At 36.2% G+C, this 60979-nt stretch overlaps 1 protein-coding gene and 1 pseudogene across 5 annotated transcripts; one reads left to right on the top strand and one right to left on the bottom strand.

Moving 5' to 3' along the window:
- Positions 1 to 8724: 8724 nt before the first annotated feature.
- On the bottom strand, positions 8725 to 32385 carry LOC132035400 (light-mediated development protein DET1). Of its 5 annotated transcripts, XM_059425657.1 has the most exons (11): positions 31996 to 32384; positions 26852 to 27279; positions 26517 to 26745; positions 25531 to 25668; positions 18308 to 18376; positions 18084 to 18140; positions 15959 to 16039; positions 15713 to 15877; positions 15156 to 15251; positions 9242 to 9341; positions 8725 to 9139 (listed from the first exon to the last, which is right to left on the bottom strand). In XM_059425657.1, exons 1-11 carry the CDS (start codon positions 32065 to 32067, stop codon positions 9000 to 9002), a joined length of 1575 nt encoding a protein of 524 aa, XP_059281640.1. In that variant the 5' UTR covers positions 32068 to 32384; the 3' UTR covers positions 8725 to 8999. The 5 variants fall into 5 exon arrangements, with proteins under 5 accessions (XP_059281640.1, XP_059281643.1, XP_059281641.1 ...); XM_059425660.1 differs by lacking the exon at positions 15156 to 15251 and having other exon boundaries at positions 31996 to 32385; XM_059425658.1 differs by lacking the exon at positions 18084 to 18140 and having other exon boundaries at positions 31996 to 32385.
- A 25405-nt stretch (positions 32386 to 57790) lies between these two features.
- Positions 57791 to 60081, top strand: LOC132034528 (oxygen-dependent coproporphyrinogen-III oxidase, chloroplastic-like; annotated as a pseudogene).
- The last annotated feature ends 898 nt before the right edge of the window (positions 60082 to 60979 follow it).

The raw sequence follows: 60979 nt of genomic DNA, 5'->3' as shown, positions 1-60979 counted from the left end.
GGTTTTAACATTTTCAAGACATGGAAATCTACAAATTTAAGCCTTTAAAAAAACCAACGTCTTCGGGATGCCTTGCCCCCAACTTTCATATTTCACACAAGTTGTCCCGTTGTTCAAAATCCCGGATATAAACAAAAGATCCCCTCATTCGAATTTGTACTCGATCGACAACATTCGATACCGCCTACCGTTGTCGGAATGGGTAGGTACCATTTTTTCTATTTAAGTGCAAGAATCTATCTACCAAACATCTTCCTCACTTCTTCAAGGGAAATCAAAAAATATGTAACTCTTGCAGCTATGAATCCGCTTCCAGCCAATACATTTGGCTATATTCGAAGTCATTGTCCATCCTCTCAAGTAATGTGTGAACAAAGCCTAGACCATTTATCCCTTCCAAGATCTTCTAGGTATCGTTTTACCCGAATATCAACATTCCCAATCTTTTCCATCAATATATCGAACTCATCCTCGTATGCCTTCGCCGCTGAATAAAATATAGGACTCAACACCTCACCGTTTGTCAGGTATTGCTTTGTCATATTTTTCCACAAATGCCATATACAAGCCAAATGAGGAACAAGAGGGATACACCTTAGAAATCGTGTGTATTATGCTTTCATCGGTCGGACACGACACACACATATTTTTTCCTAACACCATAAGCTTGCTTGAACAAAAGAACCACGCCCAGGACTTATTATTCTAATCTATCACACCATATGCTAGTGGTAGGATATTACCTACAAAAGCTCTGCATATTTATAAGATATTCAACACATATTCTAACTCAATTTTGATCTCACAACGTGTTTTTAGCAACATTATTATTGTTAAAACAACAAGATATATTTACAATATATTCACCATATATTTACGGTATTTTTAAGATATATTATTCACAAATTAACACCATCAATATATGCAAAGTATGTTTTAGTAAATTTATTCAGCAAATCAATAGCATATTGTTGTATTTATAAAAAACAAAAAATCATACAATAGAATTACACATACCGCTCCATCCAAAGTACTTGTCGACACAAATGTACCATTATTATACGCTGATTTAAGGTGCGCACCATCCACTACAACTATTGGTCTACAACACCTCAATCCCCTTTATGAATGCTTTCGAGTGCTACAAACAAATACATAAACTCATTTTCCAGTGATTTATGCATTTTAACAAGCGATCCAGGATACGCTTTTATCAAGGATGTATATATATCACCAAGAACTTCTTGTATGAATCAAATGGTCACCTCCAAATCTTTTTTATAGCCTTCTCTCTAGCTCTCCATGCCATCATATAAGAAACATCTACGCCAAATTCATTTTTGAAATCATCTTTTATATCCTGGCAGTGTGACCTTTCCTTTTATGGTTAGTTATTTTCGCCTTTGACAACCGCTTCTCCAATAAACCAACTTGTTGTACTTGCAAATACACCCACATAACATGACCCATTTTCGGCCACCACCACATATGCATATATTGATGATTCTCATTCTTTCTCCACTCTACAACAATCACAACATGCTAACTAGACTTTAATTCATTACTTCAATGCAACACAACACACACACACGGCCACACACACCATGCACACTACCCACCTACATGCAATATTTCCATGAATTTCATCCATTTTCATCTACTACAACATGCACACATCACTACAACACATAAAACAAGATTAAATCTTACTTTTCCCTTCAACTTCCAACTTGGCTAGGGTTAGCAACGGATGCAAATGAACGATTTGTTGACCCAAACAACACTTCCACGTTAACGAGGACCCTTCACTTAGTAGGTTTTCTAGGAAGAAATAATTTTGGGATGGCTAATCTGGTCTTGAAATTTCCTCTCTTGGCCGAATGGTTGGTATTGTGTTCTTCAAGTTTCTTGATTTTTGTACGAGGAATAAAGGAAAGATGACTTCTTGGTCATCTTTTATGCTTACACATATATTATACATGTGTCCATGACCCACACATGGTTGGACCAATCAAATTTGGCACAAAAAATGTGTGGGACCATCTCCACACCACATGGCCAATATGGCCAAAATTCAATAATTTCCAACTTTTCATTATTCCACTTTTGGTCCCAAATTTTCCTGGTTGTTCCATGCCAACAAATTCATGAACAAATTAGGTCCTAAAACAAAATCGAAGATCAAAAGTCCCGACTTCATATCCCGGAATGATCTTGTCCCAACTTATCATAGTTTAACCCGATTGTCCCAATGTACGAAATGCGCGAATATAACATCTTTTCTCTTTAGAACATTCGTCCTCGAATGTTCAACTTGTCGTATGGGGTCTTAAGGATCTCGACTTAAACTTTTCCTTCTTGTAATTCCCTTTACTCAACTCGTGACATTCTAGGCACATTATCTCGTGTCGTCTCTTAATCTTTAACTCAAACCCTTCCTTATTCGTTCCATAGCTTGTTTTTCCTTTTCACACTTGCCTTTGTATTTTAGCTATATAGATCACATCACAACCTTGGCCACTTTCACTAGACTTTACTTATTTTCACAACACCTTCATTATACTCACATTGTCCCTTATTCGCAATCAATCCTATAACATAACACTTCTTAACCCTTTACTCTTCTCGATTCACTTTATCCTTAATATCTCACAAGATGTCTTATCAATACATTCATATACATCGCAATTCCTTCCCTCCGTACTCTTGTCTTAATCTCACTCTTACTATCGGCACGACCTTTCAAGTCGTATTACAAACACATATCTCATTCTCTTTTTATTTCGGAAAATTTCGCAGTTTCCTCTATATTTCTTACTATCTCAAACCTCGCACGCAGAAATACCAACAATGCCTCACAAAAAATAACATATGTACATATATCATATCATATCACAAACATTGTATTCTCAATATCATCAACAAGACACAAATGATAAACATACCGTATGCCCAACTCAAACTAACTCACACTTTCTTGTTTACTTTCCCCTTTAGTCTTCAACTTGTATTTCAATCGTAAGTCCAATATCTTTTGCCAACATTGTTAGAATGATTGTTGGTGCAAATCATGATTTGGAAGTGAGGGATGGATTGTAGTTGTGTTCCTGCGGGGATCGGTTTCAAAGTAGTCTGGAGTATTATTTGGGATGTTTGAAATGTTGTATGAATTGTTTAAAATGTCTTTGAATATTGTTGGTATGGGTTCGGTTAGTATTTGAATGTATATGCGTTGATGTTGGCTTGAAGGTAAGCCGTTGAATTGAATATTATGAATGTCGAAATATATAAGAGGGTTACTAATGTTATGTCATTTTCTGATTGATTATCGATGTTGCTAGGTTGGTTGTTGTTGTTGTTGTTGTTGATTTGGCCGAGTTAAATTCTCGGGTTAGCCTATTTACAGGGAAATGTCGCCCAAATTTTCGTAGAATTATGTCTTAGTTTGGAAATTAACTCTTAAATACTTATAGTTGACATTGGCATTTGACAGCATGTAGACCTCGGGGAGTCCGAGACATAGGTTGGAGTTTGGATTAGCTTGGAGAGCAGACGAGGTATGTAAAGCTTACCTTTCCTTCTTTTGGCATGCCTTAGATATGGCTAGGTTGGGATATGTTATGAGCTTCGGGGGTAATTCTACTCTTAAAAATCCGAGCACGTTTACGAGTCGATTTGCTTTTGATGTTGGCATCCTTATATGGTCAAGCTATGGTTTATACGTCTTTTGTATGACTAAGTTTAAAAAGTTGCATAAAAGTTTGTTTTTTTTCTTAAAAGAGTTTTGTTCCTAAATGATTCCGAAAACTACGAAAGTCCGTAACTTTCATGCTGTATGTAACCGGATCGCTTCGATATGCTCAAAAATGATTCCATGAGGTATGATGACTATGTTTTCCATAGGCGGGTTCCGGCCGGTCGACACCCTCCGTGGGCCCCGCGACTTTCCTTGGGTACTTCCGACGACTTTTGAAAGATATGACACGACTATTATTCGATTTCAAGTACGACCGCCATTTATCTTTTCGAGTTTGTAATAATGATTTGGTAACATACGATGACTATGATTTTCATAGGCGGCCCGGAGAAGTTGGACGCTCGTCCGTAGGGTCCCGCCGACTTTTTCCGTATAGTTCTCGATGGTTTTTGAAAGAACTTAATATGACTACCTTTTCCGACCCCCGAGTATGACTATATATTTATTTACTAAGTCTAAAACGTAGATTCGTACACTTATGATTCCGATACGTAACTATGATTCCCGTGAGTTCTATTGATATGTTCCCGAGTGAGATTCGAAGAAAATCCGATTTGACCGTCGTTTGGGCTTATAAATGATGGTTCGTTTTGGTTAACCTATTAAGTCTTTGAAATTATTTTAGACCGTATTTGGTTACTCATGATTCTCGCTCGTGGTACTTCGTCGTACATTTTTCGCTAAGTCCCGGTCGTTAGTTATCGTGCGACTATGCTATATTCTCAAGTATGATGGTATTTCGAAATATGAATATGATGCGAAGTCCGATATGATATTATATGATGATACGATATGATGATATGATCACCGCCCATCGATCGGTTCGTCGAGCCCTTTTGTCGAACCGGGTATGTATTATGATGTTATGATGTGGTCGGTACAGCCCCAGCCCCTTTCGGCCGGGTAATGTATATATGTTACGTTATATGTTATATGTATGAGTTCTTAATATGATCAATTGAATCGAGTCAAGGGGCAAACCTAACGCGGGCAAACCCAAGAGCGAGGTAACATTCCACACCGGTTTAGGCCAATCCCACATCGTTTAGGCCAATTCCACATCGGTTAATGACATCTCATATGATCGGTTATGATGTTATGATGTGTTACGGTATGTATATGATGAACATTATATTTGTCTCAGATCTCATATGTAACATTTGTATGTCGTATTTTAAGCGCTGATATTTCAGCATATGCCTACTTTCAGATTGCTCGATTATGACTCGCTCGTTTATCGTACTCTTCGCTTTGCATACTCGCACATATTCCGTACCGACCCCTTTTCTTCGGGGTCGCGTTTCATGCCCGCAAAGTACGCATACGCGTTTGGTGATCCACCCGCGTAGATTCCCATTCGTCGGTCGAGTGCTCCCTTTGTTCTCGGGAGCCAATATTTCGGTATATACTCTTCCGATGTATATGATTATGTTTATTCAGGCACGACGGGGCCCCGTCCCGTCATCTCGATTCCGTTATTCGCACAGGTCCGTAGACATACGCCGGTTATGTCAGCTTGTTCGGACGCGTCGTGCGAGTTGCGGTTACCTTGGGCGGCCATCCGCCGCGCGGCAGCCCCTTATCGGCCGCGTGTGGGGAGCGTGCTTTGATATGTTATGTATATTATGACAGCCCTCTCAAGCTCGGCTCTCGCAGACAAGATATTGGTTTGTATGCGCCAGCTTGGGGCCACGTTTTTGAAATTCGTAAATGTATGAGTCGTTTGTGTGCCGAATCTGATTAACGAGCGCGTACGGGCCTGCTCACGGCACTAGTCACGGCCACGGGTCGATGGATCGTGATGTATGGTATTGGGATCGCCTAAACCACTAATGGCATCTCATATGACCCGTCACGATGTTATGATGCATCACGTGATGTTTGTGATTATGGTATTATATACGGATCGGGCCGTACGTTCCCGCATTATTATATGATATATGGATCGGGCCGCACGTTCCCCGACTATTATTTTATTTATGGATCGGGCCGTACGTTCTCAAAGATTCTAAGAACGCTCGCTTATATGATATGTTCTACTTTGTGATATGTGAGAGCGTAAATGTTTTTCAAAATAAAGCTAAGCATTTTCGGGCATTCCGATGGTTATATTTGCTCGCATCGCTTTATGTATGATTCGTATTTCTGATATAAGTACTTTGGTATTTGGGTTATTATGCTCGCGTTCGGTACACTTTACTTCGTCAGATTTCATGCTTTGCATACTCAAACATATTCCGCATCGACCCCTTTTCTTCGGGGTCAATTGTTTACGTCGCAGGTACCCACAGATGAGCAGTGATGTTAGCGTAAGATGTTCCGTCGGATTGGCGAGCTCCATTTCTCCGAGTGCCGCCGATGTCGAATGCTTTGTATGGTATCCGGAGTTGTTAGAGACTTTGGTGATAGTGTCGCGTGTGTGATATGTCGGGCTAAGTTGTGTTTCGCTATGTGTCGATGTTATTATGCATTATGTTACTTAATTTCATATGTTTACAGATTTACACGACGCTAGCTTTATTCGATTTGAAAAAAAAATGAAAGGTACGTTTGTTTTCGAAAATTTTCGTTACGTGCTTATGTATGTTTTATGGCCCAATGAGTATTACGAAAGTCCGCGGGTTCGCTCGGCCCTAGGTAAGGGTCGGTGCCCATCACACCCTATCGGATTAAGGGTGTGACATACACCTTGTCCTTCAACTGACATGTATGTTCGTCATCGAAAAAATCTAACCCCGAACATTTCGTATCCCCAATTCTCGACGCTTCCGAACTTCCATTTACATTCCTGCCACCAACATGCCGAGTATAGCTACATCATACAATGCAAATAGTACATACTATATCAATTAAATACAGTAGAAATATACAAAAAATATATCAGAAATATATTGCATCAGACGTTTTAAAATAAAAAATTTGGTTAAACAAGTTAACAAATCATCTAAATATAGTACAAATATAACAAAAATACATCTGCACTTTCAGTTACCAGAATACATTTAGAAAGACATACCTTATAGCATTCGATCTCTCTGTTTTGAAATTGAATCTTCCACGAATTGCATATTTCGTCATCACAATTTTCAAAGTTTCCTTTATCCCGGTAAATTTGATCAACAAAAACTCCTTTCGCTTCCTAAGCGAAATTACCAAATTGTTGTCATTCTAAAACAAAAGAACAAATTTCTTTCCGTAGAATCACAAACTTCCATACCATCCCGATTCTCGCTATATCCAATTTAAAAAGACATCATCTCCAATAATACGATTACACAAATCGCATCATCTTCAACATCAAAATCATGAATACTAACGCACATTGGATACATCCCTCGTAACTCGTTTTCTCTTAAGCTCAACGTACACACGAACTCCCATATCGTTGTGTATTTCAATTGGTTGAAAATCGCTCAACAAAGATATTTTATTGAAATAGTTTTCCCGACAGATCCACGCCTAATTGATTTGTAATCGTAGAAACTAACTCATCGTAATTGCAATTATCGCTGAATACAACAAGATCAATTTTGTAATTCACAAAACAGCTTGATCGTTCCAAAAACCAACGACGGATCAACGCAGCTACGCTAGTCATTATCCTCGTTGTTTTCGAATACAAAGAATGTGTTATATTCAATTTAGCCGATAAAATTATATGTTGAATCTATGAATCGAAGTTTTCGTATATTCAAAAATTCAGAAAAGCCGAAAAAATAAAAAGTTGCAGTTAAAAGATTGTTACCTCAATTATGAACTCAACTTCAATTCGATATTTCAACAGATGAAATCAAATATATATTCGTCGTTCTAATCGAGCTATGTTCACTGGTTTGATATTGTTATTTTTCAAAGATTTTTGATGAACTAATCGTTGAATCTTTTATTTTTGGTTAAAAATATGAATGTACTTTTTTGAATTCAAATTTTTTTGAATTTGTTAAAATTTTGAATGCGATACGGGATCGATATGGAATGGGAGGATATTTGCGTGAATCGTGGAACAATAAAACTCGATTTTAATTTAAATCGAATGCATTTTGCTTTCCATAAATATAGCAATTTCAAGCTAGGCCTTAAAGATCCGTATTTCCGCTATATTTGCACTATATTTTAAAAGTATACCAAATTTACTAGCTAAATATAGAGAGACTTAGCTACTTAATTGTAAATATATAACATGTAGTTATATGTCGTTAAAGGTAGCTAAAATGAAAAGTTATGAAAATTTTACAAAAATCTATTGGGCTATGCTCATAATAAACCGTTTGTTCTTTTTTTTTTTTTTTTTTTTTGCGCGTTTGTTCTTTATTTGGGGTGGTCTTTAATTTTTGCCCTTCAAATTGATAATTTTACCCCTCGCCTAACACCCCGGCTGCGGGTTCAAATCCCAAATTTCGCTTAAAAAAAGAATTGCAAGGCAAAATTTTACAAATCCGCCAAGAAAATTTGCCCGCATGTGCAGAATTTGCACGGGCAAAAATTTTACCTAAAGGGCATAATTTAAAGACCATTTTGAGAGGTAAAAATTAAAGACCACCCCCAGCGAAGGGCAATCCTGCCAATTGCCCCGTTTGTTTAGGCAGTACATATGGGTTATGATCCCTTAAATAATCCATGTCATCAATTCCATGTCACTGCTCTGTTAATAAAATTATAGACCTAAAGAATACGTTGATGGCATTTTTGATGTAATGGGTTGAAGGAAGACAATTTTGAGTCATTTATGATATGTTAAAACCCATTTTTTGACCCCTTTCCGGGTTTTTTTAAATTGAAACTAGAAGGAACGTTTGGCACAGCATTAGAAATACAACTGGCAAATCTAATTATATGTTATTTTGCTTCTTTCCGACTAGAACATCCCAAGAGACAGTTAACGCAGCAGAAACTGGTAGAAGAATTTTTTGTACGATAGTTTACAGCATTCAAGAGAACTAAAAAGGAGTCTTCATCAGTCCTCGACCTCACAAATAAATATCTGAATGTATATCAATAAAAAGAAAATCTGTAATAAACAAGAAACTTACAGAAGAACAAATCCTTATGACCATACTAACCCTCTTGGCACTCTATCAAGGTTTTGTCTGGTGCTTGTAGCATAGAAAAGGTAAGGGGTAGAAGAAAACTAGCACCTACGGGTCTGTTTTAATCAATTTGCAGTTTCTAGGTTGATTTCAATCTAGAAGTTATCAAGAGAAATTTATAAACAAATAGGTGACATATAAAATGGGTTTTTACATTATCGACGAAAATGGATATTTACAACTGATGCCTGCAGAAACAAGGTTTGTTGAACAGAAAGTGCAAGGGGTAATATTGGGTGGAAGAGGAAGGAACAGATCTTCTTAGTTCGCCCATCCGTGCTTCCAGCTTCGGGTCCTAATAACAAGCATACCGTTGTTGGCATAAATGTACATAAGGATAAGCAGCATAAGAAAACAAGCCAAGTTTCACAACATTTTTAAGTAAAAAGGCCAGTACCTGGCTTCATTTTGAATTTCAGGATATTAGGTTGTCTCCTAGAAATGAATTTGATTGGATGGTCAGTAGACTGTCTATGGCGGTCAATCGCGGAAATAAGCTGCAACAGAAGGCCATCAGGAATTTAAAAGGCTCACGAAATTTCCAAAGTTGTATTTAGAATCAACACTTATAGATTGCAATCAAGCAACAAAATGCATGTTGGGGTGCAGATGACAGGAAAATAGGACCCCATAGATCCAACAAGCTGCTGCAAAGAAACAAGATGCCCCGAAAATTTGTTGAAGCATCAGAATGATATTAAACGAAGAATGCACGCGGAGGACTAGCTGTAATCTAATTGGAAATGATTCTCAAGATTGTCAATATGGTTGCAACAATAGAACTGCATTTAGATCTGAAATCTCCAAAGAAAGAAAAATACTCTGCTATCAGTTTTCTCAAGAATTACAAAATATTATCCACTGTTGCAGAAAACAAGCCTAACTGATTCGGCTTATTGTTAGAAAAGATGAATTGTCCATCGGCAATGGATAACTCTCTTAACCCAGACTAGGGTGTCAAATGGGCACGTTGAACCAAATTTTGGCGAGTTAAGACGTATTGCATCAATGAATGATAAATGACCCAACAAAACTAATTTACTGGGGTCAATATGCGCTGGGTTATCATGGAACATAACCTAACACGATCAAGTCAAAAACCTTTTACCATTTGTTTGTCTCTTCCATAGTTTGTTTGCAAACCACCTAAACCAGAAAGAACTTTCTTTTCCATTACGGAGAAAAATGTGTCAAAGCGTAAATAATGATAGTATTCACAAAATAAAAAGAATTACTTTTCTTGAGAGAGAATATGATCAAATTGTAGAGAGTATACTACATACCAGAACCAAACAAAAGTTTCTTTCTATATACAGAGCAAGGGGCTGAAAGTGAAGAGAAATTCGTAAGAAACCAAATTTAAGAAGGAAAAAAAAAAAAAAGAGAGAGTGAGCGTGTAAAAGGGTTTAAGGGGAACTATACCCAGCAAATCGTTTTTTTTTTTAAAAAAAAAAGAACTTTTCTTCTCTTAATAGGAAAGAGAGTGTGGAGGTACTGAGAGATATATAACCCCTAAACCAAAGCAAAAAGCTGTACTTTCCATAGTAGGGAGAAAGCAATTAAAAGCGGAAAGTGAGAATTCATCCAACAACCAAACCAAAAACATTTTCCTTTCTTTTGTTTATAGAGGCACAAAGTGTGTGAGAAGTGTAGTGAAAGAAAAATACTTGCCAAACTAAACCAAAGAGAATTTTTACTGACACATCGTTGTGTGTAAAACTGTAGAGAGAATTTATGCAAACAAAGATAAACATACCTACCAAATATACCAAAAAACTTCTTTTGCTTATAGAGGAGAGCAGGTTTTCTTTTCTTAACACAGACACCGTAAGTGGAAGTATAGCGAAACAACCAACCATGCTAAACACAAAAAACACCCTTCCTAATTTCCTTGAGGATTAATTTGGGTTACCCTGATCCAAACTCTTGGGTCAGGAAAATTTAGGTCACCCAAATTAACCCATCAATAAATATATCCCTCATCGAACTTGTTCAAGATGGGATGGTTACACTTTTGTAGGTAAATTTGACAACCCTACTCCATGCCTAGCTCAAGAACTACTCTCTACCTCCTTTGGAGTAGCTTTCTTCACCACGTTTAATATGTAGAAAAGAATAGAAATAACTCTATCATGCAACACATGCACATTGCATATCATAAAAATGCAATTCCATTTAATTCCCCACCCATGGACGATGATTGCAATCATTTTCAGGAACCAGTGTTGATAACTGATAAAGAATGTTTTATCAGACTCAGTATTATGAATGTCTCTAGCTTGAACTAAGGAGAAGATAAATTAATGCTTAGCTAATTTCCTGGTATTCAATGAAGATTTTGCTGATACCCCCACTAGTTCTTTTATTAATGCTAATAGCATGTTTGGCCAAGCTTTTGGGAGGCCAAAAGTGCTTATTTTCTCCAAAAAGTGCTTATTTTAAAAAAGTGAGTTGTTTGGCCAAGCTTTTAGGAGAAAATAAGTGCTTTTGGGGAGTAGCAAAAGCTGTTATCCAGAAGCTAAAAAAAGTAGCTTCTCCCCAGAAGTACTTTTTTTAAAAGCACCTTTGAAAAAAAAAAAAATGATTTTTGGGCAGAATGGGACATTTAAGACATTTCACATGGGTTATGGGGGATATTATGGATACTTCCCCCTTTTTTTGTGCCAAACATCTTTCACAATCCCTGGAGAGATGGTTCACTAATAGACCGAGAGATAAGTCATTCGACTCATTCACATCCATAAAATCGGTCTATTTCCGACATCATATCCATAGTTAGCCTATTCATCCTAGTTAGCAGTTCCAGCTCCGTATCAAGGTCACGATCGATATCGTCACTAGCATCAAGATTGTCACTATCATCAATATCGTCACTATCATCAATATTGATCTCATCAAGAAGAAAACCTTTAGGTTTGTTATCCAGGAACTTGTTCAGAAATATCGTAATGAAAGGAAACCCTTCATGAAAAAGTAAAATGAAAATTTTGAATTTTACTCTTTCTCTATCACTTTATATTTCCAATGCAACAAAAGTAGTCAAAGTTTCTCTCTCCTCTGACACATTTAATAAGTTATCTTCCCAACACTTAGACTAGCAAATTTATATTTTCTTTCATTCATATCTACCATCTAAAAGTTTTTTTCTTAACTAAAAAATTGACTATCTTATGAAGTTTTTCTGAAAGGAGAAAATAATGAAAGCCTAGCTTGATTACTGATATTAAATGTTTTAATGTTTTTTACTTGATGTAGAATAAAGAATGTGCTAAAGCATATACACCTTATTAGTAATTTCATCCAAAGAACCGTAAATGTTGAAAAATAATGAAAGGCTACCTTGATTGCACGTTTAGATATATTTTCTATATTTAATAACATGTTATATTATCTTTTAATGATGTATGTATAAACACATTTAATTTTTTAAAATCGGATAAATTCGTCCCAAAATTATAGAATTAAGCTTTTTTATATTTTATCACAATCCATTAATTAATAATTATATCAAATTATGGATTTTTCTAAGATAATAAAAGAAATAAGATTTGGTTTACTACGTATGCTATAACAAGAATTATACATGGAGAAAATAATTTTGTGATAATACTATTTTTTACTACTTCTATAATTAAATTAGTTGAATGTTAACAACAAATTTGACTTGGTTAAATATACATCATTAAAGGATAATATAACGGGTTAAATTAAACAAATTTGACTTGGTTAAATATACATTATTAAAGCAGCTAACATCTACACACGAACTTATTATCGTATAGTAGCTAATGTCACGTGCAATGACGTAGTTATAATAATCATTAATTTTTCACATACGCTTGTCTAAATCATCCAATGTCATGTGTTGTTGTATATTATGGGTTGATTTAAATCATTTTATTTTATAAACTTAACCTTGTCAGTGTGCCCTCTAATTATTCAAACGGATAAATACAATTTGATTAATCCCACTGACATATGAAACTATTCCAGCCCAGTGGTAACCAGCCCAAACTTGCGACCGCCGGTTCACGGGTTCGAGTCTAGCCTGCGTCACAATAATTTTTTAAACTTTTTGAAATATGTCATTAGAGGATAATATAACGGGTTAAATTAAATTTTGTAACTAAACTAAATATGTTTATTTAAAATCAGGTAAATCCGTCTAAAAATGTGAAACTAATTTTTTTATATTTTTTCTCACATTTCATTACCTAACAATTGTGTTAAATGTTGGTTCTTCCTTAAAAAAAAAAAAAAAAAAAAAAAAAAAAATACATGTTGATCTACTACCTATACACTATAAAAAGAGTTATATATGTAGAAAATAATTTTTTGCAAGAGATATAACCTAAGATAGTTATATTTGAATACTTGTATAATTACATTGTTTTTGTTGAATGTTAACCAAATATTTAACTTGACCTTATCTTATGTAGAATGATTTTTCACATTTGAGTTTCAGTATTTAATAAAAATCCCATAAAGATTGTATTTTTAATTAATTTAATATGCATTAAAAATAAAACTCACATAATTAAATAAAAAAAGATGATGTCATAATAAGTTTGGTAACATCAAAGAATATACTAATAAAATTGCATATATATCAATTTATGAAATTATTAAAAGGTAGATAAGAAAATGTACAATAAAAACGAAATTAATATCGATCATAGATGTAACTCAAGGTTAAGAATAATACAATTTGAATATATTATTTTTAATTAAAAATATTTAACTCAATTAACACAATTCTTAATATAAGAAAAACAAATATTTAAAAATGAGATGGTTAATCATTCAATATTTAAGTGTGTGTGTGTGCGTGCGTGTGTGTGTAGAGGAGTCAATTATTTACTTTTAAATATCAGATGGTTAATCATTCAATATTTAAGAGAGAGAGAGAGAGTGTGTAGAGGAGTCAATTATTTACTTTTAAAGCATAGCATCATATATTCGTAATGTAAGAAAGTCAGTTGCTTAAATTTAAAATATATAGGAACGTGTATGAAAAAATGTGAGTTATTGGTTAATTGTTTACCGGTAAAATGTACGGAAGATGATGAGTATGTAAAATGCAGAAAAGTAAGTTTAAAATATATATGATGTGTATTATATTATTTCATAGTGTAATAAATTAATTATCATAATTCGAATTAGTAAATAAATTTAAAAAATAAAAAATAATTTTATAGTAGTTCAATTTTAATACATTAGTTGTTTAATTAAATTGACTAAAATTAAATTTTAAACATTTCACAGAAATTCTTATAAGTAAGAATTTTCAGTTGACTTTTAATGCTAAGTATTTGTAATTATAAATAATTTAGATATAATGTATTGGGAAGATAAAAGGTAAGCATGCTAAGATAGTAATTATTACTTTTTTGGAAGGAAACTTATTGGAGGGAAAAGATGAGTATTTAGAGCCAAAAACTAATAAGGACAATAAAGACTTTTTACATTTTTTGCCCATTTTCTGCCCATAAGATTCTGCCCATTTAGCATTACCCTTGAAAAAATTCACTTAAAAGCCCTTTTTAAAAGTTTGGCCAAACACTAATTGCTGCTCAAAAGTGCTTTTCAAATTGATTAGTCAAACACAAACTGCTTCTCACCAAAAGTACTTTGGAAAGCACTTTTCAAAATAAACTAATTTTAGAAGTTTGGCCACACGTATAAAACTGAAAAGACCATCGTAAGCTCTAGAATTAGGGGTTTCCACTATAGCCGAACATAAGGGAGTGATTATATTTTTACTGGAAAAGATCATTTTATCAGGTAATGGATACACTATGAGCATCATTTCTTTAGTTATGTATTATGCATCCCAACAAACAGAAAAAATGCATGCATCAGGGGTTAACTTAGAAATGGTTCGGTTAGAAATGGTAATCAAAAGCACCTTTGGGTTCTATCGAAGACTTTTAGCCACAAACTCTTCCGATTGATCAGGATATAGGGAAAAACCAACGTGAATATAAAGTTCAGTATCGACCGAACTAGTCCAAATACTAGAATAACAGTTTGAAATGGTGATCAAAAGCACCTTTGGGGCTCTATCGAAGACTTTAGCCACTAACTCTTCCAAATTGATCAACATATAGGGAAGAACCAACGCATCAAATTAATATAAAGTTCAGTAATCGAGCTGACTAGTCCAAATATTAGAAGGATATCATTCCTGCAGTTCATTAGCTGGTCATCACGCCAGAGATTCGAATGAACTTTATCATGATTTTATTCCAGTTATGGATTTCCTATATAGCTTTTTCATAATAGATATAGATTGAATTCTAGAACCAGACCTTTTCATCAAACCTGAAGAGAGATTGGTCAAAATATGGGGAAGGACTCTGAGACTGACAACTAAAAGGCAAGGAAGCCATCATCTTCTTAACAAACTGCATTTATAAACACCATGGCATCAGTTTCAATTATGTTGCTCGGACTCTTCAAAAATATCGACGGGTGCGTGTCGGACACTCCAAAAGTAGTGCATTTTTGGAGAATCCGACACGGGTGCAGCAATGAAAGTGAAGAGTCCGCACAACTTAGATTTCAAAGCACAAAGACTATCACGTTCTTCATACTAAAAAAATACAAATGAGATATAGCATAAGAACTTAGGTCATGTTTCTTTCAAAACAGGTGCAAAAAATTTAGGAAATCAAAATATGAAATAAACACTGAAAACTCTTTTCCAGTAGCGTTTGGTTGAAAAACAAATTAGGAAAATTGAAAAAGTTATTCAAAAATAATTTTTAACAATTTCTGGAAAAAAAAAATCGTTATATAAGATAAGGTCACATGAAACAAATGCCACTTAAGCACTTCAAAAATTGTCAGTTCAGGAGAACATTACTTGAGAGAAACTGGTTGCTTTATTCTTTGTGCACCTTAGTTGCTCAAGGGCGTGGATGTTGTTAGAATGGGAGGACATGAAGTTCATATGTAATGAACTTTTGGATGAAACATGAAAATGGTCGCTGAATAACTCAAACAAGAAATAAAGCTCATCGGCTGAGTTCTGAAGGAAACAAAAACAGTTGAAGCTGAGAGAAATTTGCATGATAGAAAGTACAACACTTGAATCAAAACTCAGATATACCTGATAAAATGCAACAATTTCAGTAGTCTCCATATTATAAACAGCAAAAAAAGAAGGATGGCTATCAGCATTTCGAGATACCTGCAGATTCAACAATATTCAACATGCATGGGTGTCAGGCTATTCCCATAGAGAGCAAAAGCTTCAAACTAAATAGTACAAGAGATAGCAGGCCATTAAAATCATCGAAATAAATAGATTCTATATACACAGCTCTGCAACATTAATTGGATTTTTTCTTTTTTGATGACATGTTGTATGTATTAAACACAAAACAGACATGGGTTGTACTGAAACCATATTTACAAGTGAGCAGAAGAGTAAACCAGTCTACAGTTCTAACAGGAACTAATGCTAGCATAGGGGGTAGAAACTGGTTACACCAAAAAAGAAAAAAACTTAATACAGTTAAGTTTGATCTCCTGCATGCAATAGCTTTCTTTCCAAATTGCAACCACACAGAGATATCTGCTCCAACCCACACTAGGCAAGCTATGCCTCTGAGCTTCCATAACTGACGATCTCAACCCAAAGAAAACATCTTGCAAATCCCCTTGTTGTAGGAGAAGCATGGGGGGTTTCGAAGTTGGTGACTTGGGGTGTTGGTTGGTTTATCATTTTATAGAGATCTCCATTATGTCCCTCCATCTCAATGTGTCGAGCCTGTGAAGTCATCGACCTTATCTCCCAATCATTCAGGTCTCCTGAGTATCAATTCCCAACCTTGAGGTGACCACATTTCAGCTATGTCTCTGTTGGTGATGAGCTAGAGCATATATGTCAGAGAATAGATCCTTCAAAGCTCCATTCCCCAGCCAATTATCATTCCAGAGACCTCCATTATGAAAGCCCGATACCTCCAAAGACTAACTCCATAAGCCAGTCATCCTTGATTACCTTGCTCCATAAGCTTTGAGGGGTAACATAACCACTTCAATTTGCTGATTCTTCAAAAATTCCCAATTTGAGCCTTGCTGAGAATTACCTCTTCCCACTTGACCAAGTGATATGGCTTTTTTTCTTTTTACCTTGTTCCTCCTTATGTTGTCCAATCTTTCAATGACAACATCATATTTTTAATACAGAGTTAATCTTGCAAATATTGACACTTCCATCTTGAGAGCTTCTTTTCAAACATTGTTCCATATACCATGCTTGGCCCCCAGTGGCATGCCAAGATAAGTAGTAGGAAGAGTCCACCTTCTCCCCCCAAGATCAGTGCTAAATCCTCCATGGGTAACAACATTAATTGGATTAAAACATCAGCATTGGTATCTCCTGAATGTTGTGTCGCGACAACTTATGTTCGTTTGCATCATTCCATAGGAACCTGCCTGACCTCCCTGAGCATGCTCAACTGACAGTCGAGCCACCATTTAACCCATTGCGTTGGTAACAACATTAATGATTAAAACTTTGGTATATTCTTCTGTTTCTGCGACTACTGCTTCATTGGCTATTAGTATGGCAACTTATGTTCGCTTGCATCATAGGAAACTCCAAACAAATTTAGAGGGCAAGATGAACTTCTAAATATATATAGTTAAAGTTGAGCCCAAAAGTAGCTTCATCGTTGGATGAGAAAAATGGGCTTCATTTGCAAACCCAATCTATGCTAAACCTGAATAATACTAATTGATTTCGTACGGGCAAAAATATAATGGTTCAGACCAGCAATATGTATGTACTACAAAATAAAGCAAATATCTAAAGAGTCTGATGCAGCTACTCTCTTTTTAACTAGAATATAATCAGGTTTCCCTTCGAAGTCAAATCAAGCTATACCTTGTCTTTGAGACAAGTTGAATTACTTATTACCATGCATTTTAAGATAAGAGTTATGCAATAAAGGAGTTAGATACATTCCTAATGTGGATGTTAAAATTTTAAATTAAAAAATCATCATTTTTACAATTTTGTACCCCAAACCTTCTTTTTATTTTTGGGGTAATGTTTCAACCTGTAATCTTATTGTTTCCACGAGGTTTCTTATATCAAGCTATCTAACTGATGCAGCTACTCTTTTAACTTCGCAAGCTTACCTACTGAGAATCTGATTAAACCATAGTACAAAAATCATAGAGCAAAAAACCTTCTTTTTATTTTTGGGGTAATGAAATCTCACCCCACCATCAACACTGCCAAACTTGATCAATAGGTGATGTCGGTCCAAAAATTGCACCTGCTCATATTGCAGTCAAGAAGTAGCAAGATGTTCAATGATTCGGGAAATGAATCACGCCCTGGAAATGTACAGAAGTTACCAGATGCAACTGACTATGTCCAGTTTTTCTGGAACAGAGCATCTGGGACATATAAAAAATACGAAAGCTGAAGTTAACGCACTACCTTCCAGATAATCAAGTCGATGTAATCTTGAAAGTGGAAGTAAAACTTCTTCTTCAAGCACTGCACTCGCTGGTTAAAAAGAGAAACCAGAGTCAGGAAAAAGATTGTCTTAACCATCTTGCAGTGCTAAAGGTGTGCACAACCAGACTTGTAATTTAGCTTTCGAATTAACAGGTATCTTTCTTGTAACACCTTTGTTTCAAACCATCACCTCTATCCCTAGAAGTAGAAGTCCAGTTATCGTGTTGACATAATTGTCGATTGATCCAGATACTTACGATATGATTGTACTTGACAGTTTGCACATAAACTTTTCTACCTTAGAAAGGAGTTCAATAATAAATGAATTGGATCTGTTTACTGTCCGAGATGGATGGAAGTTGTATTGCCACATTAACTTAGCAAAGGAAGAATGTGAAATCATGAACTGTTCAGTGTGCAACTTACATCCCGTCTCAAGATGAAATATCTTAAATTTCTTTTTGTACTAAAGCAGAAACTGAATTCATTTAATCTAAAAGAATGATAGGACGAGGCTAGCTTATTTGTTTGATTAAAAGATTCTGATTATATATACATTCTACATTCAGTTGAACAAATTACGATCCTTTCCTCCTTTCGCACTATTAAACACACCTTGATCAAGGAAATACTAAATAAGAAATTCAATTCAATCTCAATTCAAATAATTCACGGACACTGAAGGGAAAGTATTCATAGACGTGGATGATGCCCATGGCATTGAGATTTGTCGGTTTTGATGCGATTTTCATAGTGAGAATACCATAGCCGGTTAGTTGAGTTAGTTACCCGAATGGTCACTCAACTTATAGTAATCGGCTACCAAAGTCGCTTATCTTTCATTTGTCTTCCAAAAGTCATCTAACTTTGCCTAGTTAGCTTCCATGGTCTTTTTAGCCGGAAATACAACTTTCGGTTCCTATTTAATGATGTGCAGCTGTAAGTTTTTTTAAGAAAATTTAAAAAATTAAATTAATACTTCAACTTATTCCAAAAGTCATCTAACTTTGCCTACTTAGATATTTTTTTCTTATAAAGCTAATATGAGAAGCTTTCACTGCAGTGGATCAGTTTGTTTTTACTCTTTTTTTCCACCAGAAATCCAGTACTCGCTTTGGGACCCAACTGTCATTTTTACTTAATCTACCATAAACAATTTATATATAATTCTGTTTGGATGTATTTCTCCAACAAACTAGGAAATTTTTGGAGACGATGTCTATCCTACAACAGTTTCTTTAAAGTTGTGTGTGTTACTCTTCCTATTTCTAGTTTTATTCTTTTTTCACAGACTTGTATTAGTGTGCGTTCATATTTTCTTAGGTCTTTCCACAAGATTTTGTCATTAACAGTATGAGGACCCAATGTTTTCTTTCTATTAATGAACTTATGACAGAAACGTTAGTCAATGTAGATGACATACATGGTTGAAGAAATTCTCCATCTTTTTTTTTCTTTTTTTTTTTTTTTTTGATCAGGACATGGTTGGAGAAAATGAAAAGGTTTGAAACTGTTCTGGTCAGAGTAAGCAAATTGTTTTTATTTTCATAGTTCCTTTTAAGACAATTCTTACTTTAAACATAAGAATATTTCACTAAATGAGTAATTCAAACATATATACGCATACAAGGGATGAATCGTGCACCCTCAGAAAAAATAATCAGGGTGGGTTGGGTCCTAAATAAATTCAAGTATTGATTTTAATTTTTAAAATATTTTTTCTAAAAACTCAGTTTCCACGTCATTAAATAAGTACCGGTAGTTACATTTCCAGCTAAAATGAACGGAAGCTAACTCGGCAAAGTTAGATGACTTTTGAAAGTCGAAAGAAAGATAAGTGACTTTAGTGGCCAATTACTATAAGTTGAGTGACCATTCAGGCAACCAACTCTCGAATAGTTTGGTCTCTGCTCTGGCGTAAGTTTGTCTTTGTTTTCATTTTCTTTTCCCTATATCTTTAATTATTTTTTTAGATAACCGTGGTCCGGGCCAGCTTGCACGCACCTTGACTAATTCCTAAAGGATACCTGTCACCTTCCACCAACAAGTATTAACTTTGTCCCTCAAGGGTAGGACAGATGAGAAGAAATCACCTAGTGTTTTTCTCCATTTTTCTTTATCACTTTCCTAATGATAGAGACGCAGTGATGCATACAATTTGATACATGAATTTGTAATTGATGGATTCAGTATACCTGCAACCCCACGCCCCACCCCCTTCCTTTTATTTGTTGTTACTGTTGTCCTAGTTACTAGTTACCTTTTTTTAAGAATTTAAAGGAGAAAATTATAAAAACCTGTAAATTCAACTCTAGCGAAAGGAAAAGAAGGTAAATACTTAAATACATATACTAAATGTACATAGGAAAAACTATGTTTAGAACTTATTACACATATGCACATAAAGAGGAAAAAGTTTTCTTGAGAGTCTTTTCTTTTGCAGATGTTTCTTAATAAAAATAAAAATACAGTTTCACCTAGATAGAATACACAAAAATCTAAGTAGCTCTAGAAGACGAACTGCTAAGTGATGAAAAACTAGAAGAAGAAAATACACTAGATGTCAACAGTAAATCTTATGAAGTAGGAGGAGATTAAAACTGTTAAGTGATGAAAAACTAGATGACAAAAATATAACTAGATGTTAACAGTAAATACAAGCATGCATTTTTTGAAACACTTACAGCTATCACGTCATTAAATAGGTACCGGAAGTTATATTTTCGGCTAGAATGACCATGGAAGCTAACTAGGCAGAGTTAGATGACTTTTGAAATGCGGAGAATGGAGAAAAGGGAAAGATTATTTCAAATTTGAAAATATGTTGTTTTGAGTATAGGGTTTCACTGATCTTATTGAGAACTGGTGGGAAATATTATGGAGTAGAAGGAGAACCTGATATAATTCTCGCAAAGAAGCTAAGACTATTAAAGGGAGATCTGAAAAATGGAACAAAGAGGTTTTTGGAAAGCTGGAAGACGGGAAGAATAAGGCTTTAGCTAAATTGAAGGAAATAGATCATGGTGGGAGAGGCGCTAGATGAAGAACAGGCAGAAACAGAAAGGAATTCTATTATGAGGGAGTTGGAGTCAGTGGCAAAATCTGAACAAAGTTTTTGGAGACAAAAGTGGAGAAGTTTGTGGATAAATCAAGGGGACAGGAATACTAAGATCTTTCATAAACAAGCCAATGCTCATAAAAGATACAATTGTATTGACAAATTGGTGATTCAGGGGGAGCTAGTGGAAGATGATAAACTCATAAAAGAACATATACTGGGTTTTAATGAAAAATTATTTAGTGAAACAGAAGAGTGGAGACCAAGATGGGAAGATGACAGTTTGAGAAAAATCTCATGAAAAAAGGATTGGCTACAAAGACCTTTTACTTTGGAAGAAAGTGGAAGATGTTATTAAAACTTTCAAAGGTGATAAGGGTCCTAGACTCGACGGATTTAATTTATTGTTTTTTAAAAATTCTGGAAAACGGTTTGTATGGATGTTTTGGGAACTGGAGGCTTTTTACCAGAAAGGCACTTTTGTCAAAAGCTTAAAATCTACTTTTATCTCACTAATACCAAAGAAGAAAGGGGCTGTAGAGGTTAAAAATTTTAGACCCATCAGTTTACTAGGGAGTGTATACAAAATCATTGCAAAGTTGCTGGCTGGAAGATTGACAAGCTGGTGTCTCCTAGTTAAAAATGCATTTACTAGAGGAAGACAGATTTGTTGATGCTGCTTTTGTTGCAAATGAAAATGTGGATTATCTTTTGAAAAAGAAGAAGAAAACGGTACCTTCTAAGTTAGATATTGAGAAAGCTTATGATCATATCAATTTGGTCTTGTTTGTTAGATGTCATGAAGCAAATGAATTTTGGAGATAGATGGACAGAGTGGATCAGATTTTGCATCTCTACAGTCAGATTTTCTATATTGATTAATGGTGATCCTCAAGGATTTTTCAAGTCTGGGAGGGGATTAAAACAGGTGATCCTTTATCTCCCTATCTTTCATGTAGATCCTAAGTTTGATGCTTAGAAATGCAGAGAATTTGGGATTGTTCAAGGGCCTATGTATTGGCAAGATGGAGAGGACATTCTGTACCCAGATGATACTTGACTGTTCTGTGAAACTGAAAAAGAACAACCACAGTATTTAAGAGGAGTTCAGTTTTGTTTCGGATTGAGAATTAATTTGGCGACTATATTGAGGATTTGGCTGATATATAGGGGTGTGAAGTTGACAGATTTCCAGTCTATTTCGGATTTACCGTTAGGGATGAAAAAGGAGAGAATATTTCGCAGGGAATAATTGATAGATGTCTAATAAGTTAACCCCATGGAAGAAACAATATCTATATTTTGGGGAGAGACTTACCCAAGTTAGTAGTTCTGGATGGAATGCCAACTTATATAAAGTTGAACTCCATTAGGAATCAGTTCTTATGGGATGATAATGCTAATAAAAGAAAGATCCATTTAGTAAAGTGGCGAGTGGTTACAAATGAACAGAAAAAGGGAAGTTTGGGAGTAAGGAATTTGAAATTGCATAAAAAGAGTTTATTCCTTAAATTGCTATGAAGATATAATAGGGGTGGTGATGAAATCTGGAAAAAGCTCATAGAGTCTATTTATGGCAAGAAGGATGGTTAGAAACAAGATCCTTCACAATTGAGAGCAATAGGAAGACATTGGTGGGATGTAGGATGGTTTTTACAATATGCTAGATTACAGGCTGGTAATGGAGCTATAATTAAATTTTGGATAGATTTTTGATCTGAGAATACAGATTTGAAAAACAATTATCCAGATTTATTCAGCTGCTTTGTGCTTAAGGATGGATATATTTCTGAGTTTTATTCTCTCTGTGGTTGGAATCTAGAATTCAGAAGAAACCTAAATGACTGGGAATTGGAAGCTTTTCTGTCAACTCACTCAGCAGTTGGACATTATTTTAATTGATCAAAACAAGGAGGGTGAATTGGTTTGGGTGAATAGCAAGGATAAAATGTTCTCTGTTGGTGATTGTTATAAACTGTTATTACAGCAGAATGGTTAGGGAACATCTAACTGGCCATCATCTGGAAGTCTAAAGCTCCTGCTAATGCTGCCTGCTTTGGATGGATTGTCACTTGAGAGGCATGTTTGACTCAAAATAATTTACAGAAGAGAGGTTTCGCTTTAAGCAATAGATGCTATTTTGTATGAAGAAGACCAAGAAACAGTGCACCTGTTTTTGCATTGCAGAGTTTTCAAAGAATGTTGGGAGTGTGTAACTGGTGTTTCTTGGGTTATGCCTTTATAGATTATGAGTTTAATGGATTACTGGCTAAGTCAAAGGATGCAGGAAACCTGAAGCAGATCTATAGAATCATTTTCATATGCTTCTTTTGGACTATATGGCTGGAAAGAAATAAGGCTTGAGTTGAAGGAAAGAGGATGCATGTTCCTAGAATTAAGAACTCTTTTTTTGAAACTGGTAACTTTTAGAATTAAGAACTCTTGTTTGCTTAATTTATATTTCTGGTGTAATAGCAGTAGGGCAGATAGCCTGGATCAGTACATGGATTTCCTTGGCTTGCTAGGGGGATTACTTGATGTGCTGATGTTTCTTATGTTGTTGGTTTTTGTACTTTTCTGATATCATCTTGGTACTTTATCGATAAAACTTGACCTTATCAAAAAGAAAACGAAGTCCATTATTCCCAACAGCTAAAACTAATAAAATTGAGCTACGAAGCATTAAAGCGCGTCAAATGTTTTCTAAAATTTACAGGGTGTAATATTTTAGGGTGATAGCCCAAGGACCGCTGCCAGTTAAGGATTGAAGTGCCTTAGGGAAATCCCATATCGAAATGGGAGGGGAAAGTTAAGGACCATATAAGGTGGAACCAGGAATACAACTCTTGAGGCGCCTTTTGGGTAAAAATCAAAAGGGACAAAGCTGTGAAGCCCAAAGCTTGAGCCTAGGCAAAGAATACCTTGACAGTTAGGCCTCGACCGTTACAAATTGTATTAGAACCGATACTCCTCCAAGCAAAGAATACCTTGACAGTTAGGCCTGGACCGTTACAAGTGGTATTAGAACCGATACCTCCTCTAATACGGCGCTCAAAGGACGCTGAGTCCTTAAGGGGGTTAAGTTTAACAGCCACAGACCGCTAACGATTGAACTCAAAGGCAGGTTCTTTGTGAAGCTTACCTTAAGCAAACCCACATTGGAATAGGAGGAAGGTTAGGGACCACATGGGGGCGAGTTCAGGATTCACCCATCAAAGCGCCTTTTGGGTTAAAGACCAAGGAGACAAGTCCCAAAAGATGGGCCAGAGTGGATAATACCTTGCCAGTTGGACGTGGGTCGTCGCACAAAGTGTGGTTACGACCTCACAACCCAAATGATCCCCCATACAGATAAAAATAGCAATTGAACCTAGGATTACCCATTCCATCCGAAACAAAACACCGTGTATGCCAACTTCACTGTTCATTTAAATGTACATGAAAATATGATTGGTAGTTTCTTCTTGCTCTCCATAAATAAAACGTTCATTTCACAATAGTCTTCTTCAATTAGTTATAACATGATAGAGTACTAAGACATCCATTTCACATTAACGGTTTTCTTAGATTATTTACAACATCAGAGAATACTCTTATTGATCAAGGTTCCACAAAATATATGGACACATTATCCAGAAAGACTTATCCTTGATGAATTGCATTTGTAACAGGTTAATTTTTAAGAGGAAAGATCATTGATGAATTGCTTTTCAGGTTAGGCATCAAATTACGAACTCATTCCTGTTCAGCAGTCCAATGCTAATTAAGAAACATTGTTCTCCTTCCCAATGAGTCCGAGCTGATATTCTATTATTGGCATTTAGATATTGTAAAAGTCGAAACAAGTGATGATTACAGTAATGATATGATTCCAGCTTATCAGAACTATCAAATAAATTTCATTTAGAAAAGAGAAACCTCCCCATAAAGCACATGTAAAACCAATAGTTGTATACCTCCAGATGTATGAGGTCAAAAATCAGTATCAGATAACACATAAGGATTAGTAAAATAACCTCAAGCTTCAATCAGAATAATCTATGATTTGCAGCTTTGTTGACATAATAAACTAAATAAGCAATCAAGTAACAACAACATACTAAGGCTCTTAACATATAAAAAAATTCAATATTCTATTACTAACCATGGTTTGGTCAGTTTCTTCATTCCATATACCTCGAAATATAAATGAAAGTAGCCGCTGCTTTATACCGCTCATGAAAGAAGTTTCCAATTCAGGCATACTATGATGAAAACCATTTCCGACATGATTTACAAGAACCTGATGCAATAGGCTACTGTAAGAGATTAGCATGCACAACCCACTTATCAATTTCAGAAACCCAGGTACACTTAGCGAGAAATACACCATCCCCTGCTTGCTCACCTACCCCAACCCAAAAAAAAAAAAAATAATAAAGAGAGAAATGGGAAAAAGCAAATATGCATTTTTCTGAAATCTTTCAAACGTGGTGAGTAACGAATGGGTTTTTAGGTTGCCTAACAAGGAATGCTCAAAAGCCTAAAAGAACATCAAACAAGATTTTTTAGTCCTCTTTGACGTAATGACAAGACATACATCTAGGTGAGTCTACTACTGTGGAGAAACAATAGAAGTCCAATTTCTAGGTTATACCAAAGCTGTGAACATTTAAACAAAAAAAGAGAGAAAGAAAACACAATTGCCTTTTGGTTAGTCCTTAACTTAGTGGACTTTCTCCATTTCTCTTCTACTGGCTCATTTACAACTGTTCCACTCTTTTATATCAGCAAAGTAACAAGAAATGGAACCTTTCTCTGTTTCACTTCAATATCGCACTGAATAAATCCTGGTACTTTTAAGTCGAAGAGCTGATGTTTTGAAAGCAAATATGAAAAGATTTATACTTTAAAGTATTCTGTATTTCCATTTTGGGTTTTTGGTGGAGACTAGAAGATGCAAATACAGTTGATAGGATGACAGACTTTCTCAGCTTCCTACGGTAATTGTTAAGGAACTGAATTTTTTGTAATTTCTCTCACAATCTTGTGCTTCATTTATACAACCTTACCGTTCTTAAGAATAAAGAAATGAGAATCGGATGAAACTGAACCCCAACTTCCTTAAAGAGCTTGAAGCATCATAGTTACCTGGGAATTGGAATTGAGAAAAAGTTCATCATCCTCACGGCAGAATTCCCCTATTGCTCGTACATCAACAAGATCTCCAGAATCTCTGATCTGAAGGATGTATATTGTTTGATAACGAAGGGACACTATAGCAAGCAAATCATCATACAAGAAAGCACCAATGCTATGTGCCAAATTAACATAATCATTGTGAAAAACCCTCTCGTCAAGTCTAGCTCCATCCTCCAACCTAAGTTAATAAACCAAACCACAACAAAAGCAACCACGATAACTTCAAAGACCAAAAAGATCATGCCAAGTGCTCATGAAACTAATAGTTGAGACTGATTACACACCTCAAAAGGTAGAAAGTTATTTTTTCAACTGAAGGGACTCCCTGAATTGCCCCTCCAGTAGAAGGTGCATCATGAATTTGTGCAGTTGAAGTTGCAAAGAGTCCAAATTGGTTGCTTTCCATATAGAGAAAGAAATCTTTGCAAATAAGTTCCCCACTGGAAGCAAGATTAACACTGTACAATTGCGTGAAGAAGCTCTCGAACTTTCTGGCTTTCAAAGGAAGATCATGAGAATCACAATCTTCTTCTTTGCAGGAAAATGTTAACCATGTTGGTCTATAAACAATCAGATCCTGATGATTTCGGCTGAAACTTACAAGATATAGACCATCATCCGTGAACTTGCGAAATGAATGGTCGGGACATTCAACATCGTATATGGTATAACCTGGTACAATGTTTTCATAAAATCTTCTGGCACGATGAATCTGCAAAAGGTGAATCAGCATTCTTAAGCAACCATTCTATACGTCACAGATTCCAAATCTGACCAAATATACCATGCACAATCCGAAGAAAAAGACGAAGGTTTGTTTGGTATGGAGAAAATTGTTTCTTATAGAAAATGTTGTACCTTAGAAATGATTTTTTGGATCATTTTCCAATGCCTAGTTGGCTATAAGAGTTGGTGACATATAGTATCACCGCAACATGCTGGCCAAGTTTGATGACAACGTTTTGACTGTATTTTTTATCATTAAAAATTGACAACAATGTCTGTGTTGATTAAAATAAGTGATATGAAGTAATAGTTGGAACGTAAAGGAGGATGAATTTTGCCCATAAGCAGTGACGAACAAGGACTTGAAAGTCATGTGTGCAAGAAAAGAAAAAAAGCAAACCGTTGTTGCAGCTGCGACAGAGTGAGAAGAACCAGATTAACCACAGAAGATCGTCGCCTTTTTTACATTTTAAGGAGGAAAAAGAACCCGACTTTGGGAGTTCGATATCTAGACTAAGAGGGAGGTCAGTGGATTGTACATGCTGAGCAAAAGAAAGGGGAAAAACAAAAAGGAATAAAGGAAAAGTAAAAGAAATGGAAAAAAAAAATCGGCATGAAGAAAAAGGAAAAGAACAAAAGAAAGATGGCAGCCAGATTTGGTGAGAGATAATACAAAAGCCAAAAAAAGGAAACATCGGCACATCGCAATTAGGCTTTGTAGCTCAAAGGGCAGTTCGCAAAGTTTTAAAATTAGTGGTTGGATGGTTGAAACGGAACAAAATCAGACGGCTGATTGGGAAGTGATACCGGGTGTTATGAGATAAAAGGATGTCTTCCAAAGTGAAAAGTAAGTCTTATAGAATAGTTATAAGACCATAAACGTTATATGAGGTGAATGTTGAGCTGCTAAAGGTCAACACATCCACGAGATGATGGTCGCAAGAGATGCGGATACTAAGATGGATGTGCGGTCATATAAGATAAGACAAAGTTAAAATGGACCACATTCTCAAGGAGTTGCAAATACCACACATTAAGGATAAAATGAGATAAGGTCGATTGAGATGATTTGGTCACGTCCTGTTTTGACCTCCAAATGAACCGGTCCATAGGTGTAAAACCATGATGAGTGAATGTGCTAAACTGGGATGAGAGTAAACCTAAATTCACATGAAAAAGAATTTGTCTTGAAAGACCTACAATCTCTTTGAGTCCATGCAGACTTAGGGAAAGATATGCGTCATGGAAGAGAAAAACCTATATACGCGATTCCAATTAGTTAGGAATATGTATTAGGCTATGTACGGAGTATTGAAATATTATGGACCCAAAAAGATCATTTATGGCATCGAGGATTCATACAATCGACTTCAACTAACTTGGCATTGTGGTGTAGTTGTTTTTATTATATGTTTTAGTCATGTTAATACATTTACTTTATGCCATATGCTTCTAGGAGTTTTTTAAGCCTATTAGAGGTTTTTCTTTTCTTTTTTTTTTTTTTTGTTTTTTTTTTTTCTGAAACTGGTAACTTTGTATTACTTGGCAATAAGGGTATGCTGGCCACCTCCAAAAATTTACACTTTACTGAAAGAGAAATACTTACAATAATCCTAAAAATTCCACTAACTAAACTTCCTCTTCTGCATATTGTTCTTTACACCAAAAACTTAATGAAGTAATGACCTTCCATTGGATCTTCTGCAATGAACTTTCTCTGCCTTAAAAATTCTGTCATTTCTTTCCGTCCAAATGTTCCACCAGATGCAGGAAGGAACTGTTTTCCACCAAATCTTCGGACTCTTGCTCCCTCCCCTTCTTATCCAACAGCTTAGAAGGTCTGCAGTGTGTTCAAGCATAGTCCAGTTCACCTTAGCCAAGTTAATAATGCATGTAGAAATATATAGGATATTGTGCTAGGGAGTTAGAGCATTCTGGGAGCCATTGGAATTTTGGGTGTTTTAGGTGCATAACGTCTGTGGGCAATTTGTAGGATGAGGAGCGAAAGAGCGACCGGACCAGATGAGATCCTGGTAGAATTTTGGAAGAACGCAGGCCAAGTATGTATGGAAGGGCTAACTGGGTTGTTTAATATCATTTTTAGGACGGCTAGAACGCCAAAGGTGTGGAGTTGGAGTACAATGATTCCGTTGCACAAGAACAAGGGTGATATCCAGAATTGCAACAACTATAGGGTAATCAAGCTACTAAACCACACTATGAATGTTTGGGAGAGGATGACCCCCGATCCATAACAGGTACACTCTTTTGTCATCAAAAAAGATTGGGAGAGGGTGGTCGAGATGCGGATGAGGAAAGATGTGTCTATCTCCCGAAAAAAAAAAAAGACTTACACATGGTGTCCATTAACCTAGAAAAGGCATACAATCAAGTTCCTAAAGGGGGGTTCTATAGAGATGCTTGGAGTCTAGAGGTGTATATATGGCTTACATTAAGGCAATTAAGGACATGTACGATGGAGCCAAGACCGGGTAAGAACAGTGAGAGGTCACTCAGAAAACTTCTCGGTCATGATGGGATTGCACCAGGGGTCATCCCTTAGCATGTTTCTATTTGCCTTAGTGATGAACGAACTAACGCGGCATATTCAAGGTGAGGTGTCGTGGTGTATGTTATTCGCAGATGACATAGCTTTGATCGACGAGATGCGCAAAGGAGTTAACGATAGGCTGGAAGTTTGGACAAACTCTAGAATCTAGAGGTTTCAGGTTAACCAGGACTAAAGTAGAGTACATGGAGTGCACGTTCATTGACGTTATTGTTACGCATGAGGCGGAGGTGGAAGTGAAGATCGATACACAAGTTATACTCAAGAAGAGAAGTTTCAAGTATCTTGGGTCTACAATCCAAGGAAGCTGGGAGATTGACGATGATGTCGCACATCGTATTGGAATAGGGTGGATAAAATGAAGGCTCGTGTCGAGGTATTATGTGATAAGAATGTGTCACCAAAGCTTAAAGGTAAGTTCTACGGAGTGATGTTTAGACCTACATAATTGTGTGGGGCAGAGTGTTACCAATCAAGAGCGCGCACATTCAGAAGATGAAGGTGGCGGAGATGAAGATGCTCAGATGCATGAGTGGGCATACTAGGAGGGATAGGAATAGGAACGACAACATACAGGACAAGGAGGGAGTGACCTCTGTGGTGGACAAAATGAGGGAAGCGAGGCTGAAATGATTCGAGTATGTGAAGAGGAGGTGCGCCGCATGCACCAGTGAATAGGTGCGAGAGGTTGGCTACAGCAGGATTTAGGAGAGGTAAAGATAGGCCGAAGAAGAACAGGGGGAGGTGATTAGACATGACATGACCCATCTTCAACTTACTGAGAATATGACCCTAGATAGAAAGGTAAAGAGGTTGAGGATTACGGTAGAAAGATAGTAGGTAGCCGAGTGTTGTCGTACTTTTATGTGGGAGGGGCAGGGGGCTAGTCTCCTCTTCTCATCTTCTCCTTATTTAGTTGTATTATTTAGTATTCGTGTAGCATCTTATTCTTCAATTCTTGTTACTACATGTTGCTTCATTTGCTTTGTTTATCTTGTTATTTTGTTGTCGTTATTTTCCTTTTAATCCGGCTCTGATTACACTTTTTTTAAGCCGAAGGTCTATCGGAAATAGCCTCTCTACATCACCAAGTACATCCTACCCTCCTCAGACCCCAAATCCACTTGAGGGATTTAGACTAGGTATGTTGTTGTTGTTGTCGTGTAGAAATATATAAAACAGCTAGTACTTTTTATTCATATTTTTATTCAGTATAATGTCAGACTGAGATGAATTTTAAATGGAAAAGCATGGTATTAATGCCTCATCAAAATGTTTGTGAAACTTCATCTAGCCTTTCAGCCAATGCACCCAACAACATCGTTGTCATGGCTGCTCACAAAAATTATATCCTAATAGTAATGACATATGTAAGTATACATAAAGTTTGAGTTTGATACTATGGTCCTGGAGCACCCATACATCTCCATGTGATCCTGCCCCTTCCCATAAGTGAGGGAAATACTTTTCACCCCTTTGGCGGAAAATACTTTCCTTGGAAAACATTTTCACAAGTTATCATAATAATACAGAACACTGTTCCGGTATCAAACGCACCCAATATTGAAAAGGTTAAGGAACCTTCCAAAGCAAGTATTAGTCTAACAATTGCAACGTGGCAGTTGAATTACAAAACCAAGAGCATAAGCATGAAAATAGTCCCTCTGTCCCAATTTAAGTGTTTTACTTTTACTGGCACGGAGTATAAGAAATAAAGGGAAACTTTAGAATCTTGTAGTCTTAAATTAAGCATGTGTGTAGTAAACCTGCCTAATATTTGGAATAAAATCTGCAACATAGTTGAGACTTGCTAGGAAATCTTTGAAGCTGAGTTTTATCAATTAACTCGTCTGGAAACTTAGATGAGAACTCTATGGCTCTACAAATGGATTCCTTGATAAGGTCCTTTAAATCTTGTGGTCTTAAACTTAACACGTCGGAATTGGAAATCTTACTAAATAAAGAAAGAAAGAGACACTTAAATTGGGACGGAGAGAGTATTTCATAAGAAAAAGTGACAAGACCTCGAATTTGTAAAGGGTTCAATCAGTATAATTAATTAAGTTTATAGTAAACTATAAATAAAATTAGTAAAAAAGGAAAAAGAAAAGGGGGGAAGAAGAGGAGACATACGGCGGTGCCAGGAGCAGGGGTGGAAATCTGGCGCTCAAAAAGCCTGGCGGTAACATTGTTGCTTTTGAACATCACTCACACACTTTGTTTAATTGCTTTCACCAGGGGCATTAGTATTGTGAATAATACAAAACCCAGGGTATAGAACAGATTCTCAGTAGTAGTGAATATTAGATAATTGAAGAAAAAAGCAGCTGGTTAGACTCTTCAATTAGAATTTTGTGCAGTTTAGTCGGTTGGCAACATTTTGAGTGAGAGAAATGGGGGAAGTAGTTAACAGCGGTGGGAACAAGGGTGCGTAGGAACAGGTGGTTGCGTGCTGCTAAGGTGTGTGTTGTTCGGTAACACTCGGGAAAGGCCAAAAGTCGACTCCGAGTGGATAATTTCCACTAGCAAACATGATATACATCAGCTTTCGAAATTTAGTTTTTGGGTTGTGGAATTTTTATTGGAGGACAACAAACTTCATTTATTCATAACAAGGGAACAATAGGCAAATAGCTTCATAAAAAAGATTTTTTTGGGGGGTCGATATTAGAAGTTGTTTACACATTCAACATTAAAGAGACCTGGTTCCCAGATTCCTCCCCTTGAAATTAGGTTGAACTGGCTAAAACATTTCTAAACTTGGCACAAATTATAATTTTAGTCCCTAAATTATTACCACACTTAAAAACACCCCTAATTTGACTAACTGAATTTTAATTCACCCCCGAATTGACATGCCACAGCAAGTGGAATGCAATCGCTGTCCACTTGGCATTTTCATCCTATGTGTCCTTCACGTAGATAAATTGTTTTTAAAAAAAATGGTAAAACTGATTTTTTTTTATATAAAAAATCTGAAACAATGGAATTTTTTTTTTAAATCTGAAAATTCGAAAAATTAGATTTTTAATTAAAATATCTTTAAAAATGGATTTTTTTAAAAAAAATTGAAAACTTGATATTTTTTTTAAAAGTGTCCTATAAAATCCAGATTTTCATGATTCTTTTAGGACACTTCTTTAAAAAAGAACTGGAAAACAATCGATTAAAACTGGAGTTTTATACAAATATGGAAAAACTGATTTTTCTTAAAATGTGGAAAACCCATTTTTTTAAAGAAAAAAATCCCGGTAAATTAGATTATTTTTTAAATCTAGAAAAAAATTATCAGTTTTCCACTTTATTCTTAAAAAAATCAATATTCCAAGTTTTAAAAAATTCCAGGTTTTTAATTAAAAATTCAATTTTCCAGATTTTTTTTTTTTTTAGAAAAACGGTTTATTCAGTTTTCTAGATTTTAAAAAAGTCTAGGTTTTTTAATTAAAAAAAATCAATTTTCCAAATTTCTTTTTAAAAAAGAAAGGTTAGTTCACCAGATTTAAAAAGTTCCTGATTTTTTAATAAAAAATTCAGTCCAGTTTCATTTTTAAAAAATGGGTTTTTCATATTTAAAAAAAAAATAGTTTTTTCTGATTCTAAAAAAAAATCCACTTTTTAATGGAGGAAGGGGATGATTTAGATGTTGGAATAGGAAAAAAATTAAAGGGAAATGTAAAAAAAAAAAAATGATTCTTCTTGCTTAAAAAAAGATGATGTGGAAGCTTCTCACGCGCGTGTAGGAGTTTGGGCACACTTGCTGTGCCATGTGTCAATTCGGGGGTAAATTAAAACCCAGTTAGCCAAGCTTAGGGGTGTCTTGAAGTGCATCAATAGTTTGGGGACTAAAGTAGCAATTCGTGTCAAGTTTAGGGGTGTTTTAGTCACTTCAGCCTTGAAATTATTGGATTAGATAATTGTAGACTCACAAATATAAAGTAAAATGTCCTAGAAATTAGAATAACTTGCGTATGAATCTAATATTTTCTTGTCATAATACATCAACGGCAACAAAAATTATTAGACACCTGGTCCAAAGCTTGACCTGTTGAACATCTTATGTTGTACATAATGCGCCTATCAAGCACACCTTGGTGATATGGCGGGTTACTTGTCTCTCACTCAAAATTGAGCGTGTTTTGCCCGAAGAAATGAACCTTTATCGAAAAAATTGATTTACCACCTTTTTTCAGCTCTTGATGGGTGACGAGCGTAAAACCACTCGCTAGTCAAAGTAGTATAGATAATGTCGATTTGAGTTTCTAATATGCTAATTTGTATTGCTTGATTACTATTTGAGAGATTCGATAATTTTGGAAAGATGATCTTTAAAATTAATAATGACGTGAAAAGAAATAGCCAACACAATTATAACAAACGCTTATAACTCAGGGAGCTAGATAAATGAGCGAAGTTAAGAATCCACCTATAGAATAACTAGCAATTTTCAATACCTTTCACCAACCCTCGTTAATGTATGAATAGTTCTCGCGAATACATTCAATCCCTCTAATGCTTTCTTATTATTATACTCCTTTCGGATATACAATTAATAGAAAGAAAAAGATGTATAAAGATGCAAAAGTAGTATTTGGCGATTCTCTATAGATCGAAATATATAGACTTCTTTCGATTATCTATGTGATGATTCTAATTTAAAATACTAATCCTTTTTGTTGAATATAATTAATATTCAACAAGAGAATATCATAAACCAACCAAAGCAATGAAGAAATTGATATATCTCTTAGGATTAATAAATCCATAAACTCCTCAAAGAATAAACACATGAGATGAAAAGTAAATTAATCACAAATCAAACCATGGGTTCCACCAAAACTAAACTTAGAGAAAGTTACTCGATAAATTGAATAAAAACAATCGTAGAAAAGTCAAGAGTTGTCATGTTCATAACACAAGTTTAAGAGAAGAGGATGGTTTAGAAGAAACTCTAAATCTCTTGAATCCTCCTTGAAAATCTTGAGTTTGATCTTTTTTTTTCTCCTCTTTTCTCCCAAAAGTGTATTTATGTACGTGCGGCCTCCTCTATTCGAGCCTCCCAACTTCTATTTATAAGCCTTGCTCAACCCTAGCAATTTTGTTATAGCCTGTATTTCGTGCGTCCGGATGTTGTGAGACAATGGTGAGAAATTAAGGACAAGACCATGTTCTAAAATAGTTTTAATGTCGGAGTTGTGAGGAATATTATTTATGAATATTGGTATTGTGGAAATGTTGAAAAGGTTAAGGTAAAAGGAAAAATTTGCAAAGTGGCATCATGGGAATAATGTGGAAAGGTAATTTGGGTAAAATGGTAATTTTCCACAAAGGTTCAAGGAAATTCTTGAAGGGCCAAAGTGTACAAAAGAAGACACTTGGTCTTCTTTGACCAAGTAAGAAAAGTCAAGAAAAGAAAAGAAAAATCAAGAAAAAGGAGGAAAAGTCTAGAAAGGGAAGAGAGGGAATATGTGACCAAAATTGAGGGGCTTAATCATAAATATATATAAGTGATGGGAGAATTATATATATATATTTGGAGTCATATTTTAGTTGAAGAAATAAGAAAGAAAAAAAAAGAAGAAGAAGAGAGGGACTTAGTAGTATTCGGCCATGGCTCCAAAAATGGGAGCCATGGAAGATGCTCAAAATAAATTATTCTTCCACTTTTCCTACCTAATTGAAGGTCCTCGACAACATGGGTGGTTGTTGGAACAAGCAAAGCATTTGTTGGCACAAGTTTGGAGCCTAGTCAAGTAAGAAAAGTTAAGTAAAAAAGGTATGTATTGATATTTTCTTTCATATGTTTTGGATGGTTGTGAGTATTGTAGTATGTAGAAAGGGATGAAAATCATGAAAATATGGAAGTTGTGGGTGTGGCGTGTGTGTGTGGTTGTATGAAAAATGATGAATTAATTTTATGAAGTAAGTTTGTTGTTGTAACGTATAGAAAAGGATGCAAATTCATGGAAAACATGTATGTTGTGTGTTGGCCGAATGCATGGGTTGTTGTGTAGAAAAGATGAAATGATTTTTATTTAGTAGAATGATTGGCGTGTTATGTAGAAAGAATGGATTAATTTTACTTAGTCCTTTGGTTGTGTTGAAATGGATAAAAATGCATGAAAACATGTGTGATGCTATTGTGGCCGAATAGGGTTTGGTGGCTCGAGATGAATTTGAAATTATTTGCGCGTTATTGAAGAGGCTAGTATGACATTAGTATGGTTTTCTTATATTTGCATGAGTAATATTGTTAAGGTGTGGTGATGATATTTCATGAATATGGAAGAAAGGAAATGTTGTTGGATTATGTAAAAGAGCCACTAATGTTGGAAGATTATGTGAATTGAATGTTGGAGTATTGCTAGAATAATCGTTGGTATTGTTGTTGGTTTGGCCGGTTGCATTCCGGGATTGTTGTTGATTGAAAATTGGCCAAGTTGAACTTGGTGGGATGGTATATTTACGGAAGTGCCGGCTGAAAATTTCGGTAGCCAAGTGCCGCATTTGAAGAATCCGGTTCTAAATGCACTAATCAAGTTTTAGTAAACATGACCAAATTGTAGATTTTGGCGAATTTGGAGCTTGAAGTTGGAGTAGCGGGAGGAGCGGAAAGGGTATGTAAGACTTCACCCTTCTTTCTATGGCATGTCTTAGACGTACTAAGTTGGATACGGGCCTCGGGACCATTCCTTTTCTCGAAATCCAAGATTGAAATTCGCTACTATTCATTCAAGAGAATTGAACTTCAGAAATGGTGCGAAATGTTGGAAAACTTCTTAGACCTCTAGAACTCGCATAAATGAGACACGATTACTTTAAAACTCTCATAAGTAACGTCGTGAGACGTACTACACGTCGTGTGCGTGCGCCCTCATTTGACCCGAGGTGGGCCCATTGTTCCCGACTTTCCCTATTGCTCGGTTGGGTTTGGTTTTGGAGTGGAATCTAAGGAAACTTCGATCCTTGTCCCGATTATCAAACGATAGGTACAACGCTACCCTAATGTAAAAATGTCTATGATGATCGTGATAACCATAATGCTAAGAAAGAATATACGTCCATGATAAGTACGACAAAGATGATTCCTGACTAAGGTGAATAATATGATCTTATAATGATAACGATAGAATCGAAAATGAGAAAATGCCTACGATAGTTATGTTGATAATATGTTCTTCTATAAAAATGAAAATATGGAAATGTTAAACAATTTCTTGATATCGCAATTCTATCATAGAGAATGACTGCCATAAAGGTTCTAAGTAGGTGAAACTATACCTTATGACCCTATTTGATGTTTTCTCATAAATGACACTTTCATTGGTAACTTCGCCTTATGATACACGTATATATGCATGTTGTTTATGTGATACATGATATTGATGAATATATATGTATATGGGGAATGGGGAAGAGAGTAACCTGTGTCCACCTGATTCAAATGGGCTTATCATCCGGACGCGGGATATGGGAGAGCCGGAAACGGCGTACGTATCCGATATATATATATATATCTATGTTGGGACCGTGTTGGGGTTGGGGGGTGGGAGAGCCGATGTACTCGGCGTACTGTGGAACGCAAGTGAAGAACACCGTTCGAAAATGTTACGTTTTTCGTATATGTCATACGTACGATATGTTGGGACACCGTTGGGGTTGGGGGGAGAGCCGATGTATTCGGCGTCTGTGAATGTAAATAAAGGACACCGTTCTCCGAAATGTTCTCGTTTTACGTATATGTAAATAAGAAGTACGTTTACGGAAAGAAACTAAGCATGCGTGGCATCCGCACGAAAGGCACTCACCGTACAAGTTACATCTAACCCGCATAAGCTCCGTATGTTTGTGCCGTTATTATTCATAATCTTTGCATATGCCTTTATCATGTTCCGTTCATGTCTTACATACTCGGTACAATGCTCGTACCACTGTTCCGTGGGCCGCGTTCGTGCCGCGCGGTACTCCCCGGTGAATAAAGACCGGGGATAGAAGATGCCGCGGCGAGGTTGGCAAGCTCCACTTGTTGCAGAGTGTCGCCGAGTCCGCGTACTTGTGCGGGATTTTCGAGTATAGATAGAGACTTTTGCAAGCAGTCATGGGTTTCGGGAGGCAGAGTTTGTATTATGATACGAGTTATATACTACATGTTTTATTTGATTTAAGAACAACAAAAGGATATTCCAATAAACTATTTATGTTTACTTGTCTTAGAGGTTTTGAAAAAAAAATTGAACACGTAGTAGGAGTCGGCGGGTTCGCTCGCTCGCTATTGCGGGGTCGGGTGCCCATCACACCCTGATCAAGATTGGGGTGTGACAAATTTAAAAGGCTGAAAATTTACATTAGGGTCGTGCTGTCGCAGCAACCAAAACTCCATCGCTGCGACGGTCGAGGCTGGTTAACAAATTCTAAAAGAACATCGCGGGGACCAAAACTTGACCGTTGTGACGGTCAGGTTTGTTTTCAGGCTCAATTATACTTTAATCTTTCTTCAATTCTTGTGTATTTCCTCTTCATCTCCTTCATTGAGTATCAATTATCAAAACAATAAAAATATGTGAGGAATTACATCATATAATACTTAAACCTCAATAATTCGAATATGAGAAAAGGCATAAATACACATATAAACATAACTCGTTAATGGGTAGTCCTACTATGCGTACACCCTTGTTGGGATTTCATTTCCTTTATCATGAGGGTACGGTCGTGCGCCATTATTTGATGGCATGTTATTTGGTTGTAACCTGTTGCAAGACGATACGACAGCTTCCGAGGCAATATTTGCAAGTTGTTGATAGTACGGGGACGCCTTGATCCCCTTATGCGATTATGTAATGATTGTTGGAAAACAAGAATGCTCGGTTCTCTCGATGCATGTTAGCATCGAGTGTTGCTCATGTAACACCTCGTACCTTCTAACTAAGCCTTATTCATGATTCAAGAACTTAGAAACCAAGGTGGCAAGTGTTGGATTTGAAATTTTTCCTTAGGACGGTAATTTCACGTTCTATGTTAATTGTACGGGACGTACCTATCACCGTACATTATAGTACGGGACGTACTTCTATCGAGGTTTCTGATATTTGGCATTCGGCAATTTTACATTCTCCCAACAGTACATTAAATTAGCACGGTCGTATACGGTGCCCGTACCTCATCAGAAGGAGTTACTGGAATTTGCCATTCCAGGTACGGCCACAAAGTACGGGTCATACATGTTGCATGTACTTTGCCCGTCTCATCAAAAAGTATAAATACGCGTGTTCGCTCTAAATACTATTTTTCATATTCCCAAACCCTAACACGAAGGTTTTCTTCTCCCACCATTGAAATACACCAAGGTAAGCCTATTCCAAGCCTTTCAAGTGAATTCTAACTTATATCCATGAATGCTAAGTAGAAGTTCATTGTTCCTAACCTAGTATTTTCAAGAAAACTCATCACAAGGATTCAAGATTAAAGTTTTTGGATTTCTTCTCAAGTTCAGACCTTTTCTACATAGTTCTATCCATATGTGGGAACATCATTGTTCTTCCCCATGCCACGTTCATCCATGAAAACACGAAGTTCCATAAACCTAGTGTTTCTATTTTAATTCATGATGACCCTAAGTTACATGTATTATGCTACATCATGTTTGTATTTTACTAATTCGTTATTGTATTCTTGATATTCCATTTTGGTTATTGGGAATCCGTCTATAATTCGTGAACACCCATGCTTTGCATTCCATGGGTTCTTAATTGCTTGATATGAACTATTATGCTTATTTTCATGAAATTCTACATGCTTCCATGTTTTCATACCATGTCATACTATAAAACATGTATATATATATATATATATATATATATATATATATATATATATATATTACTTACGAATCATGTTTACAAGTCACGTTATGAAAATCATAGGCTTCTAAGCCAATTATATCCATGTTCATGTTTTTGGGAGTTGCACAGATTACCGAGAAGGTTTAATACCTGAAATTACGTATGCCAGCGTAGGATAAGGATCGATCAGCCCATTTAGGAATATTCCTTCATGTTACCCATTGCGGGTTATTGGACCCATTCATGTCATGTTCGTGTCTCCTACCCCGGCAAGGTCTGAGATGCCTTAGCTAATCGGGCAGAAATCAGACGCCACGTACTTACGTGGCGGTTACATTTCGGTTATACTAAGTGATAGTTCCAAGTGCATTCGTGTTTTGATGATTGTCAAATTGTTTCAGAACCAAATAGAGACCTACTCCGTAATCTACTCTTTGTGCAACTTGCACTGTCGGTAGAGACAGCTGTAAAGCCGAGCCACTTGCTGCACATAAGTACAACAGTGAGTTGGCCCATGCTTTAGGTCAAAATTGAAGAGTGGTCTCTGTTATATCCCGTATTTTGTACCTTGGGATAATCCGAGTTAATCATGATAAATTAAGGACAAGGTTGTAATTTCTTCTGATTTTGTTAAAATTACATAAGTTGCATATTCATCTTTTTATTGGTATGGAGTGTTAAGGGTAAACTTGGAATAAGGAAGATTTGGGGTTAAAAGTGAATTAAGGAAAGCTAAGCATTTCATGAAAATTAAGGGCTAGTGTGAAATTGGAAACTTAATATTTCATGAAAATGGCCATATGTGGCCATGTGTGGGATGTGGGCCATAGCCCACATGTGTTGATTGTATAAGTGGCAAAAGATGACTAATTAAGTCATCTTCATCATTTAGCACCCTAGAAAATTCAAGAAGCATGGAGAAAGAACAAGAGGCCATTCGGCCATGACCAAGAAAAATTGGAGTCCAAAAATTGACCACAAAAAAATATTTTCTTCTAGTTTCTCTACTAATTGGGAGGTCCTCTACAACGTGGAGTAGTTGTTGGAGCAAGTAGATCATTCGTTGTTGCCATGTACAAGCCTAGCCGAGAGATGAAGTTTGGTGGAAAAAGGTAAGATTCAATCTCCTTTTTGCATGTCTTATGGATGATTGTTCATGTTGTAGTATGTGGAAATGAATAAAGTTCATGAAAATATGGTGTTGATGTTGGCCGTATAGGGGCTGCTTTTGGTAGGTTATAGCGAATTGGTTTTACTTAGTATTTTGGTCGTTGTTGTCATGGATTATGTGATGAGAATGAAGGTATTGAATGATTCAAGTTGAAGTTGTAATTGTTGTGTTGTGGCCGTGTATGTGTAGTGTAGTGTAGAAGTGAAGACTTAATTTTATTTAGTGTTTTGGATTGTTGTGTTGTGGATTCTATGGTGAAAATGAAGATTTAATGATCCAAATGAAAGTTGAAATTATGTGGGCTGTTTTAGAAGCCAATGTAATCTTAATGTGGTTTCTTGTGTTTATGATAATAATGTTGGCAATGTGTGAATTGTTGGCGCAGTTGATGGATTTGGAAGAAAAGAAATGTGTTGTTGATGTTTTCTTGGACTTGGAAGGTTTCGGGTTGCCTAGGGTATTGGAGGGGCTGATTTGAATATTTTGTGGATTGTCCGAAGTGTTCTTGAATCTTGTTTAAATGGTTTGGATTAGTACTTGAACGTGTGAATATTGATGTTGGTTTGATCGTATGCGGTTGATTTGAATGAAAATGAAATATCGTCGAATTATATAGAAAAGAGTTACTAATGTTAGAATGCGTTTTGAATTCATTATTGATGTGGTTGGAATGGTTGTTGGTATTGTTGTTGATAATATTGGCCGAGTTGAATTCTCGGGGTTGTTGAACTTATAGGGAAATGCCGCCCAAATTTACGTAAATAAAGTGATGGCTTGGGATTGGATCCTTAAGTACTTAAAGCTAATGTTTGGTGTCTAATGACATTGTTGTAGATTTTGAGAAGCTGAGACTTGAGTTTGGATTAGCTTAGGAAGCAAACGAGGTATGTAAAGCTTACCTTTCCTTCTTTTGGCATGTCTTAGATATGGTTAAGCTATGATACGTTACGAGTCTTGGGGCAATTCCATTCCTGTGATCCGAGCATACATATGAGTCTTATTCATTTCTTGATGTTCGCATTTTGATACGGTCGGATTATGGTCCTTATGTCTTCCGTATGATTGGATTTCAAAAGCTGCATAAAGAGATTTTTGTTGTAAAAGATTCTGTAACTACGAACGTCCGTAACTTTCATAGACAGAACCGGATTGCTTTGATATGCTCGTAAATGATTCTCTAACGTATGATGACTTTAATTTTCATAGGCGGGCCCGGGTGGGGTTGACGCTCGTCCGTGGGTCCCGCGACTTTCCTTTGTATAGTGCTACCGACTTTTTGAAAGAACTTAATATGACTACCTTTCCAACCCTTGAGTATGATTACTTGCTTATCTGTTGAGTCTGAACTGATGATTCGTATACTTATGATTCCGATACGTAACTATGGTTTTTGAAGTTCGGTTTGATATGTTCCCGAGTGATATTCGGAAGAAATTCTGATTTGATTACTGTTTTGGCTTATAAATGATGGTTCGTTTTGATTAACCTATTGAGTCTTTGAAAATGTTTTAAACGTATTTGGTTACTCACGATTCTCGTTCGTGCATTACGTTGTTACATTTTTCGCCAAGTCCGGCCGGTTATGTTATCGCGCGCACTATCTCTATTACCGAAGTATGATGTGTATTTCGAAATATGATGTGATACAAAGTCTGATATGATATATGATAACAAGATGATATGATGATCTGATTTACCGAGTCCCTCACTGGAGGGCCAGGACACGTTATATGTTATATGTATGGATTACGAATGATCGACTGGAATCGGGCGGTGGTGGGGCAAACCCAACGGTGGGGCAAACCCGGTGGTGAGGCAAATTCCTGGCGGTTTAGGCCAATCCCACATTGGTTTAGTGCCAATCCCACATCGTTTAATGGCATCTCCATGATCGGTCATGATGTTATGATGTGTTACGGTATGTATATGATGATCATTTACTTATGTCACCCAGTCCCATTATGGGTCGGATATGATACATGACATTGATATGCATGAATTGTATTTCAGGAGTAAACATTTTGGCATTCTGATTATCATATTTGTCTTCTGTACCGCTTATGTATGATTTGTACTTCAGATGCAAGCACTTTGGTTTTCTGGTTGTTATGCTTGCTTTCTGTACTCCTTACTTATGACCTCGATTTTCGTATTCGTGCTTTGCATACTCGCACATATTCCGTCGACCCCTTTCTTCGGGGGCCGCGTTTCATGCCACGCAGGTACCCATACGATGAGTAAGTGATGTTAGCGAAGATGTTCAGCTGGATCGACGAGCTCCATTTCTCCGAGTGCCGCCGAGTCGAGTGCTTTTGTATGGTATCGAAGTTATGGTAGAGACTTTGCGTTGTCGTGTGTATGAGATGTCGGCTTTGTAAGCGGCTATGTAAGCCGATGTATCATTACGCTTATTGTTACAGATTTGTTATGATTACAGATTTCATACGGTACAGGTTTTATTCGATTTGATAAGATGAAAGGCATGTTTGTTTTCGGAAAAAAAAATTCATTATGTACTTGTGTCATGTTTTGCGGGCCCAGTATGATTATGAGTATAACGAAAGTCAGCGGGTTCGCTCGGCCCTAAGTAAGGTCGGTGCCCATCATGCCTATCGAAAATTAGGGTGACGGTCTCTTTTCACCCCACATGCTCCCACTGTATATACAACATGATGGCAACATATTGAGTAGACTTGAAAACCTAATCTAAATCATGCAAAGCTGCCGACACAAGTTCTCAAGATCTCTCAAGAACAAAGTTACTTTCAAGTTGAAGAACCAGATCCTGATATGAGTTTAGTCTATGTTCTTTAGGTTGTTGTAAATCTTTGTTCATTTGTGCTTAAACTGAAAACCTACTTTTCTTGTTTAGAAGTTGTTTGTAGGTATTTTAAATTCTCAAAGTGTGCTTATTGGAACTGTGTTTCCTCAAGCCGTTGAGTGGTACATTAGGCTAAGATTAGTCTAAGTGTATTAGTGGTCCTTAGCTAGAGTTAGCTAAGTGGAGTTGCTTGCAATCGGAGTATTGCAAGAGTTGAGGGATTATGGGAGTTAGTTCCTAGTTTACCTAAGCGTTATTGTAAGGGTGAGGGATTATGGGAGTTAGTTCCTAGCTTACGATAGAGTTATAATCTGAAGTTGCTCGTGTAGTGGAGTTGAAATCCTATTAGGTTAGGTCATGGTTTTTTAATCCCTTGAGCAAGGAGTTTTCCATAAGGGAACTGCTACACAACCAGGTCCCTCTATACTGTTTGGTGAACGCATAGACTCTAATAATTGGTATCAGAGCAGGCTCTTTCTAAAAGGTTAACACCTAGAAAAGTTCACTCTAATAGCTGTCTTATCAAACGAAGAAGCAGAATCCAACTAAGCGTCATCAAGCCTAAGGAGCAAATGTGTTTCTGCAAAGGAAGAGAAAAGAAATGCTCTGGATAATGAGAGTAGAAGAGACCTAAGCTGCAATGATGAATCAGAAATGGAGTATCTCACTCGCCGGTCTCAGAGATTGATTCGAAGAAGTAATAAATCTCTTAAGAGAAGAAATCATGGCAAAGATCTCAAGAAAAATCACCGTGAGGACAACAGTGAAACTTCAACGGATGAGTCAGACTCTGTTTCAAGTAAACAATATGACACTGGAAGTAAAAGAAAGAAGGTTGAAGTTAATCCTCTTGATGATCAAGTGAAGATAAAGGGATGTCCCCATAAGAGATTAGTCTCCTTGATTAAGAAATTGTTAAACGAGCGTCATGAACTCATTGAAGAAAAGAAAGAGATAATTAAAAAACTCAATAGTTCCAAGCAAGATAGAGATGATATGGTGGTGTGCATTATAGATCTGAGGGAACATGTTGAAGAAGCTATAAGAGAAAATCAACTCCAGAAAAGCCTGAACAAGGTGAATATCTTACAGGAGACCCGTTCCTCAACCATATCCATGGATCTCTTGAGTACAAAAGACATACAAGAGCACGGAATTCAGAAGACCAGCATCTCCAACTATCTACACAATGAAGACACTGCTAAAGAGAAATCGAGAAAGAAGGAATTTTTGCTCCATCAAGAAGTAGTAAACTTGCCTGAACAAGAAAAGGGGAGTTTAACTCACTCCACTTATTATCTCAAGGGAGCCAATCTGGAATGTGGTCCAAAGATGAGTCAGTAGTTGTGATGGAAGGCTTGAGTGTGAAAAAGGGAATAGATCAAGAAAATGAATATTGCTTTCTCACTCAAGTAACTGCCAAGGAGAGGGTGTGTCACTGGAATTAGAAAACATGACGATACACCCTTCTGTGATTCGAACACGGGATATTTCTAAGAGAAAATGCTGAAATATTCTTACTAGATGCTGAGCAAAGCTCCAAACATGCGCCGGTTGAATGTAGAAAGGGCGTTGCTGAAGATGGCTAGGTCAAGAGGAGTGGTACAAACCTGTAAAAAGTGTTTTTCAGCAATATCTAACTCACTTCTATACTGTTACAGGTATACAAGCATGAATGTCTCAGAACACGTAAGCAGAAGTGACATGGCACATTTCAGAATCTTTGCCGAAATAATCTTAGAGACCTAGTCTCTGTAGCCCAGGTTAGTAGCCTTTCAGCATTTCTATAAAATTGAAAATGTCATATAAGTGCCATGTCAGATTTTTGAAAATCCTCCCCAAAAAGCTACATCTTCTCTATATCGACCCGACCCATTCATCCCCGTTCCTTCTCAAATACCCTCGATTGCATTCCCCTTTTCCTAAATTGAAATTGAAAATCTAAACATATCCTCTCACCTCTCCTCTTCTATTATAAACCTGATCTCTCTCACTCTCTTAAAACTCTTCCCATTCCTTCTCAAATCAAACCATCGATTATGTCGAGCAAAGGATTCACCACTTAAAATCCTCCTGAATCAAACCAGCCCATGCTCTTCCCAAAATCCCAAACCTCCATCAATTTAAATCTTGGTACCTCCTCCTCAAAATCCTCTGTCTCCAGTCAAACTCGCAGAAAAACTATACCCTCTTCAGTCACCTCTTTCCAAATCGAAAAACTCGAATCCGTCAGCAGTGGGTATACAATATTAGTGTCTAAGTACTTTTAAACGACTGACGAAAAATAAGAACATGACAATGGTATAGAAGTTACTAGTCAACCCTTCGAGAAAGCACAGAAATTAAATCAAGCTAAAGAGGACCTGGTCTCTTCAGGGTCTGCTGAAAGAAAAGTCACGGATGACAAAAAGGAACAAACTACTCATATTGACAAAAACAATGTGGAAAAAGGCAACTCTTCTTCTGTTGATCTTGGTAAAGGATAAGAGTAGTCAATGGATAAGTCTCCCATAAAAGTAGATGGTACAATTTCTGGGATTGGTCAGGGACGTTTTTGTAGGATGAGTAGTGATGTTACTTTTATGGAAGAACTTTCTCAGACTATGTGTACCATGAGTAATTTAGAAAATGTGAGGTCTTCACAAGAAACAAATGAGAGACCAGTTCCCTCTTCACGAGGAACACTTGAAACTAGACCTATGACATCTCCTGTGTGGGATGAGGCACCAGGGTCATCTAGGAGGAACCTAGACCTGATCCTAAGTCTTGAGCCTGTACTTTATAATGTCTTACCTCTTACTAAGATGTCACCAGAGAAGGATCATGGTCAACGTGCGTATGCGGATGAGTCTGATGAAGATGAGATACCTCTTGTTTTTCAAATAAAGAAAAAGTTCAAAGGTCAAAGAAACCAAGGATCCACGTCTTCGGTAAGAACTACCGTTAGTCGAACTGCACCAAGAACCAGGCAGAGTAAGCATGCAGCAAAGGCAGCCCTTGAATCAGCTCTTCAAGCAAGTAAAGCCAAGGGCAGGAAAAGAGCTAGGGGTTCTCAGACGAAGAGTAGATTGATTAATGAAACTGAGTTAGTAGATGTGGAAACTGAAGTTGCCAAAGGAAATGATAAAGAGAAAGAAGCAGAAGTGGAAGATGTCTCACTTATGAGGGAAATTGCTAAGAAGAAAGAAAAGAAAAGAAACAGTAATTCAAAGGTCACACTAGCTAAGGGTGACAAGTCGACAAATGAATCAAACACTTCAAAGAAGAGAAAGAGCGAGATGATTTGGGCATCTGGTTCCTTAAACGAGCAAAGGGTAAGCAAAGTTATTGTTCAAAGTGAAATTGAGAGAAGAGAATCTCTGGGGAAACAAAAGGTGTTGCTGGGAAGGGTGTTTGACCCTGAAGTTGCAGAAAAAACTGGAATGAAAGAACTGATTGAAATTGTTGAATTTCAGAGATGGAGTCATCTCTTTGCTCCACCTGGACCAAGTGTGTATGAGGAATGGGTCTCTAAATTCTATGCAAATCTTTGCTACTCCGATAATCTCATTGCATCAGTTAGTGGGACTAAATTTGTATTGAAGGAAAAGATATTAGGAGAAATTCTGAAAATTCCTACTTGTTACACCTCGGAAAATTTCCCGTTGGTACGCAAGTGGATGAACTAGTGATGAGAGCGAGGAGTGCGAGTGTATAATGTTTCATGGGCAATGTATGTAAATGGATGGGAATGAGTAGAATAAAAAGTCTAGAAATGTGAAAAGTTGAAAGTTGGCAAAACTGCCCAGTGGTCGTGAAGTCCAAATACGGACCGTAAAGTGGAATACGGTCCGTAAATCGCCAGGTCGTAAAATGGCATGCAAAGGTTTCAACTTTCTGCCAGTGGAGAAATGGTTAAATACGACCTGGTGGACGGACCGTAAAGTGAAATACGGCCCGTAAACCATGGTCGTAAATCACCATGCATCTTTGCCAAGGTTTCGGTTGCTTAAGGTTAAATACGACCACGAGGGACGGTCCGTAAAGTGGAATACGGACCGTAAACCTCCATGGACGACCACTGTTCACCTCAGCACAGATTTCGAATTCATTAAATATGAGGACCAAGACTTATTTTATTTCATTTCTACACTACACCACTTCTCTCTAGAATCTCTCTCTACAATTATTACACAAGTTTTCAAGGATATTTGAGGATCAACAACATCAAATAAGTGAATCAAGAGTAAAGGAATCATCAAAGATCATCCAAGTCAAGAAATCCAAATGGAGAAAAACTAGGGTTTTGCTCAAAGAGGAGTATTAGCAACCAAGGCTTGTTCCTAAAACATCTAAGGTAAGATTAATGATATTTAGATGTTGTTTAAGGTATATAGGAGTTGAAATACTTGGTCATTAAAAGAGAATAGCAAAATGGGTTATGAATGATGAATAGTGACGTTTGAGACATAGTTGGAATTGAATCATGAATGTTGTTGGGTTGTGATATAAATGTGTTATAAATGACCTATAGACATGAAATGAGTGTTGGATACGAAAGAATATGACGATGGATTTTTAGTCATGATTATGGGAAATTGAGGTGAATTATGAAATGCGAATCATATGAATGAATGATGATTGTTGTTAATCATATTGTGATGATTATTATGAATGTTGGGGAGTTGATATGGAATATGGCGGAAAGTAGTATAAACAAAGGAAAGCCGCCCAAATTTCTATAGCTTTAGTAAGTATGTTTTCACGATTTTATAGCTAATGACGATACGAATTCCATTGAAGGTAAACGAGTGCATTCAAGGAGCACAAGCGAGCACTAGAATAGTTAAGCGAGAGGTATGTGAGGCTAATCCCTTTCCTTCTAAGGCATGAGTCCTATGGCATGAATTTCCTCTTTTACTATGAATGTTCCATCTCCAAGAAAGTTAAGAGTCCTCTCTCATGAATAGCTATACGAGATAAGAAATATATAGATGAATATGAAAATGATGATAGCAAACTAAAGTCTAGAAATGCTATAGCCTATGATATGATGCCTCTAAGAAGCTAATGATGAAATTTATGTAATTTAATGATATTGATCATTGTGCACACTCACCTTATGCTGGTTCCTTCAAGGTGAGGCAGAATACGTAAGAATGCTCATAATGACATCGGGGGTCCACGACCTTACGTCACCCCGATAAAGTATGAATAGCTAAGAGTCCCTATGCATGTATTGTAATACGTATATGATGTCAAGCATACCATGATGAGTATACTATGATAAGCATATTAGGATAAGCACGATGTGATGAGCATATGATGATATCACACCGCGCCTATATGGCCGGGCAGTCACCGCCAAGGCGGGCAGCTATACACACCATGGCCAAATGGTATACGGGGCCACCACTACAATGGGCGGCGTGAGATAATATCTCGGACGCGGATGCACGGACGCGAGTTATTGATGATGCTAATGATATTGATTATTACACCGCACCTATATGGTCGAGCGACTATTACGATTATGTATATATGATATGATGATGAGTACGAAAGTAAGTCGGCATTTACGATTATCCTTACGTTTCGATCGATTCTGAATTGCTCCTTGTTTTATGCCTCCTCGCTTATTGATGCTTCATTATTGTTTATGTTTCACATACTCAAGACAATATTCGTACCGACGTCCTTTCTTCGACGCCGTGTTCATGCCCACGGAGTGACGTGGAGGTGACCCGCATTCATAGAGCTAGCTTGATTTGAGGGCATTCCATATTCGAGGTGCCACGATTTCTTTTGTATATATCCGTATATTCATTTTGGGCACGACGGTCCTGTCCTGTCCGGATGTCTAGTATTCTAGAGAGGCTCGTAGATACGCGGTGTGGATAGTACGGTCCCATGGCTTTTATGTATATGCATGTATATATTATTTTGGATAGCCGAAGGGCTTATGTTTATAAAAGCAAATGTATTTCGAAAGATTCGAGTTTTGCGTGATTATAGAGCATATAGTATGAATAATAGTAGATAAAGCGGTAAGTGAGTAGTGTTCGGTGGTTAGCCCCGGATACCCGTCGCGGCCCGCAGCTCGGGTCGTGACACTACTAAAGGGTTGAGAACCATAAATGGAAAGGCAGAGGCTTCAAGGGACTTCAACGTTATGATAGTCAAGAATGGGGTAAGGGATGCCCGGTCAAGGGCTAGACTTTTGAAGAAAGAGCTGAAAGGAGAGTTTCAGCTCAACGTTTGAAATGGTGAACAAAGTTCTGCTTCCAAGAAAAGAGGGTCGCACTAAGATCTCTATTAAAGATCTGGTCATTATGAAGGCACTGACTAACTACCAGCCTATCAACCTTCCTGCTATTATGATTGAGCATATCATCAAGGTGGAGAGGGAACCAGGGGGTCAACATGGGCTCCCAGATGGTTTTCATCTTACCAAAGTATTTGCTCACTTCAAGGTGAGGATAGACAATGCTACTACTGGCACTAAGAAGCATATGTTTTTCATGGGAACTCTGAAAGAGTGTGAGTGTATACCTAAGAAGAGTGGCGTGGGAAGTGTGTGAGTGTATACCTAAGAAGAGTGGAGTGGGAAGTGTCTCCACAATCTCAAAAGTGCTTGAAGCTCAAGAGATCACTACTGGTGAACTACAAAGGGTAAAGGCTGAGAATGTTGTCTTTCAAGCTCAGTTATCTGAGAAAGAGAAAGAAGCTAGTTCTCAGGGTGTTCTAAAAGCTGAAAGATTAGAAATTGAGAGGCTCAAGTCAGACAATGAGAGGCTGTCATTGAAGGTGGGTGAGCTCAAAGATCAGATGATAGAGGACTAGATAGTCAATGGTGAACGAATGAATAATCTCCTCAAAGCCTTGGCCCAAAATTCACAACAGCCCAAAGCTCCTTAGCTTGTTCATATCAAATTCATCTTCCTGAGCCTTTTTGAATCCTATTCCCTGTTTTCTGTTTCTGTGTGACAATGTTCTGGCACTAATGACAATTTCTCCTTTATGCATTTTCTGATTTGTATACTATGCTATGTATCTGTATTACCTGTTTGGGCTTTTTACTCTATTCTGTGCCAGTCTAACTGCTTGCGTGTTTCTCTTAGTTCTCATGATAGTGTTGCCCTTGTGGCTCTGAGTTAATTTATTTAAACTTCTTGTTGGCTGTGCTTTAATCTTTTTTATGATGCCAAAAAGGGTAAGAAGTATTTGTGTAGTGAAAAAGTGAACTGAACATGCGCGGTGATTAAGGGGGAAGACATGTCAAATAAATGATTGTGATGATTCATAACTGTAGGAAGATGTATTAAGCAAGGCGGAAGAACTGGAAGATTGATATGTGATGATATTATGGCAATGTTTGTCTTCCAGTTGAAAATGGTATTATGTTGCTAACATGTTGCAGGTGCCTTGACAATGATGGTCTACTTCGCAGAGGGAACAAGTGGGAACCTAGTTCTCAGGGGGAACATCAATCTATGAGTTTGTCATCATCAAAAAAGGGGAAATTGATAGTTCCAAGTGCATTCGTGTTTTGTTGATTGCCAAACGGTTTCGAGGAAACGGAGAGAGACACTCGTCCATACTCCGGCCTTCGTGCACCTTACATTGTCGGCATAGATAGCTGTAAAGCCGAGCCACTTGGTGCACATAAGTACAACAGTGAGTTGGCCCATGCTTTAGGTCAAAATTGAAGAGTGGTCTCTTTTCACCCCGCATGCTCCCACTATATATACAACATGATGGCAACATATTGAGTAGACTTGAAAAGCTAATCTAAATCATGCAAAGCTACCGGCACCACTTCTCAAGATCTCTCAAGAACAAAGTTACTTTCATGCTGAAGAACCAGATCCTGATATGAGTTTAGTCTATGTTCTTTAGGTTGTTGTAAATCTTTGTTCATTTGTGCTTAAACTGAAAACCTACTTTTCTTGTTTAGAAGTTGTTTGTAGGTATCTTAAATTCTCAAAGTGTGCTTTTTGGAACTGTGTTTCCTCAAGCCTTTGAGTGATACATTAGGCTAAGATTAGTCTAAGTGTATTAGTGGTCCTTAGCTAGAGTTAGCTAAGGAAGTCATAACAATCGGAGTATTGCAAGAGTTGAGGACTATGGGAGTTAGTTCTAGTTTACCTAAGCGTTATTGTGTATGGTGAGGGATTATGGGAGTTAGTTCCTAGCTTATGATAGAGTTGTAACCTGAAGTTGCTTGTGTAATGGAGTTGAAATCCTACTGGGGTAGGTCGTGGTTTTTAATCCCTTGAGCAAGGAGTTTTCCACGTAAAAATCCTATGTTGATTCTCATACTGCACTGCATAAGGGAACTAGTACACAACTAGATCCCTCCGTATTGTTTGGTGAATGCACAACCTCTAACACTAAGGCTCCCCCCCCCCCCCCCACACACACACGTATATATATATATATATATATATATATATATATATATATAATAGATAGATGCTCTTGTTCATGTTCAAACTTACGCTTTTAGTTTCGGCTTCTTATTATTTCATGTGCCATGTTAATTTCATTTAGTTACTTTACAACCAGTACAATTCAAGTGTACTGACATCCCCTTTTATTGCCCGGGAACCTGTATTTCACGATGCAGGTATTGATTTACAGGACGACGAATCTGCTTGTTAGGACATTGCTTGTATCAGCTTTTGGTGAACCCCATCTCATTCGGAGTTTTGTCTTTACTTATATTTATGTCAGTTATGCAGTAAAGGTATACAGTTATGCAGTAAAGGTATACAGTTATGCAGTAAAGGTATACCAGGAGCCTTGTCCAGGTAAACAATTTAGCAATTGATTCAAGTCAGAGGTTTCATAGATTAGTCGATTATGTCATGTCGTATGTTGAACAGTTAGCCTCGTTGGCTACATTATTATATTTCCGCATTCATGATATAATAGTATTTTCAGACTTATGATTATTGAACTCCATATTTTCACAAGTCATACATGTTTAACGTATATTCCGCATCAGTTCATGTCCCATGTTGACTCAACAAGCTATGTGGCTCGTTCGATCACATTCAGCAAGGCATCGAGTGTCGTGTTAAGTCCAGGCCATGGTTCGGGGCATGACAGCTCATGGCCCCTAACGAATCGGGCGTGACAAGAATATTTCTAGAGAGTAATAATTTGTGTTTGACCAATTCATTTTAAAAGTAATTTTTCAAAGATTTGGTAAACAAATTGTATTTGACGACTTTTTCAAAAACTAATTTTGAGTGTCAAGTTACGAAAAAGATAGTATCAAGGGTCATTTATAATTAGCATTTTTTAAAAGGAGAAATGGATTTAAATGTTTATCATGAAAAAACTTTAATAAGTTTTTTTATCATGAAAAAACTTTAATAAGCTTTTACTCTGAATTGTATTTTATTGAAACAATAAAACAGAAAAAAATACATATTAAGGTTTTAATCAATATAAATATAGTTTAGCTGAAACAACAATATTGGGTATCTGGTATAATTATTAATATTTTAAATGGAGATTTATATATACCAAAATAAATCATTCAATATGAATTAAAAATCCACTCCATGATAAGAAGAAGAGACTGTAGAAACAAAAAAGGAAAATAAGAAGAGGATTGGATTTATTATTTGAGAGAAATGAATTAAATATTATCCAAAAAGAAAAATATTGTGAAAAAGTGCTCTTAGTTTTCAAGAAACTTGACCAAAAAAGAGCTTGTGTATTTCCCGCGTCCCAAAATAAGTGTCACCTTATCAAAATAAATTTGTTCAAAAATTAATAAGCGTTTCTAATTACGCGCTCAACTCTCCAAAACCATATAAATAGATTAGTTTAGTAAATTCCAAATTATATTTATTTGTTTTCTTAATTGCTAACATTACACTTATTTTAGGACAGTAGTATTTGAAAAACCAAACCATTGTGGCGTTGACTTGTATCTCTGGAGGATGTTTCTAATTCTAATTCCTTAACTAACAAATCAATGGGCAGCTCATATCCCAGTTGAAGATGTCAAATATAGAGGTTACCAGAAGCTAAATTGCGGCAGTCATAAACTAGAGGAGTAATGGTTGTGGCCTGTGGGTATATTTATTTAAGAGCAGTCAAATGAAACAAACTGGGGCATGGAATTAAAAAAGACTTTTGAGTTATTTATTTAAGAATTTAGGACTCAAGTTCTAAAAATTAGGTAAAAGGGACTCTATCATTTAATAAGGATAAGCTCACTTAGAAGCTGAGTTTTTATATACCCCTAAGTTTTTTTAATTTACACAAAAACCCAAAAATAAAAGCACTTTTTACCAAAAAAAAAAAACAAAAAACACCTGTACGTTTTTTCTCTTCCTCCTTTTGCAACTTGCACATTCTTCTTCTTCTTCAACCCCAGTTCCCAAATAAAATTCAATCCCACCTTCTCTTTTTGCCTTTGTATTAGTAGAGAAATTTTTAAAATATAGATTTATCTTTATTGCTTGGTTCTTGATTTTTTTTTTTTTTTTGTGTCAATTCGGTGTGGATATTATTTCAAAGAAGATCTCATGTCAATTCTAGTAATTTAAGCTAAGTAGAATTCATCTGTATGTTTTCAGCTGCGGTACTAAGGTTTTTAAACAACTACGAAGTTGTTTACACTGAGAATCTGCACATGTCGATTTTATGTATAAACAACTTTGTAGTTGTTTAAACAATTGTAGGTTGTTTAAACAACCTTGTAGTTGTTTTACATGTGGATATTGTTGTTTACAGTAGAAAGTTTTTTCTCTTAAAAAATACGCAAGCAACTATTGGTTGCTTAAACAAACACTAGTTGTTTCAGAAAATATCTAACTATTTATACTAGAAATCATTTCTCGTTAAAAAAGAAAGAGGTAAGCAACTAGTAGTTGCTTAAAAAAATAATTGTTGCTTATAATAACAACATTATTATTCAGGCAACTCCACTTCGCAGGAAAAGTTAATAAACAATTGTTTGTTGCTTAAACAAACACTTGTTGCTGATAATAAACAACAAGAAGTTGTTCAAGCAACTCCTTGTTGCTTATATAATAACCTTGTATCTCATTAAAACTAGGTAAACAACTAGTAGTTGTTTAAATAAATAAAGTTGTTGCTTATAATAAACAACACTAAGTTGTTTAAGCAACTCATTATTGCTTATACATGAACTCAATTGGAAATTAATTGATTGATCACAAATGAAAATTAACTAATATAAAAACCTTGTTTCTTGTAAAAACTAGTCATTTGATGAGTGATTAAATCCAACTTATTAATTTTATCATCAATTGATTGACTATACTAATAGTTTAAACAAAATTTACTGATCCGGATAATGGAATCAATGTTGTTTGATTATATGAATATTAGAACATCAACTTATTGACTTGATAACAATTAAACATCAAACGAGTCGTTCAATGAGTGATTAAATGCAACTTATTAATTATATCACAATTGATCATCAATTGATTAACTCTACTAATAGTTTAAACAAAAACTTAATAATCTAGTGATAATGGAATCAATTTTGTTTGATTATATGAATATTTGAACATCAACATATTCATTTGATAACACTTAAATATCAAACGAATCGTCCAATGAGTTATTAAACCCAACTTATTAATAATATCATAAGTGATAACAAAATTGATTGACTTCTACTAATAGTTTAACAATAACTTCTTGCATCTAGTGATAATGGAATGAATGTTGTTTGATTATATGAATATTTGAACATCAACGTATTCACTTGATAACAATTAAATATCAAACGAGTTGTCCAATGAGTGGTTAAACCCAACTTATTAATAATATCACAATTGATCGCAAAATTGATTGACTCTACTAGTAGTTTAACAATAACTTATTGATCTAGTGATAATAGAATCAATGTTGTTTGATTATATGAATATTTGAACGTCAACGTATTCACTTGATAACAATTGAACATCCAACGAGTCGTCCAATGAGTGATTAAACCCAACTTATTAATAATATCACAATTGATGTAAAAATTGATTGACTACGATAGTTTAACAATAACTTACTAATCTAGTGAATCGATAATGGAATCAATGTTGTTTGATTATATGAATATTTGAACATCAAGCGTATTCACTTGATAACAATTGAACATCCAATGCCCGTTCGATAAGTTCTAATGTAAACAACCAAACGTTTCATAAACAACTTAGTGTTGTTTAACATAAACAACTACTATTTGCTAAGCAACAATCGATTGTTTGCTAAGTTTTCACAAAAATTGGGGTTCTGTTGTAAGCAACTAGGAGTTGTCGAAACAACTTTTTGTTGTTTATTGTAAGCAACCATTATAATATCGTATTTTTCTAGTAAATAACCACTAATTGTTTAACCCAACACTAGTTGTTTAACTACTTTTTGCGGGAAATAACTTTCTAGTGTAAACAACCATATATAAACATCATAAAAAGGATCACAATATAGCAAGATTTTTTTTAATATATATTCATAGCATATTATAAATTATCCATACATAGACATCATACTTTCACATTCAGAAATAGTTCAACAAAAAGATCTACCGATTTTTTCAACATAAATCATCCTAACAAACACATCCACAGTTTATGATTCCATTTTTTTTAAAAAAAAAAATAGCCACCACAAACTTTTCTTGTTGATCATCATGCTATTGTCATGCAAGTCGTCCCATGAAGTGTTATTGGCGATCAAGTGCTCAATGAACATTAATGAACATCCACAGTTTATTATTCCTCATCTTCTGCACTTTCTTCTTCTCTTACTGAACCACGAGCTGATGTGATCATTTCTTCTCCTCCTCACTCTCCCGATTTTCTTCTTCTGTTACCTAAGCTTATCTGAGTCTCCAGCTAGAGAAGACTCCTCTTTCGTTGTTCTAGCCTTTTTTGCTAGGCCTTTTTTTTTTATAAACTCTTTGATTTTTCTTTGTCATTTTATCTACATACATAAAGCATCTCAAAATTGTCAACAATAGAACAAATGAATAAGCTTCTCGAAGTTATAAAATAACTGCAAGTTGTTTAAACAATATGTGATTGTTTGCACATTAAACCTGTGGATGTTCAGATTTCATATATAAACAACTATGGATTTTTATTTAAAAAAAAAAAAAAAATTATACAACAAATTGACATTTTTTCCAGAATTTAATATGTCTGCATGTTGTTGTTTAGACATGAAACATGTGCAACTTCCTTCTCAATGTATAAATAACAATATGTTGTTTAATAAAGATGTAATTGCTTACACATCAACACTATCATTCTTTGACGCAATTATTTCGCAAGATACTGATACTTTGATCAGACTAAATCTAGGAGGTACAAGAATCTAGAAGCTTAATAAAAACATTCTTTTAGAAAATTTATCAAACACCTACGGCACAAACAACTTATTAAAGAGTTAATAATACTCAATTCTCATCTATTAAAATTGAAAGTGATAAAGAATTGAAAAGTAGAACAATCAATCATATACCCAACACAATCCAAACACCAAATATAAACATATCAACTTCCATTATTAATTCCATATACAACTATGTCTCACATAACACAATATTTCACCGATTAGAAAGGAAGAAAACATGAAGAGAGAAAAAAATGAGATTACCTTTAAAATTAAAATTGTCTTGAGGAGGTGAATTTGAAGAGTCGACAAAATAATGCTGATCTACCTTTGATTTTCGAATAAGGAAAGAATTGGGGGAAAAGAAAAGAGAAGAGAGAGAGGAGAGGAGAGAGAGAACAGAGAAAGAGGAAAGCAAGTTTTGAAAAATGGAGAAAATGGATGGGATTTTGGATTTTTGTTAAAAAAGTTTTTGATCTTTTTAATTTTTTACCCTAAATTTACAAATATTTTAATTCAACCCCATCTCTTCATAATTAACCCCTAATTAAATGTTTATAACAAAAGAAAAGGAAAAAAAAAAAAATAGAAATCCCCTATCCTTCATTCCACTCTCCACCCTTTTAGCTCATTTTCCCAACAAACTGCTGCAAGTCTGTAACCCCACTTATCACAAATCCAAGAAAAGCCCATTAATAAGCTAGTCATTCCATCTCAAAATTTCAGACTAGTCAGTAATCAAGACTGCTTTACTCCAATTCTCTCCTCTCCTTCATCCTCTTCCACCTAACCCCATTTCCTTGTTCTCCTTCCCTCCATTCTTCCTCTTTCATTAAATCCATGTACTTGCCCCTCACCATTCCCTTCAGAACTACTAAGAAAACAACACCCAACTATTCATTTCAAATTCAAGCATCAGCTTCCTCAATGATTGAAGAAGAAATACCCGAATCCCAATAGCCACAAACATTCCTTCGAGAATCCGATAAAGGATCATCATCAAATTCCAGCACTGTTAGAGGTCGGTTTGAGAAGACGATAAGAGAAGTGCAAGACAGTGTTTGTTTGGCATTGAAGAAGCTGATGGAGGTGCAAAGTTTAAGGGAAGATGTTTAGGTCAAGGCCAGGTGGTGGTGGTGGAATAAGTAAGGTATTGCAAGATGGGGATGTTTGGGAGAAGGCTGGTGTTAATGTTTCAGTTGTTTATGGTGTTATGCCACCTGAAGCTTATAGGGCTGCTAGGCCCACTGATAATGGAGATGTCCAGCCCGGCCCAGTCCCCTTTTTTGCTGCTGGCATTAGCTCTGTAAGAGCATTATTTCGTTGTTGTTACTATTTTCATTTTTGTATTCCTTGGAATGCTTTACCTAATACAGGGTCTATCGGAAACAACCTCTCTATCTCTACGAGGTAGGGGTAAGGTCCGCATGCACTTTACCTTCTTCAGACCCCACGTGGTGGGATTACACTGGCTATGTTATTGCTGTTGTTGGATTAGCTCAGTAAGTTTCTGCTTAAATCAAATTGAGTCAATTTCCCACATTTATCTTTTATATGGTAATTCAGAGGGTTTATGGATGGTATTACAATGCCTTTCTGCGGGATAGTAACATTGTTAGCGTACTTTCACGTCCTTCGATTTCTGTTACTATCTGTTGTTTCCTGTGCTTCGGTTATGCATTATATTTGGCTGTTGTTACTGTTCCTTTTTCTGAAAGCTACGTAATGCTTTCCTATTATTTGCTATGTCCGCTTTTACTTTTTTATTTTCTTTTTCATACTGTTTGGATATGCGCTTTTTGAGCCGAGGGTCTTTTGGAAACAATCTCTCTACCTCCACGAGGTAGGAGTAAGGTCTGCGTACACTCTACCCTGCCCAGACCCCACTTGCGGGATTACACTGGATATGTTGTTGTTGTTGTTACTATGCCTTTTGGACGACATACAATTTTTCAAGTTTACTGCGTTAGGTAGTTTAGAATTTATGTTTCTTCAGCTTCTACTGTTTAGTTAACAGCCATTAGAATGCTAGATCGTATTTCTCAATCCCAAACTAGTTCGATCATCCATTCAACTCTATTGGGGCCCATTTCATTCCAATACTAAATGATTTGTAATAGGCAAATGAGGTTCTTTAAATCTTACCTTGATCTCTATACTATAGACTAAAGTAATCAACGTTCTTTTCTTTTTTGACGATGGACAACTATTTGCTCCCTTCAGAGTTGTATCAGAGAATTCTAATCATTTACTGTGTTTCGTTGTTTACCAGGTGCTGCATCCAAAAAATCCATTTGCACCAACTTTGCATTTTAATTATCGTTACTTTGAGACTGATGCTCCAAAAGGTACTCTCTCTCCTGATTATGATTATTCTTTGTCAATAAGTATTCCAGTTTGTTTAAGATAGAACAAGATTTATCGGTGGTAGAGCAGAAATTGCACAACATAGGACTAGAGGTGCTAAATTCCTGTTGTGCTTTTGTATGAGATTTGAAAAGAGAAACTCAATTTACTAGAAAAGAAAGATGGCAGTTCCAGTCGGAGGACTGGACGGTGCTACCCCTTGGTGTGCACTGAATGCTTTATAGTAATATAGATGTCATGTGTGCTCCTTTTTGTAGTTTTACCTTCTAATCTTCATGATAGTTATCACTGGATTGATAATAAAAGGTGAATGCAGCTCCAAGGTGGCTCTTAACCTCTCCAAGTTGCTACCTCCTGTAGGTCACAGCAAGACAAATCCTGATACAGTAGCATAGTTGAATTTGGCTAGGGATTATATTCTTAAAATTGCAACAGTGAGGAATGAGGACACAGTCGTAACAAAAACATTGCAAGACATTATTTGGTTGAAGTGAGGTTGTACAATATAAAACCTGTTCTTCTCTTTTTCCACACCATGGCCCGAAGTTTATATCTCTATGCCTCTTGCAAACTTGTACTCCCTCCGGATAAAAAAAAAAGTGTCCACTTAGCCTTTTTTTCTTGGGTCAAAAAAGTGTCCACTTATCAAATCAAGAAAGAATTAACCTTGTTTTTCCATCTGGAGGGAGTATTACCTCTAATCTTTTTGGGGTATTGCACTTTTAGTTCCTCAATTACATACAAACTTCAATTCTCGTAATATCCAATTAAACACATTTTGTCCTTCATTTAGTATGTAATTTTGGTTTCTCCTCAATCGAATTCTCAAACTATAGCTACTTTTGAATCTACAAGTAGTAAAAATATAAACAAAAAAACAATTGTCACGACCCAAATTCTAAGGATCCGTGACAGGCACCAAGCTACTGACCTACCAAACGAACCAACTAACCATAACTGAACTAAAGCATTAAAGCATAAACTTATGCAAGCGGAAATTAAAGACTTTACAGACCAAAGTACTAAACCATAATCTTAATACATAAGTCAATGGAGCATCTAAGAGTACTATCTAAATCATAGTCTGACATTATAAAAGAAATAACAATAAGACTTAAACCTAGCCGCCATGGTAGAAGAATGAGTGATTCGCTGCTGACTGAAGCTCAGAAATCTTACTAACCATGCTCCTCACTAGTAACGAACTCGAATGTTCTTAAACATAAGAAAAGAAAAAAGGGAGAGTGGGTAAGTGCAAACGTACCAAATATGCATCTTCAACCGTCCCCTAATAGGTGAGATGAGGTTTTATACATACATAGAATAGTGTCATAATCTGTATTCTATATCATAAAGCATAAAGCATATGAATTGTATATGCATGAGAAATCTACCACTTAGCACATATGAGAATGTGCGTGAACATAAGGGCACATAAATGCAATCAGTAAGTCATAACATTCCGAAACATTAAGGATATGCAAGAATATGCAATAAAGCTGTTAACATAGATGAATGCCATCAAATGCAATGCTTATGCTCTGTCTTTCTATG

Source organism: Lycium ferocissimum, chromosome 10 (genome assembly GCF_029784015.1).
Source record: "Lycium ferocissimum isolate CSIRO_LF1 chromosome 10, AGI_CSIRO_Lferr_CH_V1, whole genome shotgun sequence".
NCBI classification, from domain to species: domain Eukaryota; kingdom Viridiplantae; phylum Streptophyta; class Magnoliopsida; order Solanales; family Solanaceae; genus Lycium; species Lycium ferocissimum.
Note: the sequence above shows the minus strand (reverse complement) of the source record. Positions and strands in the feature narration are given on the sequence as shown.

Excerpts from the sequence above, each read along its gene's own strand:
- LOC132035400 (XM_059425657.1), bottom strand. The coding sequence starts at position 32,067 with ATGTTCAAAAGCAACAATGTTACCGCCAGGCTTTTTGAGCGCCAGATT. Across the intron at positions 26,746-26,851 it reads ATAACTTTCTACCTTTTGAG|GTTGGAGGATGGAGCTAGAC; the intron begins GTGTGTAATCAG and ends TTATTAACTTAG. Across the intron at positions 16,040-18,083 it reads TTGGCAGTGTTGATGGTGGG|GTATCTCGAAATGCTGATAG; the intron begins GTGAGATTTCAT and ends TTGAATCTGCAG.